The sequence below is a fragment of the Helianthus annuus genome, chromosome 4, assembly GCF_002127325.2.
Source record: "Helianthus annuus cultivar XRQ/B chromosome 4, HanXRQr2.0-SUNRISE, whole genome shotgun sequence".
Classification (NCBI taxonomy): domain Eukaryota; kingdom Viridiplantae; phylum Streptophyta; class Magnoliopsida; order Asterales; family Asteraceae; genus Helianthus; species Helianthus annuus.
The window spans coordinates 132,521,999-132,594,087 of record NC_035436.2 but is presented as its reverse complement, the minus strand read 5'-3'; the positions used below and the strand labels follow the sequence as shown (position 1 = coordinate 132,594,087).

Genomic DNA, 72,089 nt, shown 5'->3' with positions numbered 1-72,089 from the left:
ATCAATCACAACTACCACCCACTACGGGTCAACCTACACCATCCTTTATACCTACATCATCCACACCGTCACCAAATACTACCATTCCTACATCCACACCCGAAATTAAACCAACCAACACCACATTACCCGAAAACACTCAACCTGGATACTCTTTTAGCTACAATCCTACATCATCCGCTGTTCCAGCTTTCTCAACATTTTTCCCAACATCCGGTCAACCCTCATCATCACAACAAATACTACAACCCAATTTATTTCAAACCGGTCCCTCTATTATTCATTCCACTCCATTTCAACCACCTTTGCAACTGGGAGTACAATATCAACAACCACAGTTTCAACACACTTCGGGTGCAAGACAAGACGGGTTTGATGATAGGTATGATGAAGAATTTGGGGGTTATCAAGATGAGGGATGATGTGCGCAAAATGCAACATATAAATTACATCAATTGTGGCATAAAACTAACCCCTTTTTAGTACTAATGTTGGAAAAAGTGTGTTTTTGTGTTCCTTTTGTATTTTCAGGATTAATTGAGCTCAAATGAACAAAAGAAGCAAAAAGGCAGCTAAATCTGACATAAATACAAGAAAAGGAATAAATGTGGCATGCCCGACCCCTCAACATCATCTTCCCAAGCAAAAACAAGAGAACAGAAGGCTGAGCACGCCCCGTGCTCAGTGAGCACGGGGGCGTGCCCAAGTGTCTGCAGAAAAGACAAAGTTGTAGAAGCTTCTATCACCCACCACGGGGGCGTGCCTAGCGGACACGGGGCCGTGGTCAACTCTAAGATTCGCAGAATCTAGGGAAATCTTGATAGTACAGACACGGTTCTGCACACGGGGTCGTGCCCAGCGGACACGGGGGTGTGGTCAACTAATGCAGACAAACTGCATTTGATTAAGAAGGAGAAGATGGGTGGACACGGGGCCGTGCCCAATGGACACGGGGCCGTGTCCGAGCTTCTGTGCTGGCTATAAATAGGGGTGCTTGGATCACTTGCAAACCATCCCTTGGCAAACCACCTCTCTCACACTTCACCCACCCACCACCACCATCACAACCCACATCCACCGCCGTCATCCATCATCCATCATAGAGTGTGTGAGTAGTCTCAGGATCCAAGATTGATCTTAAGAGTTCTTGACAATCAACGACCATGTTTGCCTAAGTCTCTTACATCACTTGGTGAAGACAAAACGTCTAGTGTAATACTTTTTATTTTTAATCTTTTCGCACTTTTTATTTGGTTATGTATTAATGACTTTAATAACTAGTTTCTTATGTTGAAGGTGAATCTTCCTTATTATTTGTCCGTGGTGTCTTGGCATTATTTTACTGTCTATATAAAATAAAAGATTTTCACCATTCATATCTCCACGGTCTATATGGAGATATGTTGGCTACCTGGTCGGGGGTTAAGGGAATTGTTTGGTAAGAGTCTTGCCTTGTTCAGTGTATAGATCCTACAAGGACCTGGGTCAACTTTAGTAGGACCTCCTTCAATAGCCACCGGTATTGGATGGCGGGGGTCCGAACTCCTTGATCCCCTCATAGATAAGCTACTATGAAAACATTAACCCGGCTACTTGGGACTGTATCCCTGCTGACTCAGACTACTTAGCCGAGGGTAACGTCACCTTCAAAAGAGGGGCCTACCACATTACGCATTAATAACATAATTAATTATCTTTCAATAATCCAACCCTTTAGGATTGTATCCTTGCTGACTCAAACTACTGGGTTAAGGGTAACGTCACCTTCAAAAGAGGGGCCTACTACTATAACTAAGATAATCTCTTAAAAAGTGCAAAAGTGCGAAAATAATCAAAGGTTACACTAAACACGAGTCGGATCCAAGTGATTCATCTTGTCTATCTGTTTTTACTTTTACTTTTATTTTTCAGCATTTTTAGTTTTTATTTTCTAGTTTAAACATCTTTTTATAAACTTTTGATTTGATTAGACGTTGAGGATAAACCGGTATTAAAAGCTCTTGTGTCCTTGGACGACCTCGGTATCTTGCCCACACTATACTACGCTCACGATGGGTGCACTTACCCATATGTGTGTTTGGTGTTAGTAAAATATCGTGTTTTATAAATTTAAAACTTGACTAACGTGTAAAAAGGGCTAAAAATATATATAAAAACCTACGACACTCACACACATCAAGTTTTTGGTGCCGTTACCGGGGACACAAGGATTTTAAGAAAGCTTAAAATCGACGGCCTAATCAGTTTTTCAAAACCTTTTCAAAACGCGCGCACATTGTTCTGCATTTTATTTAGCTTTGCATTTACAGTAGCCTGAACACGGGGCCGTGCTGCATATTTTTCATAAAACACCTAGATACAGAGTCTGAACACGGGGTCGTGCTCACTGAACACGCCCCCGTGCTGCACAAAACTAGTAACTTTTATTCAAACGCCTAGATACAGACCTTGAACACGGGCCATGTTCACTGAACACGGGGGCGTGTCCAGCCTCTGTTTCTGTTTTAGTTTTGTTTTCTGGTCTCGAGACTCTGTTGTGGTCTGCTGAGTGATTCTTATGGATCAATACTCAGGAGGCTACAACTACACCTATGGAGAGGATGATTATAGGGAAGACTATTGCACTAATTGTGGTGACCCGCACTCGGTTTGATATTGTGACTTATTTCAACCATCCACTTCATACACCTACTATGAGGAGCCCAGGTACGAGCCATCAACTTCATACACATCCTATGAAGACCAAAATTATAAACCTTCTCCCTCATACTTATATTTTGATGAACCAAGGTATGAGCCTTCATACTCATACTTTGAGTAACCAAGATATGAGCCACAACCTTCATATGCTTATTATGAGGAACCATGGCATGAACAACCCACCTCATATGAGTAATATGAAGAACAAAATTACGACCCTTATCCATCATATACTTACAATGAAGAACAATGGTGTGAACCATCTACTTCATATGAGTATTATGAGGAACAAAGGATTGAAAATCCGGATTCAAGCTTTGAGAATCCCGATCCTTACTCTATCGCCGACATAACCGATAGGATAATAGAACCCATTAAAACTATCGAACGTTGCATACTAGAATCTCGCGCAAGGGAAGAGGAGTCCCGCGCAAGAGAAGAGTTAAATAAAAAAGAGATTTGAAAATGTAAAAATGGAAGAACAAATAAGTGAAAAACCAACACATGAGTTAAACAACGAAAAGGGTGAGTCCGTTAACATTAAAATTCAAGAAGAGTCTAATTTTGAAGAAATTAATCTCTTGTCACCTTCTTTCGAAAATCATTGTTTAGTACCCACTCATGCTAAGTTTTTAAAAGAGTTAAACACTAACACTAAAATTGACGAAACGGTAAGCATTAAGTTAACAAATGATCAAACTTCGCTAATAAAAGAAGACCCATTTGAAATCAACATTACACCGGTTCCATGTTTTTTTCAAAACTCCTTTCTTAGTAATGTCACAATTGATAAAGATCTTTGTGTTAATATAATGCCCAACTACATTTTCAAAAAATTAAGTATTAGTGATTTTTCTCCACTTCAAATACCCATTTTTCTATCCAATCGGAAAGTAATAAAATCAATCGGTATAGTTGAGGATGTCTTGGTTCAAACAAACCAATTGGTAATCCCAACCGAATTTGTCATTCTCGATGACGCTCTTCTAGTGTTGGGACGACCTTTTGTAAAAACCCACGAAGCTTTGAAAAACCGGAAGTACAACAATCTATCTATTCAATTAGGGGCATTTAAAAGGAGCATCGATCTTGAGCGTTCAATGAAATATCCTTTCGGCAATAATGACCCCCTAATTGAAGATGAAGATGAACCACCCGATACAAGTGAAAAGATTGACCACTTTGTTGAAGAAGAGGTCGCCATAGAACAAACTTTTAAAGTTTTTGATCAAAATGAGCAACCAAATAAGGAGTCTCCTAAAGACCCACCTCTTGAGCTCAAAGAACTTCCAAAAGGTTTGGAATATGCTTTTCTGGACAAAGATGGTAAATCACCTGTAATCATTTCATCAAAATTAAGTAGTTTAGAAAAAGAAAAAATAATTAAACTTTTGAAAAAACACAAAAATGCGATTGCATGGAAGCTTGTAGATATTAAAGGAATAAGTCCTTCCATGTGCACGCACAAAATTTTAATGAGTGATGACTATAAATCGGTAATACAACCACAACGTAGTGTAAATCCAAATGTCCAAGAAGTGGTTAAAAATGAAGTCATCAAATTACATGACGCCGGACTTATTTACCCTATCTCCGATAGTCCTTGGATAAGTCCCGTCCAAGTAGTTCCAAAGAAAGGAGGTATGACGGTAATAACTAATGAGAAAAATGAATTAATACCAATGAGAACCGTCACAGGATGGAGGGTATGTATAGATTATAGGCGATTAAATGAAGCAACAAGGAAAGATCACTTTCCTTTACCCTTCATTAATCAAATGTTAGAAAGATTATCCGGTCATAAATTTTATTGTTTCTTTGATGGTTTTTCAGGTTACTTTTAAATCCCGATAGCACCCGAAGACCAAGAAAAGACAACATTTACATGTCCCTATGGAACTTTTTCTTATCGACGCATGTCGTTTGGTCTATGTAATGCCCCCGCAACCTTCCAACGTTGCATGGTGGCCATCTTCCATGACATGATAGAAAAGACAATGGAAGTCTTCATAGGCGACTTTTCTATCTTTGGGGATTCGTACGACCAATGCCTCGATAACCTTGAACGAATGCTATCCCGATGTAAGGAAACTAACCTTGCCCTTAACTGGGAAAAATGCCATTCCATGGTAACAGAGGGAATAGTACTCGGTCATAAAATCTCAAGTAAAGGAATGGAGGTTGATCGAGCCAAAATAGACACTATTTCTTTATTACCACCCCCATCCTCCGTTAGAGCAATCAGAAGCTTCTTGTGACACCTGTGTCACCGCGACCATCAAACAAATACCAAGCCGATGAAATATTGTATTTCATACTTGGGATCTTGTATAAATATGTGTATGTTTTGCACATATCAATTATTGTTCAATTTCAAACTCTACATTGCTTTCTAGAGCATTATACGCAAACTGGTGCGTAAACGTACTCAGTTTAATGCGACAAATACTCCGGAACATCAACATATACTCAACATACCTTAAATAACCTTTACATAACTTAGAAATAAGTTTTGAAGGCTTGGGTATAGCAAAAACAAGTTAATTCGCTTACAGGGACTAAACTTGACAAACTGCGAAAGTATGCCAATTTGAACTGTAACGAACATTCCGGAACATGTTCATAAGTTAAACATACCCTAAATATCCTCTACATAGCTTAGAAATAGGCTTTGAGGTGTTTGGTATGCTAAAACAAACTTTTGGATCATTCAGGGACTAAAAGTATCAAAAAGTGCACAAGTTTGCACTTTCGCGCATAACTTACGTTCTGAATACATCCGGACATCCAAAAATTTATGTAAGCATCCTTATATTATGCCTTAGTGTTGGGCATGAGAAAAATCCATTCGTCGCCTCATTTGGATCGTCTTTCGCGCTTATGCGCATTCCGTCGTAATTAAGCGAACATCGCAATCGTACGGCCAAACGAACCGACATCCGGAATATTTTTGAGCATATTTCATGTCCCCTACACTTTAACTTCATCTTAGAGCCTTGAAATGAGGTTAACGGGGCTTAAACATGCCAAAAATGGGCCAAAATACGTGTTTCTGAAGTGCAGGGACCAAAATTGTAAATTCTGATCTGGGAACCTTAGGCGGGGCGCGTAAGGATTTACCAAATCCTTACGCGGGGCGCGTGAGACTGTCAGACAGAAAAATCTTTGCATTTAATGCAGTTTGGCCTTTCGTTCGATCAAGGGGCAATGCCCTTTCACCCAATCAGGAGCCAAGGGCCAAGTTCTGACTTACCACAAGAATTTGACAAGTGTACGCTCGAGATCGCGGCACGATATTCGATAAACGATCCTAACGGTTCCACTTTTCCTATAAATACCCCCCCCCCTTTGTTCCAAAAACCCACAAAATCTGATCTTAAGGCTCTAAGTTGGAACCATTGTTCCATACCTGAGCTATTTGATCTAGATTAGCACTCGGGGACCTTCCGTAAGTCTTCTTTCGCTCTTTTATCGCTTTTCGAGTCCGAAAGTCAACATTTTGTTGACTTTCTGCATTGACTAGCTTATGGTCGATGCGAAGTTCATGGAACTTCATAACGTGAGCGTGATCACGATGGTTATGGTCCGTAGTGACCATACCTACTGATTTCCACGTTATCTAGGCTCAGTGACGAGTCGTAGTTTCGGCCAAAATGCGCATTCTTGCGTATTTTGTAACCAAACTACTCGTGAGCATCAAAGCCGTTTGTTTTGATGCCAAACCTGTTTTCTAAACTTAGTTAAGGATGTTCTAACATGCTTAGCTCGTCACTTTTAGTGTAGTGCTTATATAGGGTCGTAAGGTAAGCGATCTAAACCATCGCTTATACTTTCGAACCCGACCCATTTGGTCGATCATTAGGATCCGACCAAACACATTAGGTGACCATAGCTATAACCTTCCGAGGTTATACCTTGTGGTCACGATGTTAGGCGTTCCAAACGCGTTCTACGCGAACGACGCGTTAGGGTAGCATAAGCTACCTAAACGGGTCGTGATGGACCGTAAGCACTTAGGTTAAGTTTCATTTTAGTATGTAGGCTTTGTTAAACCATAGTACACGAGTCTCCATACTCGTTTGGTTTACGAACCTGCGTACTGTCCGATCCTTCCGATTTGGTCCGGTATATTAACATCGCTACCTATTAGGTGCCGTTTGATATCCCGTGATCTTTAGCATTTTCTGGTTATTATACAAGAACTCCAAAGCAATCTCAGGTGAGTACATTGAACCCCCCTTTTACTGTTTTCTAAACTGTTTTGGGGTGAAACACATGTGCCTATCTGTTACTTTCATGCTTTCCTGTTTTCACATCATATACTTGCTATGTTCAATAGTACATATATAGTACATGATTTCATTGTGTTTATGCTATGTATGTCCATCGTGTGCATACTTAGCACAACACTTTACATTACATTTTCATGCTATGTATGCCCATTGTGTGCGTACTTAGTACATTGTTTTACATTACATGCTATGTATGCCCATTGTGTGCATACTTAGTACATTGTTGCACATTGCATTACTGTTGCATATGCTCATCCAGCATATGAACACATTACACTACATTTTGAACCGTTGTACTCTACAATACATTTCATGCTACGTACGCCCATTGTGTGCATACGTAGTACATTGTTTCACATTGCATTACTGTTGCATATGCTCATCCAGCATATGAACACATTACACTACATTTTGAACCGTTGTAACCATTTGACTATGTGAACCGTCTTAACCCTTCAATTTCATGAACCGTCTGTAACCATTGAACCGTGTAAACCAGTTGTATCCGTTGACATGGATTACATTAGACAATAGACATTTGACTATACATGAACATTTCTACCGTTGATAAACATTTCATCTTGATGGTCTGGTTTGAGTAAGTGATTTAAGTAACGAGGCATGTGTAATATGATACAAGCATGGTGGATACGCCGCTGGTACTTCCTATATATAAGTGTTTGTATGGTATTACATATCGTAGCGTTATTTGAATCATTTCAATTTGAAACATAGAACATTTTATACAAATAACACGCTTTTCACAAGACATTGATTTACAAACAACAAATCTTATACAAACTCTTTTCTTTACATGGTTATTCAGTTAACCATGCATTGTTCTCTTATTTATACATATCATTTGATCTTACCGTTTTTCAAATGATTTACAAGACAAAGCAAAATACGAGGTTCATGACTAAACATTTTCTCAAACTCAAGTCATGAATTCCGTTTTCACAAAACCAATGTATCTCACAGGCATTTTTATGCTGACGTACCTATTTTCACATGTGTTTTCAGGAGATGATGCATAGGACTTATCAAGACATACTTAGGCGGACCTGTGCCTTAGTGACTTAAAACGAGACAAGAACTAGTTAATTTATGTTATGTACACTTTGATTCTTGTTTAGACAATGTAAACTTTCATGTTTGATTTATAAAACGAAACTTCATTTGCCATGGATTTGAAACAATTGATTCTGTTACAACACTCCCCGACGTTTCCGCCACGTTTTGTATGTTCTACGTGGTCGGGGTGTGACAGAAAAGATGGTATCAGAGCCAATGGTTATAGGGAATTAGGTTATTAGTAATGCTTTGACCTAGTCTATAACCTTCCTAGGAACCTAACGCGAGTTTACTTGCGTTTAGTCACAAAACAATACCGTCACCTACCCTTAGGCGACGACCACAACAAGAACATAAATTTCAAAACCGCCTTGAAAGCTAATCATCTGTTCTAGGATGATTGATTACTAGGTTTTGAACTCTCTATTGTAAGGTTTTGAACCCTTTGTTATACGGTTTTGAACCCCTTTGAATTTTCAAAACTCCCGTCAAAGTTTTGGGTCCTAAATAGTGTGAACACGTGCGAACTGGAAGGGTGAATGCCTGTACCCTGGGTTTTCTGTCTAAGGTTAGAGTGTTCGTACAAATCCGCATAATCGGACCAGTCACTCTTACCTGGGAACTCTTGGGGTGAGTGTCCACTTATAGGCGAGCATGTCTTCGCGATACACTATGAGGATCTATTTGCTTTGATTCAGCCCTGGTGTTGTTTGTTTGCTTCATGATTCAAACAAGTGACCATCAACCGTGATTATGGTCAGTGATTGTAACATCCTATTCTTACCCAATACCATTTTATTTGTTTCCTTTCATGTTTTCCTCTTTTAGAATGCCTCCTCGACGCGAACACCAGATAGCAACTGCCGAGCTGGCAGAAATTATTGCGCAGCAGATGGCTGCTCAATTCCCAAATCTCTTTGCTCAATGGAACCAAGCCAACAACAACAACAATGGTACATGCAATTTCAAGAACTTTAACTCGGCTAAACCACTCAAGTTTAGTGGTTCTGAGGGAGCAACTGGGCTACTCCAATGGTTCGAGAGCATCGAGAATACCTTTCGCCACGTGCAGTGTCCGGAAAATCGCAAGGTCGAGTTTTCTTCGAGTGTGTTTCAGAAAAGGGCTCTTACATGGTGGAACGGGGTAATGAGAGACCGTGGTGCAGATGTTGCTCTAGCACAAACATGGGCTGAACTGAGAGCACTTATGATGAGAGAGTTTTGTCCTCGTCATGAACAACGAGCGTTGGAGAAGGAGTTTGATGATTTGAAACAAGATAGTGGCGAACACAGGGCATATACTGATAGGTTTGAGGAGTTGAGTCTACTTTGCCCGACTATGGTCGCTCCACTCGACAAGGCTATCGAAAGGTACATCGACGGCCTGCCTGACTCGGTACAAGACATTGTCACTGGTAGCAACCCTACCACACTCCGTCAGGCCATTGAGCTATCTGCAACCTTGACTGAATCGCAGATCAGAAAGCATAAACTTTTTCGAAAAGGTGACAAGAAATCAGCCGGGGAATCGAACCCAATCGAGGAATCAAAGACCATGGATGAACAGACTGAATCTCCTAAGAAGTCAAGGAAGCGAAAGGCTTCTCAGAACTTCGCCGTGGTCGCTCACAATGGTCAAGCCGTCCCCAACCAACCAGCTCAACCCCCTGCTAGAAAACCATACAATGGAACTGCACCCTTGTGCAACCAATGTAGCCTCCATCATCACGCCAATGTACAGTGCCGCAAATGCCAAACTTGTGGACTCATAGGCCATACAACAAGAATCTGCCCAGCTGCAGCTGCACCAAACCAAGCTGGCAACAATCCCGCTCAAGGTCGTTTCCTACCAGGTTCTTGTTTCAACTGTGGCGAGATGGGTCATTTCCGAAGAAATTGCCCAAAGCTTGCTAATGCAAATCCAGCACAAGGATGATCACCCGACTGACTAGAAGACAACATCGTTTAGAAATAATCATATGTATTAAGTTTCTTTTGTTGTCAAGATCCAAGGAACAGTTGATATCGTTGTTTATAAATAAATCTTTCAATTACATTGCAATGTATTTCGATGGTTGCATGTATAAACGACATATCCCTTGCAATACCGACAATCAAGGAACCGTATTCCTTGAAGAACAAACTACCCCCAAAATTCTCCCATTCTATAATCGCTTGCGTCTTCCACGGAATTCCTAAGTACCCGTTTATTCTAAGGAAACGAAGTACAAGGCGCAGGTTACAACACAAGACGAATACCCAAGGTACCACTATAAATCCTTAATAGGGTACCTAGGAATTTCCCGTAAGTCTTTAATTGTTGTATACCTTCATTCGAATGTGGTGATTCCTTGTAATCAAAAATCGAATTTTGGGAGATCTTTCTACCTTCTCAGGTAGATTCCAGTGAACATTGAGATCCGTCGACAGGTTTCCATATCCGTATTCAATCGATAACTAGTTAATAACAAATTATGATCAAATTAAACAATTATGTGACTATGTGCTTATGTGTTTCCTTATGTATTGTTGTGTGATCCAAATTATGTTATCCAAATCTTCGTAGAATCTTACATATCCGTGTACAAGAGATTCATAGTAGGATGCCCAAAGGTATTACTTAAAATCCTCAATGGACTTTTATGTTATAGTTAAGTCCCTCGGATTATAAAGTACTACTTCATAATTAGACCCCTTGAGTGGTCTAGCTAAACAGATTCATCAAAAAAAAAAAAATCTGGTTAGGGATATTATGTGATGATATAGCTGAAAGGACTCCTTGGTGGCCTAACCAAGAGGATCCCCTGTCGATCTAATTAAAAGGAACCGATGGAAGTCTAGTCACCCTCGTCACAAGTTTGATATCCTTCCCCAAAACATTACAAAACAAACTGTGCGGACTGTGCAAGGGATTACGTAATTATGGATGCATACATAATTATGGAATTTAGTGCACAGAAATCACAGCAAGTTCTGTCATGTGTCTAGAGTTAACCCTATTCATTTCCAATTCTGATGAAGCATCCGTTGAGGAAAAATGAACTAGCTATTCATTTTTCACTTCTGAAGAATATCCGTTGAGGAAATGAATATCCGTTTATCCTTCATTTCCAAATCTGAAGAATACCCGTCGAGGAAAATGACTCCGTTTGTTCATTTTCGTTCTGAAGATTTATCCGTTGAGGAAATGAATATCCGTTTATCCTTCATTTCCAAATCTGAAGAATACCCGTCGAGGAAAATGACTCCGTTTGTTCATTTTCGTTCTGAAGATTTATCCGTTGAGGAAATGAATACCCGTTTATCCTTCATTTCCAAATCTGAAGAATACCCGTTGAAGATAACCCCGTTTGTTCATTTTCGTTTCTGAAGATTATCCGTTGAGGAAATGAATATCCATTGTGTAATCCTTCATTTCCAACTCTGAGGAAGCAACCATTGAAGATGACTCCGTTAGCTCATTTTCGTTTCTGAAGATTTATCCATTGAGGAAATGAATATCCGTTGTGTAATCCTTCATTTCCAACTCTGAGGAAGCAACCGTTGAAGATGACTCCGTTAGTTCATTTTCGTTTCTGAAGATTATCCGTTGAGGAAATGAATATCCGTTGTGTAATCCTTCATTTCCAACTCTGAGGAAGCAACCGTTGAAGATGACTCCGTTAGCTCATTTTCGTTTCTGAAGATTTATCCGTTGAGGAAATGAATATCCGTTGTGTAATCCTTCATTTCCAACTCTGAGGAAGCAACCGTTGAAGATGACTCCATTAGTTCATTTTCGTTTCTGAAGATTATCCGTTGAGGAAATGAATATCCGTTGTGTAATACTTCATTTCCAACTCTGAGGAAGCAACCGTTGAAGATGACCCCGTTTGTTCATTTTCGTTTCTGAAGATTATCCGTTGAGGAAATGAATACCCGTTGTGTAATCCTTCATTTCCAACTCTGAGGAAGCAACCGTTGAAGATGACTCCGTTAGTTCATTTTCGTTTCTGAAGATTATCCGTTGAGGAAATGAATATCCGTTGTGTAATACTTCATTTCCAACTCTGAGGAAGCAACCGTTGAAGATGACCCCGTTTGTTCATTTTCGTTTCTGAAGATTATCCGTTGAGGAAATTAATATCCGTTGTGTAATCCTTCATTTCCAATTCTGATGAAGCAACCATTGAAAATAACCCGTCTGTTCATTTTCGTTTCGGAAGAATGACCGTTAAGGAAATGACAAGATATTGCCTTACATATCATTGGTGGTTATTTGGCAAATTCACAAATAGACTCCTACGAATAAATTTCGGGACGAAATTTCCTAAAGTAGGGGAGACTGTGACACCTGTGTCACCGCGACCATCAAACAAATACCAAGCCGATGAAATATTGTATTTCATACTTGGGATCTTGTATAAATATGTGTATGTTTTGCACATATCAATTATTGTTCAATTTCAAACTCTACATTGCTTTCTAGAGCATTATACGCAAACTGGTGCGTAAACGTACTCAGTTTAATGCGACAAATACTCCGGAACATCAACATATACTCAACATACCTTAAATAACCTTTACATAACTTAGAAATAAGTTTTGAAGGCTTGGGTATAGCAAAAACAAGTTAATTCGCTTACAGGGACTAAACTTGACAAACTGCGAAAGTATGCCAATTTGAACTGTAACGAACATTCCGGAACATGTTCATAAGTTAAACATACCCTAAATATCCTCTACATAGCTTAGAAATAGGCTTTGAGGTGTTTGGTATGCTAAAACAAACTTTTGGATCATTCAGGGACTAAAAGTATCAAAAAGTGCACAAGTTTGCACTTTCGCGCATAACTTACGTTCTGAATACATCCGGACATCCAAAAATTTATGTAAGCATCCTTATATTATGCCTTAGTGTTGGGCATGAGAAAAATCCATTCGTCGCCTCATTTGGATCGTCTTTCGCGCTTATGCGCATTCCGTCGTAATTAAGCGAACATCGCAATCGTACGGCCAAACGAACCGACATCCGGAATATTTTTGAGCATATTTCATGTCCCCTACACTTTAACTTCATCTTAGAGCCTTGAAATGAGGTTAACGGGGCTTAAACATGCCAAAAATGGGCCAAAATACGTGTTTCTGAAGTGCAGGGACCAAAATTGTAAATTCTGATCTGGGAACCTTAGGCGGGGCGCGTAAGGATTTACCAAATCCTTACGCGGGGCGCGTGAGACTGTCAGACAGAAAAATCTTTGCATTTAATGCAGTTTGGCCTTTCGTTCGATCAAGGGGCAATGCCCTTTCACCCAATCAGGAGCCAAGGGCCAAGTTCTGACTTACCACAAGAATTTGACAAGTGTACGCTCGAGATCGCGGCACGATATTCGATAAACGATCCTAACGGTTCCACTTTTCCTATAAATACCCCCCCCCTTTGTTCCAAAAACCCACAAAATCTGATCTTAAGGCTCTAAGTTGGAACCATTGTTCCATACCTGAGCTATTTGATCTAGATTAGCACTCGGGGACCTTCCGTAAGTCTTCTTTCGCTCTTTTATCGCTTTTCGAGTCCGAAAGTCAACATTTTGTTGACTTTCTGCATTGACTAGCTTATGGTCGATGCGAAGTTCATGGAACTTCATAACGTGAGCGTGATCACGATGGTTATGGTCCGTAGTGACCATACCTACTGATTTCCACGTTATCTAGGCTCAGTGACGAGTCGTAGTTTCGGCCAAAATGCGCATTCTTGCGTATTTTGTAACCAAACTACTCGTGAGCATCAAAGCCGTTTGTTTTGATGCCAAACCTGTTTTCTAAACTTAGTTAAGGATGTTCTAACATGCTTAGCTCGTCACTTTTAGTGTAGTGCTTATATAGGGTCGTAAGGTAAGCGATCTAAACCATCGCTTATACTTTCGAACCCGACCCATTTGGTCGATCATTAGGATCCGACCAAACACATTAGGTGACCATAGCTATAACCTTCCGAGGTTATACCTTGTGGTCACGATGTTAGGCGTTCCAAACGCGTTCTACGCGAACGACGCGTTAGGGTAGCATAAGCTACCTAAACGGGTCGTGATGGACCGTAAGCACTTAGGTTAAGTTTCATTTTAGTATGTAGGCTTTGTTAAACCATAGTACACGAGTCTCCATACTCGTTTGGTTTACGAACCTGCGTACTGTCCGATCCTTCCGATTTGGTCCGGTATATTAACATCGCTACCTATTAGGTGCCGTTTGATATCCCGTGATCTTTAGCATTTTCTGGTTATTATACAAGAACTCCAAAGCAATCTCAGGTGAGTACATTGAACCCCCCTTTTACTGTTTTCTAAACTGTTTTGGGGTGAAACACATGTGCCTATCTGTTACTTTCATGCTTTCCTGTTTTCACATCATATACTTGCTATGTTCAATAGTACATATATAGTACATGATTTCATTGTGTTTATGCTATGTATGTCCATCGTGTGCATACTTAGCACAACACTTTACATTACATTTTCATGCTATGTATGCCCATTGTGTGCGTACTTAGTACATTGTTTTACATTACATGCTATGTATGCCCATTGTGTGCATACTTAGTACATTGTTGCACATTGCATTACTGTTGCATATGCTCATCCAGCATATGAACACATTACACTACATTTTGAACCGTTGTACTCTACAATACATTTCATGCTACGTACGCCCATTGTGTGCATACGTAGTACATTGTTTCACATTGCATTACTGTTGCATATGCTCATCCAGCATATGAACACATTACACTACATTTTGAACCGTTGTAACCATTTGACTATGTGAACCGTCTTAACCCTTCAATTTCATGAACCGTCTGTAACCATTGAACCGTGTAAACCAGTTGTATCCGTTGACATGGATTACATTAGACAATAGACATTTGACTATACATGAACATTTCTACCGTTGATAAACATTTCATCTTGATGGCCTGGTTTGAGTAAGTGATTTAAGTAACGAGGCATGTGTAATATGATACAAGCATGGTGGATACGCCGCTGGTACTTCCTATATATAAGTGTTTGTATGGTATTACATATCGTAGCGTTATTTGAATCATTTCAATTTGAAACATAGAACATTTTATACAAATAACACGCTTTTCACAAGACATTGATTTACAAACAACAAATCTTATACAAACTCTTTTCTTTACATGGTTATTCAGTTAACCATGCATTGTTCTCTTATTTATACATATCATTTGATCTTACCGTTTTTCAAATGATTTACAAGACAAAGCAAAATACGAGGTTCATGACTAAACATTTTCTCAAACTCAAGTCATGAATTCCGTTTTCACAAAACCAATGTATCTCACAGGCATTTTTATGCTGACGTACCTATTTTCACATGTGTTTTCAGGAGATGATGCATAGGACTTATCAAGACATACTTAGGCGGACCTGTGCCTTAGTGACTTAAAACGAGACAAGAACTAGTTAATTTATGTTATGTACACTTTGATTCTTGTTTAGACAATGTAAACTTTCATGTTTGATTTATAAAACGAAACTTCATTTGCCATGGATTTGAAACAATTGATTCTGTTACAACACTCCCCGACGTTTCCGCCACGTTTTGTATGTTCTACGTGGTCGGGGTGTGACACTTCTTAGGGCATGCCGGATTTTATAGGCGATTTATCAAAGACTTTTCTAAAATCTCAAGGCCTCTAACAAAATTACTTGAAAAAGATGCTCCTTTAATCTTTGACAAGGACTGCAACCAAGCATTTCTAACACTAAAAGAAATGCTAGTCAATGCACCTATCATGATAGAGCCTGATTGGAAATTACCTTTCGAAATCATGTGTGATGCAAGTGACTTTGCAGTTGGAGCTGTCTTGGGACAAAGAAAAGATAAGCATTTTCACCCAATCTATTATGCTAGTAAAACATTTAACGAAGCATAAGAAAATTACACAACAACAGAAAAAGAATTACTAGCCGTGGTATTTGCTTTTGATAAATTTCGTTCTAATCTTGTTCTTTCTAAAACAATAGTCTATACAGATCATGCAGCCATTCGATACCTCTTCAAGAAACAAGATGCTAAACCACGTTTGATTCAGTGGATTCTACTCCTCCAAGAATTTGATATTGAAATCAAAGACAAAAGAGGAGCATAAAACACCGCAGTAGATCATCTTTCGCGCTTGGAAGACCCAGCTTTGGAGGCAACCAGGGACGAGCAAATCAATGAAAAATTTCCAACGGAGTCCCTAGAAATGGTGGAATACAAAGAAGAGCCATGGTACGCCGACTATGCTAACTACTTAGCTAGCGGCATAGTCGCCAAAGGATGGCCACATCATCAAAGAAAGAAATTCTTTGCTGATGTAAAGCATTATTTTTTGGAGGATCCTTATCTTTTCAAAATGTGTGCTGATCAACTCATCCACGGTGCGTACATGGTAGTGAAGCAAGAAGAATTATCCGCCATTGTCATGAAGGTCCATACGGAGGACATCATGGTGCCGCTAGTACCGCATGAAAGGTATTTGATTCAGGGTTTTATTGGCGAACCGTTTACAAAGACGCCCAAAGTCTTGTCAAGAAATGTGATGCTTGCAAAAGAACAGGTAATATTTCTTCCAAAAACGAAATGCCACAAAATGGCATTCTTGTTTGTGAAATCTTTTATGTATGGGGACTCGACATTATGGGACCCTTCCCACCGTCAAAATGTCACACCCTGACTTTTGCGGAAGCGTGGGTTATTTGGTGTGACTTCTTAATACCATAGCAACAATCATAACAATGCTAAATGATAAAAACACAAGGTGTTCATCCATTAATATAGTTTAGAAAATACCACAACACCATGGTCTTGAAAATATGGACGCCAATTAGTTACAAACCATAACATGTTCAAATGAGTTCCCACAGACTCAACAAAAGACTTTAAATAACACCGAGCTTAGAGACATGTATCCCGTCCAGGAATAGGATACGTCTTTTAAACTCTACGACCACGACTGACATCCTTTATTTAACATGCAGCTTGTAGACACATGCATACACTTGCCTGATCCGTTTAGTTCCCTGAAATACATGTAAGTTGGAAAACATTAACAAAAGTTGAGCGAGTTCATGTGTAAGTGTGTCTGTATAAACCTTTGTAATGTGTCTGTATGTATGAAAATCCCTGGTATGTAGCCATAAGGAAAAAGAGATCACCAATGGTTTGCAAGGCCATTGATATGTGTGAAGTGATGCAGGAAGACTCAAACCTAGCAGATTTGTGCGTCGGGCACATAGTCACCACATGGTCAACTCGGCGGACTCAGGAGTGGGGCTCGCTACACCCGAATAGATCTATCACTAATGTCCCTCGGTCCTATAACGAGGATTAATGACCTTAAGTTCCACCTACCCACTCACATGATCTAAGCGTCTAAACCCTCCTTAAGCTAACCATACCATTTAATAAAGCGTCTGTAAATTGTAACATGTATTTCACCCCGAAGTATAAAACTGAAAACAGTTAAAAGAAAAAGGGGGACATGAACTCACGGTATTGCGTCTTCTGGGCTTGTAACTCAAGTCTCCTTAGCAAACACGACTCCCTACAATGTACTATGGTCTATTAGACGAACGGGCCGTGCCTTGCCTTTGTATTTACGTTTTTGAGTTACGTTTCTGGTATTATTCCAAGTTATAATAATTATATTTAGCTTTGGAATAATTGTTTATACAATAATTCTGTATTAATACTTCTCAAGTATTTTAGCTTCGTATTTCCTTCCCAAAGATGTGGGTATTTATACATGTATTTTGTGATTAAAGTATTGACATTATACATTCCTAAGTCCCACATTAGAAAAATATACAACAGCTTATTCATCCAAGAATAACACACCCATAATATATATTTCCTTGTCTACTAAGAAAAATATATCATAGCTTTCAAAATAATATATTTCTACTTGTTTCCTAAATACGTTATATGTTGTGATAAATCACATTTATCAAAATGATATTCATCCAAAATATACTGGTAACGGTATTTTGTTACAAAAAAAAAAAAAAAATTATGGCGAGTTTTATGTTTGAAAAACATAGTCGAAAATATACTAGTAAACTCTTGTCTAGAAAATATTTACTAAGTGTTAGGATTTTCGGAAAATTTCGCCATGGTCTCCTTTGTAAATGGAGGTGTCCATGCTTAATAGCATATCATTTTCTTTTACATATATCCTGTAGATCGTTCTCAAATAACCAACCCGACAATTAGACATGCGATATACTACTTATGTCATTTCAGCTTTATTAATCAGAACTGGACTGTTTTCGAGCAATTTAATAAAATAGCCAACTCATTCCAAAAATTCCCAAATTTTAACAGGAGGTCATATATGACCAAATTTTATTGTGTAAAAATATCGGGGTCCAGTTCATTACCAATAGTTTATAGAAATTCATTTACCAGACTGCAATCAGATTTGTCACTTTCTGATTGCAGTCTATGGAATAATTCACTAAAAATTAATCGTAAGTCCGATCGACGAAATTCCAGTTGGAGGATCACCGTGACAACATTGACCATCTATAGTAAAAATTCCATGAGCTGTTTCTACTCAGTTTTTAAGTTATGACTCCGAATACAACACACTTTTTCTGCAGTAAATACACAGCTTGAGCTGCCGTCTAAAAATAGTCCTTTAAAAATAGTAAACGACCTCGAAAAATTACGATTCTAGTGTCATTTGATCTGTTTTTCGAAAATGCATATTTTAGGCTTCAGAAAATCAGTTTTTCGACTTATAATGATCCAGTTACAGCATGTTGAAGTTGGCTGAAAATACTAATCAACATGCTTTTTAGAGTGTAAATGTTACTAAAACGCGTCAAAAATTGTTCTAACAACGGGTTTATCGAGAAATCAATGATCAAACAACATGCATGCTTATACCAACATAATCCAACCAGATTTTATCATTATATAAGTTCATGTTTAGGTTCTTTGTTCATTTTCTCTTTGTGTTCTTATTTTAAACTTCAAACAACAATGTTTCGAATAATCAACGTAGAAGTGATTCAAGAGTTAAATCGAAGACTTACAACTAGCACAAGGGCTAGGGATGAACTTTGTGAACAAGAAATGATGATGAAAATGGCGTGAGAATGCAAGGGGTGATGTTTCATCAAGATCCCAACCTCCAAGCTTCACAAGGTTCCTTCTATCACTTGATTTGGACTTGAAAATAGATCAAAGGAGTGAAAGTTGAAGTGGTGAGGGTGGTGGCGGATGTAGGCAGCCGAGAGGGAAAGAGAGAGAGAGGGTGAGTTTGAGTGTGGTGAATTGTTCTTGTGAAAGTGATGATGATATAAGGTGCATTGGAACTCACTAAGCCACCCTATGTAATCCTAGAGAAATGATTACTTAGATTTTTGGCCAACCACAATTAAGAAAATAAAAAAAAATAAAATCCAAAGAATATATTGTGATGATGATGTAAGGTGCATTGGAACTCACTAAGCCACCCTATGTAATCCTAGAGAAATGATTACTTAGATTTTTGGCCAACCACAATTAAAAAAAATAAAATCCAAAGAATATGTTGTGATGATGATGACCGAGATTTGCTAGGGGGGGGGGGTAGTTTGTGAAATTTGATAATTAATGGGTAAATAATTAGGAGGTTAAGGGTATTTTCTAAAGTAGTAAATGTATGACATATTTCTATAGTGTGTTGGGATTTTTGGAACCATTATTAGTTAAAAATAATAATATAATGTTTCTGAAAAAAATTTGGTGCCCCAGGTAATGTCCGGTTATTCGGTTAAGTACCGTTCCGTTAAAGTGTTAAATTGTACCGTATAGTGTCTTTTATGCATCTTTTTGTAACGAAATTAATTCCAACACTTAGGAAAGCGTTCAGGACCATTTAGTCAATTTTCTGAATAATACGAGTATGTTAAAAGCTGAATCGTTGATGAAATTGTAGAATTCCGTACTTAAAATGAGTTTTAGTGACTTTCCGGCACTCAAACTATCACCTAGTGACACAGTTTTATGGTCCTCACTTCCCTACACCCACACTAGTGTAGTACTTTGTCCCTGGCTCATATTGGCCTCAATATAGTGTCTGTCTATGTGCTGGCATTGTCAGCACGTGTCTGAGTTATCCGCTCACTGTGCTAACTATGCTTTGTGCATCAGGTTTGTCACTAAGAGTCTGTATGAAACAAATGGGGCGACTGTATGTAAAGTGATGCACATGTATGTACGTAACATAAATCAGTAAGCAGTTTAAGGTGTCAGTTGAAATCAAGCACAGTCATTAAGCAGATAATCAAAATTAATTAATTTGTACAGTACCTGTAATTGTGAGGTTTGTCACATTTTCCCCCCGTTAAGAAAATTTCGTCCTCGAAATTTGTACTACCTTAACTCCTTAGGGTTTCGTTATGCATGTATGTATATGAATAGTACCGAGGTAGATAATCACCAAACCGAATCAAACCTTATTCACATCAAGTAAGTCCAAGAATATATAACAACACGAATCCAATGGTTAAAAGGTATGTGCTTTTAGCATTTAATGTCAAAGGCATAAGTCGTTTTGACGTGTAGTCTAGTGTAATCCAGTTACAGGGGTTCCACAAAAGAGGAGTTTTGTCCAATAGGATTCTCAAGCGATTGATCACAGTATGCAAATTTTCACAAACCATAGCATCCGCTATATGAACTCAAAATCAACAACTTGGAGATGAAAATAACCTGTCAACTTTCGAACAAGTAAATGGTAAGGATTTGTGTGTTGACATTCTCGAATCGTGAAAATACACCGAGTGGGGTACAAGCGAATCTGGTGTATCATTGTTTTAATTCGTAGTTGCATCAGAAATGTTTATATGAGAAGTTGACAAAGGTATATGTAGTTTTGTGTGGGACAGTTGACCATGATTAGCACAAGCTAATGACACCACAAGGTGTCGAAATGACGAGATTAATAATGGTGACTGAACAAGTTTACCATGCCTGAAATCAAGTGAACGTGGACCGAGACAATCTGAAGATTTGATTTACGCAGTGTCGTAAAGTTTCCAGTTGAATATGAAATATCAAAGAGCCACTATTTTGATCGAAGGTGAAAAGTATTAAGTACCGCAAGGTATTCGATTAAAAATGAAAGTTTCGTTAGGAGGTACATTGGGCTTATGAAATGAATCTATGTACCATTGCCTTAACACACAATCGTGTTGAGACTGCTTTAATTGTTATAAACGAGACGGATTTAGAGCAAATAAATAATTTAAATCCGTATATGAAGTGAGTAACCCAATTAGCACAAGCTTCAATTCTGTGAAAATATCACCACAAGGTGTCGAAGTCAATCAAATGATTTAGTGGAGTTATAGATCAACCGAATCTACTACGACTCGTAATGAAAGAATCTTTGCAAAAAAAAAAATGTTTGAATATGATGCTCCCAATACATCATATAACGTCTTAAACTGAATATGCGAAATGGATAAGTTCAAGCAATTGAACTTATTTTCAGCATAACCCGACAATAAACGTATGTACCAATAAGGAAAATCTCAGCATGGTTACAAAAATAAACCATGAATGTATCTTGAAACAAAAGAAGTTTCCGAGAAAGTGTGTTGACTTGATAGCAAAAAGAGCCAACAATTACAATAATGTAGGTCATCCGAATTACAAACCAGTAATTAGATTTAGCAACATAATATTCGAACTTCCATGAAGTGTTTATTCGAAACGAAACCACATGCGTAGCAAATGGTGCATGTGTGATTTTTAATTTTTCGAGTACTGAAGCAATGAGTATCTGCTAAATGAAGATATGACCAAGTATTCAAAGCAAATATGCGTTTGCTCTCAGCGAAGAAAATCGACGCGATGCAACTACCGTAAGGGGGAGTAGAGATGCAAACATCTACTCGCTAGAAGTGAAAGTGAGGATTTCAGCAAAAGAAATTTAAGTACTTCCTGTTTGGTTAACTGAAATAGCATGTATGTCAGAATAATGGTGTTTGCTTGGGTTAACAAATGTGGTTCCTAGGTAACAACCTTTACGAGTTTGGACCTGGGTTCCCAGAGGTCCTAGTCATATGTTTTCTAGATCCTCAAGGTTTCGTAATCTGTGCAACTCTGTTTTGTGCATTGTGTAGGAAACACCATTTTTGTGTATGTTTAAAGTAAGTTATTGTCCCACAGTTTCTCCGGTATACTTTCTTCCTGAATTTGCACCCAAAGACACTCGATCATTGATCGGTCGCGTAGTAGTAGTTGGATCCACACAGTTAGTTAAGTAAGAAATTCGTTAATTCTCAGCAAGAGTTACTGACTCTTGTGGGTTAGCTCATTCGGCTCCTGGTAGTTGATGCTTATTTGAAAATCGTCGTCCTTCCTCTTAACGAGCAGAATTGTGGTTACCCCAAAAGGGAATTTTGGTCTGTTATCTTCCTTCTCTATCAACTTCTGAGGTTACACTGCCAATCCTTGCATCTCCAAAGGTGTAAGTTGCCATGGTGCATTGATTGTAGGTGCGACGTCTGGAGCCATATCAATGCAAAATTCGACTTGTTGTTGAGGGGATAATTCTGGTAAGACTTCGGGAAGACTTCAGGATATTTCCTTATTTCCGGAATATCTTCGAGTTTTGGTTTTTCGGCTCTCTTGTCCCCGACATGAGCCAAGAAAACAACACATCCTATACGCAACAACTTTTGTGCCTTCCCGCAATTAGTAATTTGTAGGGGCGTATCCTGCTTCATGAGCCACGGTCGTTTCTTCGTTTGCTATTGTGATGCGGTTATCAATCTCCGCTCGAACACTCGGCAGTTGATCCATTTCAATTACCTTGTCGAAGTTTTCCAACTCAACTGGCAGTAGATCAAGCGTAAATTCACGCTCTCCGGGTTCTATCTTGCCGTTTCTAGTCACTGCGTTGACTTCCACTAGCTTCACCTAGCTAGTCCCATTGAGTGCAAGTTATCTAACTTACGTGCTACTATATCAGTACACTCTCGAACTCTAGAGATGCGAAACCGAAAATTTGCAACAGTATTTGGCAACACAGATGCATAACGTTGAGTGATATGGAACATACCGATATCCATGCTTGGATTCCTGGTGTGCTCCCCTAGCTCTGCTACTGAGCTTTTATCCTCGTTCCTGATTCTTCTTAGGGCAGTATTTTCTGAAATGCTTCTTGCTCCCACAGTTAAGACAACCTTGAGCACGTTTCTGTCTGTCACTTGTCCTGCCTGGATAATCGTCACTGTCGTTGTTCCCTCCGTGATTCTTGCTATCATCTTGGCCTCCATTCCTACTTTCAGTATCTTGCCTACAAGTTTCCTTCGGATGCCCTCTCTTGCCACAGTTATCACATTTCCCATATTTACAGCGCCCAACATGATAGCGTAGTCAATTGTCGCACTTAGGAAGAATACCCATGTAGTCCTTTCCCTTTTTGGCCTTTTTCTTGTTACTTGCCCGAGTAATCTTCTTGAAATTTGCGATCTTTCTCTTATTATCCCCAGATGACTCTATAGGAGTCTCCTTTTTCTCGTCCGTAGTGGAAAATTTTCCTAGTCTAACTGCTTCTTCAGTGAGCGCCGCGCTTGTGTTGATAGCCTCGGTGATCGTTGAAGGTTTAGATGTTGTTACTAGGTTCCGGTTCCACCAAACGCGAAGCAACTTGTGATAATTCGCCAAATCTCTGCACATATTCGGCTATCTTTGGACCTTCCATTTTCAAGTTTCACAATTCCGTCTCCAACTTCTGGACTTCTGCCCTCGAGCAATATCTTTTTCGCATTAGTTCTTTCAGTTCATCCCACGCCAAAGCGTTCACAGCAGTCTCGCCCATTGTCTGAACCTGAAGGTTCCACCATGATAGAGCCCCATCTACAAATAGTCCAGCTATGTACGTGACCTGGTGCCCTGGGGCACATCTGCTCAATCTTAAGACAGAATCCGTTTTCTCAACCCAGCGTACGAAGGCTAAGGCACCCCAGTGCCGTCGAATTCCCAAGTTTTGTGGTCTAAGAACTGCTTGTAGGTGCAGCCTTTGCTGTGTTTAGAGCGAAGGGCCTCGAGCTATGCAATGGCCCGTGAGATGCGCACTTGTAGTTCTGCCGCTGTTGTTGGCGGAGGGTTGTTGGTAGCGATGTTCCCTTGTATTGACATCTTCTAAGAAGAAGACTGGTTAAGTCAGGTTATATTTGTTCAGGGGACGCGTTTAGTTGTTTAGTGGTCATACGTACATACACATAATAGGTTATCATACCAACCAATCAAGAAATAACATAATCATAGCATAACCAAGCAATTTGGTAATTATGTTTAATGAGAGCATAGCAAGTAAGCACGCAGCGTTAAAATTATAGCACACACATATAGATCAATAACGTGCTTAATGAAGACATAGCGTCTGAGCTTTCGCTGGTCATTGGCCACAAAGTATTGTCGCATGTTTTATGATGGTTGGGCTCTCATTATTCTCCGACCACAATTGTATCGTCTTTCAAAATGTATCACATCAAGGGGGACACAGGGTCACCCTACCCTTGTCCAACAAGTATATCAGTGTATCAAAATCACGTAGTCTGAAGTGGTCTTTAAAAGTCTCCACAATCCCGACTTACCATTAGTGTCTTTACCCAAATGTAATGCACTCCGCATAATCCAGAAACCAATTATACTGGTGACTGAGGTGGAGGAGGAAAGAAAAGTAATCTGTTAACATGCGTGGACTTCCTCCTCGGGCTTGTGTACATGTCAAAGTAATTATTTGCTTTGTCAATCAATAGTAAAGAAATGAGCATCAGAATCCCGGGAAAGGTGTAATAGCAACGGTTGAGAGCGCAAAAGGACCCTTGATATATGTGGGGGATCAAAGTATGCTGGCAATAGACATGATGGAGGACGTGGTGTCGGCTCAAGCTCCAACATTCTGCGACTCATATCCTCAAACTGTAGCTAATGTTACAGGAGGCAAATTATCTCGTGTGTAGCCTCCATTATGTAAGGGTCTAATTTCAGCATGGTGTATGATAGGAACCGTCGAAATGGCTCGTCCGGCGATGGAGAGGTGAAAGTAGCAAGCGGTGCGGCCTGTGAGGTCGTAGCAAATGCTGCAGCAACAATAGGGATCGTTACGCGAGTGCCATCCTGGAGTACCCTTCCGGGGTGCGGGTAAGTCCTAAGAGAAAGCGATAGGCATGCCAGTGCAATGGTCGTCAGTCTCAATAGGAGAGAAAGAGCAACATCAGCGGTTACGGGTGCAAGAACAAACATCTCAACTGTTAGGAAGATCATTAGGTGCAGGTACTGGGTCGGGTATAAGGGATGCAATGTCTGGTAGACCAAAAGGAACAGGGTCATAATCAAGCAAGGGTGCAGGATCAGCAGGTGCAACATAAAGTTGTCCCACAAAGGTCCAGAGGCTAGCTCAGGGGCAGTCTCTGGGCCGTGTAACGGTGTGGTGCCTCGTGCAAGTGGTAGCGCAACAGTTATAATGGCGTCGTCTGCGTCAGTAGTAGAAAGCTGTAATCCAGCTGTTTGTAAGGCTGCAGATGTTATAGACTCAAAAGAGTCTGAATTCGGATGCTTGCTAGAATCAGATGATAGCTTATTAACAGGGGTCTCAAAAAGTGAAGTTAGTAGTAACGTTCTCTTCTAACTTTCCATCACCATGGATGTCGTCAGGAGGACCATCAATAGTTATGTCAACGTCATCGACTATTCGTCGAGTAGCCACCCTTTGGAAGGAAAGGTCCACATAAGGCGCATTGTCAAAGGGTGGAGCCATGGTGTGTTCGCTATCGGAATGACCAGTGATGAAGTGGTCATGGATAGAAACAAGAGTGACAGGGGAATCCCTGTCGGAGAAGCCATCAGTAAGGATAATTCATCGCCAAAGTCTGGCAGCGCGGCCGGTTGAGAGTCGTCCTCGTCCTTGGTCAGCATGTCAGGGTCACTCTCCGTGTCTGACGTAAATATCTCCGGTGCAAGTGCAGTCTCATTATTCGTGGCAGCGTCCATAGGGTCATCAATGTTTGACAACCCGCTTTTTGATCAAGGCAACATGTGTATTGGTACATGGTAGTCATAGTACGTATTTCCATAGTAATCACTATCAGTTAGCGTATGTAAACAATCACCACGTATGCACGTTTATTAATCATCAGCAATTAAGCATGTATGTGATAATAATGTAAGCAAGTAATCTTCCTAGTCTTTCCCAGACTATCTCCCTGGTCTCTAAGACTGAGCTCCCTAGTCCCTAAGACTAATTCCCTGGTCTCCATGACCAACCTCCCAGTCACTAAGACTGAATTCCTGGTCTCCATGACCAACCTCCCAGTCACTAAGACTGAATTATAAACATGAACTTTGAAATGTGTATTCGTGCCTTTTGTTTGTAAAAATGTTTTGTACCCTGAATCTGGACGTTTAGTGTATGCAATGTAAAAAAAGACGTTTGAAAACATTTTCGTGAGAGCCCTGATGATCATAGTCTAGACTCGAGAAGGAATCCTAGTTCGCTATGATCGAGGCTCTGATACCAAGCTGTCACACCCTGACTTTTGCGGAAGTGTGGGTTATTTGGTGTGACTTCTTAATACCATAGCAATAATCATAACAATGCTAAATGATAAAAACACAAGACGTTCATCCATTAATATAGTTTAGAAAATACCACTACACCATTGTCTTGAAAATATGGACGCCAATTAGTTACAAACCATAACATGTTCAAATGAGTTCCCACAGACTCAACAAAAGACTTTAAATAACACCGAGCTTAGAGACATGTATCCCGTCCAGGAATAGGATACGTCTTTTAAACTCTACGACCACGACTGACATCCTTTATTTAACACGCAGTTTGTAGACACATGCATACACTTGCCTGATCCGTTTAGTTCCCTGAAATACATGTAAGTTGGAAAACATCAACAAAAGTTGAGCGAGTTCATGTGTAAGTGTGTCTGTATAAACCTTTGTAATGTGTCTGTATGTATGAAAATCCCTGGTATGTAGCAATAAGGAAAAAGAGATCACCAATGGTTTGCAAGGCCATTGATAGGTGTGAAGTGATGCAGGAAGACTCAAACCTAGCAGATTTGTGCGTCGGGCACATAGTCACCACATGGTCCACTCGGCGGACTCAGGAGTGGGGCTCGCTACACCCGAATAGATCTATCACTAATGTCCCTCGGTCCTACAACGAGGATTAATGGCCTTAAGTTCCACATACCCACTCACATGATCTAAGCGTCTAAACCCTTCTTAAGCTAACCATACCATTTAATAAAGCGTCTGTAAATTGTAACATGTATTTCACCACCGAAGTATAAAACTAAAAACAGCTAAAAGAAAAAGGGGACACGAACTCACGGTATTGCATCTTCTGGGCTTGTAACTCAAGTCTCCTCAGCAAACACGACTCCCTACAATGTACTATGGTCTATTAGACGAACGGGCCATGCCTTGCCTTTGTATTTACGTTTTTGAGTTACGTTTCTGGTATTATTCCAAGTTATAATAATTATATTTAGCTTTGGAATAATTGTTTATACAATAATTCTGTATTAATACTTCTCAAGTATTTTAGCTTCGTATTTCCTTCCCAAAGATGGGGGTATTTATACATGTATTTTGTGATTAAAGTATTGACATTATACATTCCTAAGTCCCACATTAGAAAAATATACAACAACTTATTCATCCAAGAATAACACACCCATAATATATATTTCCTTGTCTACTAAGAAAAATATATCATAGCTTTCAAAATAATATATTTCTACTTGTTTTCTAAATACGTTATATGTTGTGATAAATCACATTTATCAAAATGTTATTCATCCAAAATCTACTAGTAACGGTATTTTGTTACAAATAAAATTATGGCGAGTTTTATGTTTGAAAAACATAGTCGAAAATATACTAGTTAACTCTTGTCTAGAAAATATTTACTAAGTGTTAGGATTTTCGGAAAATTTCGCCATGGTCTCCTTTGTAAATGGAGGTGTCCATGCTTAATAGCATATCATTTTCTTTTATATATATCCCGTAGATCGTTCTCAAATAACCAACCCGACAATTGGACATGCGATATACTACTTATGTCATTTCAGATTTATTAATCAGAATTGGACTATTTTCGAGCAATTTAATAAAATAGCTAACTCATTCCAAAAATTCCCAAATTTTTACAGGAGGTCATATACGATTCAATTTTATTTTGTAAAAATATTGGGGTCCAGTTCATTACCAATAGTTTATAGAAATTAATTTACCGGACTGCAATCAGATTTGTCACTTTCTGATTGTAGTCTATGGAATAATTCACTAAAAATTAATCGTAAGTCCGATCGACGAAATTCCAGTTGGAGGATCACCGTGACAACAGTGACCATCTACAGTAAAAATTCCATGAGCTGTTTCTACTCAGTTTTTAAGTTATGACTCCGAATACAACACACTTTTTCTGCAGCAAATACACAGCTTGAGCTGCCGTCTAAAAATAGTCCTTTAAAAATAGTAAATGACCTCGAAAAATTACGATTCCAGTGCCATTTGATTTGTTTTTCGAAAATGCATATTTTAGGCATAAGAAAATAAGTTTTTCGACTTATAATGATCCAGTTACAGCCTGTTGAAGTTGGCTGAAAATACTAATCAGCATGCTTTTTAGAGTGTAAATGTTACTAAAACGCGTCAAAAATTGTTCTAACAATGGGTTTATCGAGAAATCAATGATCAAACAACATGCATGCTTATACCAACATAATCCAACCAGATTTTATCATTATATAAGTTCATGTTTAGGTTCCTTGTTCATTTTCTCTTTGTGTTCTTATTTTAAACTTCAAACAACAATGTTTCGAACAATCAACGTAGAAGTGATTCAAGAGTTAAATCGAAGACTTACAACTAGCACAAGGGCTAGGGATGAACTTTGTGAACAAGAAATGATGATGAAAATGGCGTGAGAATGCAAGGGGTGATGTTTCATCAAGATCCCAACCTCCAAGCTTCACAAGGTTCCTTCTATCACTTGATTTGGACTTGAAAATGGATCAAAGGAGTGAAAGTTGAAGTGGTGAGGGTGGTGGCGGATGTAGGCAGCCGAGAGGGAGAGAGAGAGAGTGAGTTTGAGTGTGGTGAATTGTTCTTGTGAAGGTGATGATGATATAAGGTGCATTGGAACTCACTAAGCCACCCTATGTAATCCTAGAGAAATGATTACTTAGATTTTTGGCCAACCACAATTAAGAAAATAAAAAAAATAAAATCCACAGAATATATTGTGATGATGATGTAAGGTGCGTTGGAACTCACTAAGCCACCCTATGTAATCCTAGAGAAATGATTACTTAGGTTTTTGGCCAACCACAATTAAGAAAATAAAAAAATAAAATCCAAAGAATATATTGTGATGATAATGACCGAGATTTGCTGGGGGGGGTAGTTTGTAAAATTTGATAATTAATGGGTAAATAATTAGGAGGTTAAGGGTATTTTCTAAAGTAGTAAATGTATGAATATTTCTATAGTGTGTTGGGATTTTTGTAACCATTATTAGTTAAAAATAATAATATAATGTTTCTGACAAAAATTTGGTGCCCCGGGTAATGTCCGGTTGTTCGGTTAAGTACCGTTCCGTTAAAGTGTTAAATTGTACCGTATAGTGTCTTTTATGCATCTTTTTGTAACGAAATTAATTCTAACACTTAGGAAAGCGTTCAGGACCATTTAGTCAATTTTCTGAATAATACGAGTATGTTAAAAGCTGAATCGTTGCTGAAATTATAGAATTCCGTTGTTAAAATGAGTTTTAGGCATTTTCCGGCACTCAAACTATCACCTAGTGACACAGTCTTATGGTCCTCACTTCCCTACACCTATACTAGTGTAGTACTTTGTCCCTGGCTCATACTGGCCTCAATATAGTGTCTGTCTATGTGCTGGCATTGTCAGCACGTGTCTGAGTTATCCGCTCACTGTGCTAACTGTGCTTTTTGCATTAGGTTTGTCACTAAGAGTCTGTATGAAATAAATGGGGCGACTGTATGTAAAGTGATGCACATGTATGTATGTAACATAAATCAGTAAGCAGTTTAAGGTGTCAGTTGAAATCAAGCACAGTCATTAAGCACATAATAATTAATTTGTACAGTACCTGTAATTGTGAGGGTTGTCACACAAAAGGAAACAAATATATACTTGTGGCGGTAGATTACTTGTCTAAATGGGCCGAGGCTGAGGCACTTCCAACAAATGATGGAAGAGTCGTGGTAAGATTTCTGAAAAAAATTATTCTCTCGTTTTGGGACACCTAAAGCGTTAATAAGTGATAGAGGTACCCATTTTTGTAACCATCAACTTGAAATTTTTTTAACAAGATATGGGGTCTATCACAAGGTCTCAACAGCATATCACCCTCAAACAAACGGACAAGCCGAAGTGACTAATAGAGGTTTAAAACGAATACTCAAAAAAACCGCAGGGTTAAATAAAAAGGAATGGGCCGATAAATTAGATGATGCTTTATGGGCTTTTCGAACTGCTTATAAAACAACAATAGGTACTACCCCATATAAGCTCGTCTATGGAAAAAGTTGTCATTTGCCAGTCGAAATTGCACACAAGGCCTACTGGGCAATTAAAAATGTAAACTTAGATTTAGAATTTGCCGGTAAAAATCGATTTTGCCAATTAAATGAATTAGACGAATTAAGGAATTATGCATACTCTAACTCCAAAATTTATAAGGAAAGAATGTGTTGGTGCATATGTCTATCGACTTCGTCTTGTATTGAGTCTTGTAATAGATTTGTTAGATAAAGACACGTAGAACAAGAAAAACTGGAAACTGGCCAAAACAAGCCAGTTCACACGAAGTGGCCAGTTCACATGAAGTGGACAAGGTCACTTCATGTGGACTGGAACATGTTCACTTCATGTGAAGTGGCTGGCCTATATATAGTGGTCTTGATTCTCTATTTTGTAACTTTCCAATTCAAGAGCCGAAGTGCTGCTGAAGTGTCTACTCGCTGTAAAAAGCTGTTATATCAATCAAAAAGACAACTCGAGTGTATATCAAGCTGTTTCAACGTCGATACGTTAGTTTCCGCCTCTCGTATTGATCGAGAACTCTTCTGAATGACTCGTTTGGTCGTGCAAACGATCCTACAAGTGGTATCAGAGCTTAGGAGGAAGAGTTCTTACCATTTCAGCTCGATCGCATCAAAAACTTCTGATTTCTACTCACTTTCTTCACGTTTTTTCAAAATTAATCATGATTTCATGGATAAAATGGATTGATTTTCACATATATCACGCGAAATACAGTTTTAAACAATCCTTGAAAGAATCAGCACTTAATTCGACCTAAAACCTAATCAATTTTGTAAAAAATCGAGCCGATAGTATGACATCATCTCCAGTTCGCATTGTTTGGGTCCAGTTCGTATGAAACATACCCCCAGTTCGTATGAAGTGGCCCCAGTTTGTATGAAGTAGCCCCAGTTCGTATGAAGTGGATTTAGACCATATCAGTTCACATGAAGTGGCCCCAGTTCGTATGAAGTGGCTCAGCTCGCATGAAATTGACATTCAGTTCGTATGAAGTGCACCAGTTCGCTTGAAGTTCGTGTGGTTTGAAAGTACTCCAGTTCATGTGAAGTGGTAAATGCTCCAGTTCATGTGAAGTGGCAAATGCTCCAGTTCATGTGAAGTGGCAAATACTCCAGTTCATGTGAAGTGGCAAACACTCAGTTCATACGAAGTGAACTACCGGTTTGTTTGAAAGGTCATACAAAGTGATCTGGTTACCAGTTCGTTTGAATCCTATTTAGTTATTTCGATATTGAACCATCTCTCACTGATTGAACTTCAAGTCGTTTGGAACCTATTAGATCATTAGAAATCTTATTAGCTCAATTTGTTTTGAGTTTTGAATTCCAGTTCGTTTGAAAGTTGTTTTTGACCGCACGAGGTGGTCCAAGTCAAGTAGTTGTTATTCAGTTCGCATTGTTTGATTCAGTTCACACGAGGTGATATCCCAGTTCGCACGGGTTGTAGTTTGATCAAGTTCGCACGATTTGATAAGCTTCTAGTTCGCACAAAATCATTTTTAATTCGCACGGAGTAAACAATCTCAGTTTGCACAAGGTGATTAAGTTGTTTGAAGGATTAACAAGGTTGTTTGAATTTGTTATTTCAGGTCATTTGAGATCGTATCAGGTCGTACCAGTTCCAGTTCGCTTGAGGATTTCAGTTCATTTGAAAACAGTCCAGATCGTTTGAAAATTGTGTTTTTGATCTTTTAAATACCAAAACATGGATTCCGAGTTCTACAACGTGTTTGCTACTACTCCAGCTGCTCCAGTTACTGTTATTGAAACCATTGAAATCGAAAATGAAACGGGAACGTCTCAAAAGCCTCCAAATCTTATTTACATCGAGGATTTTAAAGGATGGCAAAATCGTTTTGAAAACTGGGTGCAAGCCTATAAGTTTGATGCATGGTGCTCGTTAGATGTAGATTACGTTAAACCGAAAGATGAACGTGGGATTGAAAAAGCTTTAAGTGACTATTCAACGGTTGAGAAATTGAAATACACCAGTGAAAAAATGATGATTAGTCTTCTCCAACAAGCCGTAAAAGAAGATATTTTTGTGTTGCTTCAACATGAGGAAACTGCTAGATCAATTTGGTTGGCGTTGATTAACAAGTTTAAGGGAAGTGCTGATATGATAAAAAACAAACATGCATTATTAAAGAAATCATTTGATATGTTTGTAGCATTTGAAGGTGAATCAACAAAAACGACTATCGATAGATATTGTCATCTTGTTCGGGAAATGGGAAGATTGGAGATCAAGAAACGAATGGGTTGATAAGCTTGCTGATGCTCTACCACAGAATAAATGGGGAACATATTTGTTGATTTTGAAACATATGAGAAAATCTGAAAGTATGAATTTGAGTAAGTTCATTCAGAAGATTGAAGAATATGAGTTGGACATTCAGAAAACTGTTATCATGAATAATCCAAATGCTCAACAAGATGTTAGTCTATACTACAGAGGAAGCAAATTTGAGACTACCCCGAGTCCGAAGATTAAAACTGCTTTCAGTGCTGATAGTTCTTCTGGAACAAATGGTAGCACAGTAACTCAGAGTTGTGGATACTCGTCATCGTATTCAAGTTTTGATCTGAATTTCACAACACCAAGTCCTCAACGACAGAATTCAACAAATCTGCAATGCAATGTTACATTGAATATTCAAAATGGTCAAAATCTCTCTCCAGAAGTGGCTAAGCAACACATGGCGTCACTTGTTACCATGATAGAGTCATATGAAAGCTTAGTTGCTGGAAGAATCGGAAACCCAATGCTTACTAAAGAGGATTATGACCAGATTGATGCTGAGGAACTTGAATTTTTGACAACCCTCACCAAATCAGGTATCCGTACGACTTAATTAATGATTAATTACTGCTTAATTACTGTGCTTGCTCACAATTATTGATAAACCGCTACTTGAATACTGATACATGTCCTTATTTGCATCATACTTTACTTGCTGTCACTCCATGATTTGCTTTCAGAACTTTAGTAACAACCTTGATGCACCTAAAGCACAGTAGCACAAGGAACGGATAACCCATCAAACATGCTGATATAGCCAGCATCAGGCAGACACTGCCTCTAAGGCCTGTATGAGCCCGAGATAGTTTACTACACTAGTAGAGAGTGTAGGGATAAGAGGGTTGTAGAACTGCGTCACTAGGTGATAGTTATAGTGACCGGATGTGCCTAAAACGTACTTTAAGTACAAAATTCAGCACTTTAAATAAAAATTCAGCATTTAGCTAACTAATAAAGTGCCAAAACATGAGAAAAATATTACTAGACACTTTCCAAAGTGTCGGGAATAAGTTGTGTCACTAAAAATAGTAATAACGACACTTTAAAACTTTGTTAAGCACTTTAACGGATCACTATCCAACCGAACAACCGGACTATACCCGGAACACAAAAATATTTCCATTTACACTGTTTTTCTTTTTCTGACCAAGTTAGGGTCCCCGAATACCCTAACACCCGTCATAACGCATAACATACTAGTAAATGGTTACATCTCCTAATCACCTAACTATAGTCTAACTATTTAGTTGAAATGGAACCGAATACCCCCCCTAACCGAACTTGTCCCCTAGGGGGACACCCTTGTCCTTTATGTGATTAAAATAATCATGTGTGCTTAATATCTTGGTGACACTAAAACCTTTGGTTAAACTTGAGAGAGTTTGTCTATAAGTTCAAGCTTAGGCCTAACATGTTCATTCCATCACAACTCAACTTCACATCTCTCTCTCCCCCCTCTTTGGTTCTCGGCCGAACACCACCCACCATCCATCCATCATTTTCGATTTTGATCAAGCAATTCCAAGTATCTACAAGTATAAAGGATCTCATACAAGGAAGCTCGGTGCACTCGGATCGTGAAGGACCTTGTTACATTGCTTTTATCCACCCGATCTTCGACTAGTTTCTTCCCTAGCCTCGAGCTAGTAGTAAGTGACTTTAAACGCCCTCTTAATCTATTCTAAAGTGGTTAAAATGAACTTTGTCGGTTAAAATTCATGAACTTACAAGATGACATATGAAAAGTTTACAAAAATGTTAAATATGTTGGATAAAAGCTATGTAGTTGTGTAAAGATTGTAAGACTTGTTTTGTTGTAATTATTTTGTGACAACTCGAGTTTTCGACCTTCACTTTCACATTAAATGCACGTTGACCTGGACTGATTAGTTGTTTGACTTATTGACTTGTAATGTACACGTTGTGATATGATGGAATGTATTGTGATGTTTATGTGTTGATGAAACATATTGTGCATATATGTAATTACTGTCATAATGTGAGAATTATCATGAAACACTTGAACTTAGACTGATTAAACCACATAGTGCTCGACGAAACAGAACTAGATTCGCCAAGGTCATCTCGACGAAATAGAATTAGATTCGTCAACATCATCTCGACGAAACAAAGCCTGTTTTGCCGAGCCCAGATTCGCCAAAGCCCAGTTAGGGCCCAATACGCTGTTTTGAGTATAACTACGTGAAACGGTTTCAGTTTCACACCTTTGACAAAACCGAAACCCTAGAGCTCTCTCTCACTGTTGATGGCAGCCTTGTATCTCACCGAAACCCTCTAGATCGATCCTATCTCACCTCGCGGACTTGACTGATTGTTTGTGAGCACTTACTGTAACATGCCGAGCAAATCAAGGTCGTTAGAATACGAGACTTGGACTTGCTATCTGGGAGTGCTGGAGTGGTCATGGATCGAGGCTCTTAGATTAACTTATATTTGATACGTTGGTTTTGAGTATTATTAAGAAACGATTGTTAAACGATTTATTGCATGCTTCCGCTATACAACTCTTTGGGAATTAATATTATGTTGACATTTTCTATTGGTAATTAATGACATGTCTATTTAAATATTTACCATTGGTTCAATGTGATTGGTGGCTCAGACTCTGATGTGTAACAAGCCTCGCGGAGTTCCCGCAGGTGGTAATTTGGGGGTGTTACAGTTTGGTATCAGAGCCACTGGTTATAGTGAACTAGGTTTTAAAACTTTTTATAAAGCCAGACTATAACCGAATGCCTTCGAAGAATCGATCATGACACTCAGCTCCAGATCGCAAGGTTCGTCTTCTGTTTAGTTTATGCATTACATCCTTAGTAGTCACACACTCATAGCTTGTATGACCCCATATACTTGACACTAGGGTGACTTGATAGTGTGACACTACTCTTCGACTCATGTAAATAGTAAACCTATGACACCTTTCGTTGTGTAATGTGAACGGGGGAAACTTCGAGCGTAAGCTAAGAGGCACTAAGATAAGCATGCAAATTGCCTTATTATTATGGGTGCACACTTAATAATAACGTGGGGTGCATGCAAGTCCCAGTGAGGCTTATCGAGCGTGAGAAGGGTTCTGCCTTACTATGTGTGAACTTGGTAGTACGTAGATACCAACATAATACTTGATTTCCATCTTGTTTCGATTTCCTGAATCGGTTCATCTCTATATATACCGAATCATGAGTGGACGAGAACACGGACGTGGCAACATCAACATGACTCAGGCTGAGTTGACTGACCTAATCAACACCCGTGTGGCTGAGGCTTTAGCAGCCTATCAAGCTGGTACGGAATGTACCAAGTACTTTTCCTCTTATATCGCGCACACGTCTTTTCACTCCTATAATGTGTTTCCTTTCGTCATTTAGGTCAGCAAATGCAACCTCAACCCAACCAGCCTGCGTGTACGTTCAAAATGTTTATGGACAGTAAGCCACAGACTTTCACCGGGACTGAAGGGGCTGTGGGACTTCTGAGATGGTTCGAGAAAGCAGAGTCCGTGTTTGCTATCTGTAACTGTCCCGCTGGGGACAGGGTGAAATATGTTGCGGGTACCTTGGCGGATGGTGCCCTAACGTGGTGGAATGCCCAAGTGCAGTTGTTAGGCATTGAGGCAGCGAATGCCACAATTTGGGATGACTTTAAAGAACTGATCAGAGAGGAGTATTGTCCTCGGGATGAGGTCCAGAAGTTGGAAAATGAGTACTATGACTTGAAGATGGTTGGATCTGAAGTCGAAGCGTATGTGAAGCGATCGTAGGAATTGGCCGACATGTGCCCGAACTTGTCCCGGCCTATGTCTCGGAGGATTGAGTTATTCATCAAGGGGTTGCCTCCGCGTGTGAAGAGTTTGGTCACTGCAGCCCATCTCAATGATTTGACACAGATTGTTCGATTGACCCACAAGATTGTGGATCAAGAGGTAGAGAGTAACTCGTTACCGCCGCGTGTTTCAACCACTACTACTGCTGCACCCACTGCCACTGCGTCCGCTAACTATAACAAAAGGAAGTGGAGTGACTATGATAAAGCATCTAGTGTGGGCCAGACTCAGAAAAGGCCAGACAACAATAGCAATCGCAGCATCAGCCAGTCGTCTTCTGTCAATTAAGGCCAGGGAAGTGGCCAAAGTCAGGGTTCGTATGCAGGGAGGAAGCCACGATGTAACAAATGTGGCTATCATCATTTCGGGCAGTGTGGACGGACGTGTAACAGGTGTGGTAAAGCGGGCCATGAGGCCAAAGATTGTAGGGCCCCACAGCCCAAACATCAGCAGCAACAGAACCAGCAGAACCAGAGACAGCAGGGACAACCACCCCAGCAGAATCAGGGCTTCAGAAAGGGGTGTTATCAGTGCGGGGATGAGGGTCACTTTAAGCGGGATTGCCCTCAGCTAAACCAGAATGCCAACGACAACAACCGCCCGAATAACAACAACGCTGAAAACAACAACAACACTGGCAACAATGGGGGTAATGGTGCTCGGGGCAGAGTGTTTCAGCTTGGGGCTGGGGATGCTAGGAATGACGGCAATGTTGTCACCGGTAAGTTTCCTGTAAACAATCATATTGCTTCTGTGTTATTTGATTCTGGTGCCGATTGGAGTTATGTGTCCCTAGAGTTTAGTCAACGATTGGGGATAACCCCAACACCTTTAGAAGTTAAGCAAGTAGTAGAACTAGCAGATGGTAAGACGATAGAAGCCTCGAATGTCTTTTTCGGGTGCAAACTAGATCTCGTGGGTCAAGTGTTTGATATTGATCTACTTCCCATTACGCTCGGTAGTTTCGATATATATAGTGGTAGGCATGGATTGGCTGTCTAGGCACCAAGCGGAAATTTTGTGTAAGGAGAAGGTTGTGCGTATTCCTCTCCCCAATGGGGAGTCATTATTAGTTCAAGGGCATCGTAGTGGGACGATGGTTGGCATTATCTCGGCTATGCATGCGCAGAGGTATCTACAAAAGGGGTATCCTGCAATGTTAGCTTTAGTTACAAACGCTCAGTCTGAGGAAAGAAGGATCGAGGATCTGCTAGTGGTGCGGGATTTCGCTGATGTGTTCCCAGAGGAGTTACCAGGGTTACCTCCTCACCGTCAAGTAGAATTTCAGGTTGATCTGGCGCCAGGAGCGGCCCCAATTGCTCGAGCTCCATACCGGCTGGCTCCTGGGAACTACAGGAATTGTCTAATCAGCTACAAGAATTGTTGGATAGGGGTTTCATTCGACCCAGTTCTTCGCCTTGGGGAGCCCCAGTTCTGTTTGTAAAGAAGAAAGACGGGTCATTCCGTATGTGTATCGATTATCGGGAACCCAACAAGGTAACCATCAAGAACCGATATCCGTTACCACGCATCGACGACTTGTTTGACCAGCTGCAAGGGTCAAGTTTTTATTCAAAGATCGACTTAAGATCGGGTTATCATCAGGTGCGGGTTAGGGAGGAAGATGTTCCCAAGACTGCTTTTCGAACGCGCTACGGACACTACGAGTTTTTGGTTATGCCGTTTGGATTGACAAATGCACCAGCGGTTTTCATGGATCTCATGAACCGCGTATGTAAGCCATATCTTGACGAGTTTGTTATAGTGTTTATCGACGACATCTTGGTTTATTCAAAGAACAAGGAGGATCACGAGCGTCACCTACGTCTCATCCTGGAACTTTTGAGAAGGGAACAACTGTATGCGAAGTTTTCTAAGTGCGATTTTTGGATTCGAGAAGTGCATTTCCTTGGCCACGTCGTTAACGAAAAAGGGATACATGTAGATCCTGCAAAAGTAGATGCAGTTAAGAATTGGGCGGCACCAAAGACTCCTTCTGAGGTGTGCCAATTTCTTGGTCTCGCTGGATACTATCGAAGGTTTATTAGAGATTTCTCAAAGATCGCGCAACCCCTCACCTCGCTGACACAGAAGAACACGGCATACTTTTGGGGAATGAAGCAGGAAGAGGCTTTCCAGTTGTTAAAACAGAAACTTTGCAGTGCACCAATCTTGTCTTTACCAGAGGGTACCGAAGATTTTGTGGTCTACTGTGATGCGTCGATTCAAGGTCTCGGCTGCGTATTAATGCAACGCGAGAAGGTGATAGCCTATGCCTCGCGGCAGTTGAAGATTCATGAGAAAAACTACACGACACACGACTTGGAGCTAGGAGCGGTGGTATTTGCGTTGAAGATCTGGAGGCACTATCTGTACGGTACCAAATGCACCATCTAAACCGACCATAGGAGTCTTCAGCATATCTTCGACCAGAGAGAGTTAAATATGCGGCAACGACGATGGGCTGAACTATTGAATGATTATGAATGTGCCATCAAGTACCATCCGGGCAAAGCGAACGTCGTAGCTGATGCCCTCAGCAGAAAGAATAGTGCACCTAGGCGCGTGCGAGCGTTGCAACTCACGATCCAATCCAATCTTCCTTCCCAGATACGAAACGCCCAGTTAGAAGCGTTGAAACCAGAGAACGTTCAAGCTGAAGCTTTACGCGGCTCAAGGCAACGACTAGAACAAAAGGGAGACGGTGCTTACTACGTAACCGGACGCATCTGGGTTCCACTCTATGGTGACTTACGAGAACTTGTAATGGAGGAGGCACATAAATCACGTTACTCCGTACATCCCGGATTAGATAAGATGTACCACGACTTGAAAACTACATACTGGTGGCCTAGCATGAAAGCTCATATAGCAACTTACGTCAGTAAATGTTTGACTTGTGCTAAAGTCAAGGCGGAACATCAAAAGCCCTCAGGGCTACTGCAGCAACCAGAGATACCCACATGGAAGTGGGAACAGATCGCCATGGATTTCGTGACAGGACTACCAAGAACTCAGGCCGGAAACGATACCATTTGGGTGATTGTTGATCGTCTCACGAAGTCAGCACATTTCTTAGCAATCAAGGAGACAGACAAGTTCTCGCATCTAGCAGCGGTTTATCTTAAGGAGGTCGTCTCTAGACATGGGGTACCAACTTCCATCATCTCAGATCGAGATCCACGTTTCACTTCTGAACTTTGGCAAGCAATGCATAAGTCGTTCGGTTCACGGCTCGACATGAGTACCGCTTATCACCCGCAGACGGATGGTCAAAGCGAGCGCACCATCCAAACGCTTGAAGACATGCTGCGGGCATGTGTAATCGACTTTGGGAAAGGATGGGAAAAGCACTTACCGTTGATAGAATTCTCCTACAACAACAGCTACCATACAAGTATTAAGGCAGCTCCGTTCGAAGCACTATACGGACGAAAATGCCGCTCACCTCTCTGTTGGCTTGAGGTGGGTGACAGTCAGATCACAGGCCCGGAGCTTGTGCTTGAAACATCGGAAAATATTGTCCGGATATGGGACCGTATGGCCGCAGCTCGCGACCGTAAGAAAAGCTACGCTGACAAGCGTAGTAAACCTCTGGAATTTGAAGTTAATGATCGCGTTATGTTAAAAGTCTCACCCTGGAAGGGTGTGGTGCGTTTTGGGAAACGCGACAAACTAAACCCTCGTTATGTAGGACCATTCAAAATTCTGGAACGAATTGGAAAGGTGGCCTACAGGTTGGAATTACCTGCTGAGTTGGGTAAGGTCCATGATGTATTTCACGTGTCGCAGTTAAAGAAGTGTTTGGTTGACGAAACACTAGTTGTACCATTTCAAGAACTGAAAATAGACGACAAGTTGCAGTTTGTCGAAGAACCAATAGAGATTATGGAACGGGAAGTTAAAGTTCGTAAGCACAGCCGTATACCCATTGTGAGAGTTCGTTGGAACTCAAGACATGGTCCGGAGTTCACGTGGGAACGTGAGGACCAGATGGAACGTAAGTATCCACATTTGTTTCCCAAGGACAAGATCAAGCCTGGCAATTCTAGATCTCATGTAACCAGTGAATTTCGGGACGAAATTCCCATTCAAGTTGGGGATGATGTGACACCCGCGGAAAACGCACAGTCATCCTGATTAGCATCGCATCGTTTTGTGGATGGCTTTACAACGCATCGTTTTGTGGATGGCTTTACAAATTTCGGGACGAAATTTCTTTCAAGTTGGGGATGATGTGACAACTCGAGTTTTCGACCTTCACTTTCACATTAAATGCACGTTGACCTGGACTGATTAGTTGTTTGACTTATTGACTTGTAATGTACACGTTGTGATATGATGGAATGTATTGTGATGTTTATGTGTTAATGAAACGTATTGTGCATATATGTAATTACTGTCATAATGTGAGAATTATCATGAAACACTTGAACTTAGACTGATTAAACCACATAGTGCTCGACGAAACAGAACTAGATTCGCCAAGGTCATCTCGACGAAATAGAATTAGATTCGTCAACATCATCTCGACGAAACAAAGCCTGTTTCGCCGAGCCCAGATTCGCCAAAGCCCAGTTAGGGCCCAATACGCTGTTTTGAGTATAACTACGTGAAACGGTTTCAGTTTCACACCTTTGACAAAACCGAAACCCTAGAGCTCTCTCTCACTGTTGACGGCAGCCTTGTATCTCACCGAAACCCTCTAGATCGATCCTGTCTCACCTCGCGGACTTGACTGATTGTTTGTGAGCACTTACTGTAACATACCGAGCAAATCAAGGTCGTTAGAATACGAGACTTGGACTTGCTATCTGGGAGTGCTGGAGTGGTCATGGATCGAGGCTCTTGGATTAACTTATATTTGATACGTTGGTTTTGAGTATTATTAAGAAACGATTGTTAAACGATTTATTGCATGCTTCCGCTATACAACTCTTTGGGAATTAATATTATGTTGACATTTTCTATTGGTAATTAATGACATGTCTATTTAAATATTTACCATTGGTTCAATGTGATTGGTGGCTCAGACTCTGATGTGTAACACGCCTCGCGGAGTTCCCGTAGGTGGTAATTTGGGGGTGTTACAATTTAGTCTTGATCTATACTAGTAGTAGCTCGGATCGTCAGTTAACCCCGGTTAGGTCATGTCCATGAAACATGACATAGAATATGTTAAGGTGTGAAAGTGGTTAAAAGACGAACACTACTACGTATCAACATGAACTTGTGTATAATCAATTTTTCTTATGAAATAGTGTTCTAAACTAGTAGATCTACGGATCTACAAGTGGTATTTTCAAAGGACCAAGCGTCAAAAGAAATCATGTTTTCTAAACCCGGTTCTACATAATCAAAAGTGATTTTTGTAAACACACAAGTGTGTAAACACTTGTGTAACACAAAGTTTTGACAAAAGAACTATTTTTGTAAATGTTGACAAGAAGTTGTAAAGATGTAACTTCTTTAAAAACGAGACTTTCGAGAAACCGGATTGATTTATACAAAGATCCACTAAAATAATGGGAAGTCACTACGTATTTTGGACAAACCACAAGTTCATGTATTTTTGCGATTTATAACTATTTTGACTAGTTTGATGGTTTGGATATTGTTATTGTTGAATGAGAAAAATTGTTGATTTGAATTTTAAAAGAAAATGATACGCTTAAAAGCGTGGCCACCTCCAGTTACAGGGGAAACTCTGGCGAAATTTTTCCAAAAACCTAACACTTTGAAAATATTTTCACCACAAGTGTTATAAATATATTTCTAACTTGTTTTCAAAAATATAAATTTCACCACGAATTTATTTACAAAATATCGGAGGTGGGATTTTCACAAAATAAAACTTGATAAATATATATTTAGTATATATTTTTCATAACAACACTTGTGAGATTTTTATGACTATTTTGTGAACTACACAAATATTATTTTAGGGTAAAAATAATATTACCAAATGTTAACGATTCCAAAATAATACGAACGCCTTCACAATAAATATTAAGTTACAACGGTATAATTAATACCACCCCATCTTTAAACGTAACTTACGCATTTTCGGAAAAATACTAATAAATGCGTATTTTGACGAAAGTATTATTTTTGGAAAATTATATGTAATAAAATATAATATTTTTGGGAAAAATATTTATATTTTGGAGAAAGAATTAAAATATATTTTAAGTGAGACTTAATAATATATTCCGAAGATACAGAAACGCACATGTATTAAAGCCCCCATCCTTGGGAAGGAATTCATTTACCAAATAATTGCAAAGTGTAAACACGAAATAGTTGTCTAACTATTTCCCAAAGACATTAAACCTTAAACTAAGGCACGGCCGTCCGTCTAATAGAAGTTAGTACGTGTAGGTTGTCGCACAGCAGATTGATCAGGAGATTTTCTTGATAGAGACGCACCACTGTGAGTTCATGTCCCCCTTTTCTCTTAACTGTTTTCAGTTTTCTAAACTGCGGGGGTGAAATACATGTTACTATGTTTATGAGTACTTTTTACATGGTATGGTTAGCGTAAGGAGGGTTACTATTTAGATCATGTGAGTGGGTAGGTGCAACTTGAGGTCATTAATCCTCATTGTAGGACCGAGGGACAGTAGCGGTAGATCTATCTGGGTGTAGCGAGCCCAGCCCCAGGCCCAGCATAACGGACCTCGAGGTGACTTTGTGCCCAACGCATAAATCCGCTAGGTTTGAGTCTTCCTACTTGCACTCCACACATATCAATGGCCTTGCAAACCATTGGTGATCTCTTTTTCCTTATTTGCTACATACCAGGATTTTATACATACAAAGGTTTTATTACTCACTTACACATGAACTCGCTCAACAATTTTTGTTGATTTTTCCAACTTACATGTATTTCAGGGAACTAAAGATCTGACGCGGTATGTTACGTTTTCCCGCTGCATAAGAGCTACGAGGTCATCCAAGTTTAAGGGATGTGACTTTTTCCTGGATGAGTCACAGTTCTTAAACTGTGTTTATTTCATGTTGATGTCTGTGTCTTCTGAACAATGTCTGTGTCTTCTGAACAATGTTTTATGTTATCAGGTTGTAGTGTCCGTTGCATGAGTCAACGCCGTAAGACAATGTTACTTTACTTATGTTTTTAAACCTAAATCGATGGATGATCTTGCATGGTTTAATTTCATATAGCTTTGTTATGATTAAGCTATGGTATTAAGAAGTCACACCAAATTAACCATGCTTCCGCAAAGCCAGGGTGTGACAGCTTGGTATCAGAGCTCTGATCATAGCGAACTAGGATTCTTTCTCGAGTCTAGACTATGATCACTAGGGCTCTCACGAAAACATTTTTACACTGCATACCACTTAAGTCCAGATCCAAAACGTTTTTTCAAACAAATGTTGAGCACATTTTATTTTTATTTATAGGCTCAGTCTGGGAGGCTGAGGCTCGGTCTGGGAGGCCGAGGCTCGGTCTGGGAGACCGAGGTAGTTGTCTAGTGGGACTAGGGAGTCAGTCTGGGAGGCTAGTGAGACTAGGAAAAGCAGTCTGAGAGGCTGGGAGAATTGGCTAGTGGGACTAGGAAGAGCAGTCTGGGAGGCTGGGAGGCTAGTGGGACTAGGAAGATCAGTCTGGGAGGCTGGGAGGCTAGTGGGACTAGGAGAACTATTTGATTGCTTAATTGGTGACTAATATGTTTATCTGATTGTATGATTAATTATTTGTGCATTCTTGCATTTGTGTTACAACACCATGGATTCATCAGGCACTGGTGAGTCGGACACTACGGGCCCTATGCCCATCGTATCAGACGACCGAGTATCATCAGAGCATGAGGTCCACACATCAGATGTTACCAGCATGGACGAGGATGATTTTCAGCCCTTCGCGCTACCCGAGGATGCTGTCGAGCTCGCCGATGGCCCTTTTGCCGGGGACTTACCGCTCGTAGAGATCCCTGCCCCCATACCTCTTGCCGCATACCCTGCTCTTGATGTACTCCTCGACGCCGACGCTGATGACGATGTCGATTTGTTTGATGACGAGCCCCTGGAGGATGATGTTGAGGGCGAGGCCCTTCTAGCTGCTGGTGATCTTTTGTTACTCGCAAATGCTCCTGCTGAGGAGTCACCTGCTCACTCACCCGTCCCAGACTCTTTCGAGTCTGTGGCCTCCGCACCATCACACACTCAGGGTGCGCAACACTTTTCTCATGGTTCAGATCCTGATAGAGCATCATCTGCTGCCCCTGCCCCGAGCTTCGCCTTTGAGCACGACCTTGATGAGGATTCCCACCCTCTCTTTCCACCAGGATTTGACCCTGACCAGGACATAGAGTTTATACCCCTGGATCAGCCTATGGAGGACTCGGTTGACCCAGTTGACCTTGCTGACCCTGCGTTTGCTGACCATGCAGATGTTGAGATGGCGTTCGATGACCCCGAGCCTGCCATGGCCCCCGAGCCGGTAGCCGCTCCTGACCTTGTGATTGAGCATCACCCTATTCATGCTGGCATACCCATTGTTGACCCTGTGATTGCTGATCTACCCATTGATGATCACCCTGTTGATGCCCCACTACTGGAGGGCGATCATGTTGTTGCTGCAGCTCAGGCTGATGCCCCTCTCATCGCTGATGTACCCGTTGACCCTATTGTTGCTCCCCTACCTGATCCCGTTCCCCTGGAGCCCGATCATGCGCTATTCGCGACCCATATTGATCCCTGTTATGCGCACACCCAGAATGGGTGGATTGATGCTGATGATGAGCTTCCACCTATTCCCCCTCATACCACCGATGCACGTCACATGGATTTCCCTTCTTCGTTCGCTCAGTTCACACCTCCAGCTCGACCTGGAGAGGGTTCCTCGGCTCATCCCTTTGGACATGTGCCGGCATCTATCCCAGTTGTACCACAGTTTTCTACTGCTATTCCCCCTGTTCCACCATTCTCTGTGCCACCTTTCGATCCAGCCAGTGAGCCATTTCTCTGGACGTCACCGCCTATTATGCCGCCATCCGACCCCTACCATCCTTTCCATATGGGGTATTCTATTGAGGACGTTCTTATGTCGTTTGTTGTCCAGCAGGAGGCACTCACACGGCGTATACAGGAGCTCGAGAGAGCTCAGCCACCGCCGTGCCAGTGTCAGGGTCAGACCTACCCTGCTTCTTCGCAGCCCTCTCGACCGTTGCCACCGGACTCTGCTGCACGCCTTTTGGCACTGGAGCAGCAGATGGCTTCCTGGTTGCGTTCCCAGAGAGCCATAGAAGAGGACTGGCTCCATTTGCGTCGTTTGTTTTATTCCCATTTTCCCCCTCCTCCACCGCCATCAGTGAAGAGCTCTTTAGTACAGCATGGGTGGACGTTGGTGAGAAGACGGCGATTGCTCTGACTGTACAGCTTCTTTTTGGAGACTGCATTCTGATACTGACTTTTGTTGATCATGTACATGGGATGTATTGACACTGATTTGATATTCTTTTGGACTGGGGTGATGTAGCCCTTAGTCGATGATGATGTATGACACTATTATGTACTTGTACACTTTACCATGTGGTCTCGATTTATGGCAATGCAATCACAGTATTCTCATCATATGTGATGTTTTGATTGATTATTTATGTTTTACGACATGGGATGTTGTGTGATTGATATATTTATAGCATGGGATGTTGTGTGATCGATATAATTGAAACATGGGATGTTATGTGATTGGTGTGTTTATAACATGAGATGTTATGTACTATTACTATCATTATATACGTACGCTTTACTATGGCCTGACCCACGTGAACTCATCGTTTAGAAGATGCCGCCGAGACGTCAAACGCCAATGCCTACCAATGAGGCAGAGCTTCAGCAAGTCATCGATGCTGCCATCGCACAGTACGCCGCCTCTCAAGGAGGGACTAGTGGAAGTAATTCTGGCAATACTGGCAACAACAATCCGCCTCATGGTAATGCTAAGTCATTGAGACATACCATGATACAATTGGATATCTCTAGCAAGTTTGCTAATGCCATTCATATGTTGTAACGTATGTGCAGGGTGCACCTACAAGCAGTTTCTAGACTGCAAGCCTGTCAACTTTGATGGCACCGGAGGTGCTGTCGCTTTTGTTCGTTGGGCTGAGAAGACGGACTCAGTTCTTCGCATGAGCAAGTGTGCTCCAGACCAGCAAGTTACCTACATTTCCGGGCTATTCTTGGACGGAGCCCTGTCATGGTGGAATTTACAAGTGCAGACTCTTGGAGAAGCCGCAGCCTACGCAATGACATGGACCGAGCTGAAAGAGCTTATGCGTAGAAAGTATTGCTCTCGCTGAAATTCAAAAGTTGGAAACTGAATTTTGGCACTTGAAGATTGAAGGTCCGAAAATCGCAGAGTATGTTCAGAGGTTTCACGACCTGTCGCATGTGGTACCTTATATGGTCACGCCAGAATTCAAGCGGATTGAGCGCTTCATTTGGGGTTTAGCTCATCAAATCATAAGTATGGTGACTTCTTCAAAGCCGGCAACAATCACTGAGGCAATTGATCTGAGCGTGGCTCTCACTGAGGAGGCTATCCGCCTAAACAAGTTCGATGATGTCGAGACAAAGAAGAAGGAGACTCACGTCGAGTCATTCGGAGGTAACAAACGAAAGTTCTCGAACTTCAAGCAAGGCACTAGTGGGGTTGTTAAGAAAGGAGAGTCAAGCGCGCCAGCTCAGGTTACAGCCGGTAGTGGAAAGAAAGGAAAGGGATATATGGGCACCCAGGCCCAAGTGCAACACCTGCCAGCGTCACCATTCTGGCCGGTGTGGTTTGAAAGTATGTGAAGCGTGTGGGAAAACTGGCCACTCGAAGGATTCATGTTGGGCCACTGTTGGCCGGGGAGGCTAAGGAGGATTTGGAAACAGAAACAATAACCGGGGTGGAAATGGAAATCGCCCCCAAGGAAACAATGGAGGGAATGGGAATCGTGGCAACAACGCAAATCAAGTTGGTAATGCGAACCGAAACAACAATAATCAAGCTGGAAATGGAGGTGGAAACGGGCAAAGACCTGGATGCTTTAATTGTGGTGACATTGGGCACTATAAGAGGAACTGCCCAGAATTGAACCAAGCCCGTGGAAAAGTCTTCAATATCGAAGCAAGGGAAGCGCGCCAGGATCCCAATGTTGTTACTGGTACGTTCCCTGTAAACCAACGCTATGCATCCGTTTTATTTGATACTGGTGCCGATTATAGCTTCGTATCGTTAGAGTTTAAGAATATGCTTGGGTTAGCCGCTAGTAAGTTAGATATTCCCTACTCGATCGAATTGGCTAATGGAAAGTTGGTAGAAGCCAATGAAGTTGTCAGAGGTTGTGTAATCGAATTGGGAGAGCGTGAGTTTGCTTTGGATCTACTACCAATCCAGCTGGGAAGCTTCGACGTGGTGGTAGGAATGGATTGGTTATAAAATAACAAGGCTGAGATAGTTTATCATGAAAAGGTCGTTCGTATTCCAACCGAAGTTGGTGAGACAATTGTGGTTCATGGAGAGAAGCGTGATACGCCGTTAAGAATTATCAGCTGCCTGAAAGCGAGAAAGTGTTTACAAAAGGGATGTGCTGCCTTACTGGCACACATTGTGGACAAGAAAGCTGCTGAGCCGAAAATCGAAGACATCCCTGTCGTGAGGGAATATCCAGAAGTCTTCCCAGAGGACTTGCCTAGATTGCCACCTCAGAGGAAGGTAGAGTTTCGCATCGATTTAGTTTCAGGCGCCGCGCCTGTGGCTCAGGTACCTTATCGACTTGCCCCGTCTGAGATGCAGGAATTGTCGACACAACTTCAAGAGTTGTTAGACAAGGGATTTATCCGACCAAGCTTCTCGCCTTGGGGAGCTCCGGTCCTGTTTGTCAAGAAGAAGGACGGTAGTTTTCGAATGTGTATCGACTACCGGGAGTTGAATAAGTTGACTATCAAGAATAGATACCCTCTGCCAAGGATCGATGATCTTTTCGATCAACTGCAAGGTTCAAGCTTTTATTCAAAGATCGATTTGCGATATGGATACCATCAGTTAAGGATACAAGAGGAAAGTATCCCTAAGACAGCCTTCAGAATTCGTTATGGACATTACGAGTTCCTAGTTATGCCGTTTGGGTTGACAAACGCGCCTGCAGTTTTTATGGATTGCAAGCCGTACTGGGATAAGTTCGTGATTGTGTTTATCGACGACATTTTGATTTATTCAAAGACAAAGGCTGAGCACGAATAGCATCTAAGAGCTATTTTGGAGTTGCTGAAGAAAGAACAGTTGTATGCCAAATTCTCTAAGTGCGAGTTTTGGGGCTACGTGAAGTCCAATTCCTTGGACATGTAGTAAATGGAGATGGAATCCATGTGGATCCAACCAAGATCGAAGCGATCAAGAATTGGGAGACGCCAAAGACGCCAACCGAGATTCGACAATTCTTGGGTTTGGCTGGCTACTATCGAAGGTTCATTGAGGATTTTTCAAAAATCGCTCAACCATTGACGCACCTCACACAAAAAGATAAGAAGTTTGATTGGGGAATCAAACAGGAAGAAACGTTCCAGCTATTGAAAGATAAGCTCTGCAATGCGCCAATCTTATCTCTACCGGAAGGTACAGATGATTTCGTGGTATATTGTGACGCCTCGCGTCAAGGATTGGGTTGCGTGTTGATGCAACGCCAAAAAGTTATAGCTTACGCATCACGCCAACTGAAGGTACACGAAAAGAATTATACCACGCATGATTTGGAACTCGGCGCAGTGGTATTTGCTTTAAAGATCTGGAGACACTACCTATATGGTACGAAATGTACGATCTTCACAGATCATAAGAGCCTGCAACACATATTCAACCAGAAGGCGTTGAATATGAGACAAAGACGTTGCGTTGAGTTATTGAACGACTACGACTGCGAGATAAAGTATCATCCAGGGAAGGCGAATGTGGTCGCTGATGCCCTAAGTCGAAAAGAAAGAATCAAGTCCATAAGGGTTAGGGCTTTAGAGATGATTATCCAAACAGATCTTTCTTTGCGCATTCGTGCCGCGCAGAAAGAAGCTCTTAAGGAAAGAAACCTTGAAGAAGAATATCTCCGTGGGATGGAGAAGCAATTGGTGCCAAACGAGGAAGGAACGTTATGTTTTGAGAAAAGGATTTGGGTTCCTTTGTTCGGTGATTTGAGGAAAGTTATTTTTGATGAAGCTCACAAATCACGGTACTCTATCCATCCAGGAGCGGATAAGATGTACCAAGATCATAAAGATTATTATTGGTGGCCTAGGATGAAAGGCGATGTTGCTGTTTATGTGAGCAAGTGTTTAACGTGTGCTAAGGTTAAAGCTGAATATCAGAAGCCTTCAGGACTTCTGCAACAACCTGAGATTCCCAAGTGGAAATTGGAACAAATCTCCATGGATTTTATTACAAAGTTGCCAAGAACGCCAAGAGGTCATGACACTATTTGGGTAATAGTGGATCGATTAACGAAGTCTGCGCACTTCTTACCTATCAGGGAGAAGGATAATACGAGCAAGTTGGCTGAAATTTACAATGACAGAAATCGTTACGCGCCATGGAGTACCCCTCTCGATCATCTCGGATAGAGACGGAAGGTTCGTGTCAAGGATTTGGCAATCCTTCCAAGAAGCTTTTGGCTCACAATTGAATCTGAGCTCTGTATTTCACCCACAGACCGACGGACAAAGTGAACGGACGATACAGACTTTGGAGGATATGCTGAGAGCATGTGTTATGGATTTGGGCGGTAGCTGGGATAAGCATTTGCCATTGGTTGAATTTTCATACAACAACAGCTACCACACCAGTATTGGTGCCGCGCCATTCGAAGCTTTATATGGCCGCAAGTGCAGATCACCGCTTTGTTGGTCCGATGCAGGTGATAGACAATTGGTTGGTCCAGATGTGGTCCAGGAAACCACAGATAAGATTGCACAGATCCGAGATCGCATCCAGGCGGCTCGCGATCGTCAGAAATGTTATGCGGACCGAAGAAGGAAACCTCTAGAGTTTGAGGTAGGTGATATGGTTTTGTTAAAGGTATCACCCTGGAAGGGTGTGGCACGCTTCAGAAAGCGTGGAAAGTTGAACCCGCGGTATATTGGTCCGTTCAGAATTTTGGAAAGAATTGGGTTAGTAGCCTACAAGCTGGACTTACCTGCTGAACTGAATGGTGTTCACGATACATTTCATGTATCAAACTTGAAGAAAAGTCCAACTCAAGATACCGTCGTCATTCCCACAGACGAGATCCATATCGACGACACGCTCCATTTTGTCGAAGAACCGGTTGAGGTTACGGATTGGAAGGTAAACAAAACCCGCCGGAGCAGTGTCAAGCTCGTCAAAGTTCGTTGGAATGCCAGACATGGTCCTGAATACACCTGGGAGCGTGAGGACCGGATGAAAGAGAAGTACCCCCACTTATTTCCTAAGAACCCTGCAACCAGAAGCAGAACTTAAAATTCCGGGACGAAATTTTTCTAACGGGGGGAGAATGTGACAACCCTCACCAAATCAGGTATCCGTACGACTTAATTAATGATTAATTACTGCTTAATTACTGTGCTTTCTCACAGTTATTGATAAACCGCTACTTGAATACTGATACATGTCCTTATTTGCATCATACTTTACTTGTTGTCACTCCATGATTTGCTTACAGAACTTTAGTGACAACCTTGATGCACCTAAAGCACAGTAGCACATGGAACGGATAACCCATCAAACATGCTGATATAGCCAGCATCAGGCAGACACTGCCTCTAAGGCCTGTATGAGCCCGAGTTAGTTTACTACACTAGTAGAGAGTGTAGGGATAAGAGGGTTGTAGAACTGCGTCACTAGGTGATAGTTATAGTGACCAAATTTGCCTAAACGTACTTTAAGTACAAAATTCAGCACTTTAAATAAAAATTTAGCATTTAGCTAACTAATAAAGTGCCAAAACATGAGAAAAATATTACTAGACACTTTCCAAAGTGTCGGGAATAAGTTGTGTCACTAAAAATAGTAATAACGACAATTTAAAACTTTGTTAAGCACTTTAACGGATCACTATCCAACCGAACAACCGGACTATACTCGGAACACAAAAATATTGCCATTTACACTGTTTTTCTTTTTCTGAGCCAGTTAGGGTCCCCGAATACCCTAACACCCGTCATAACGCATAACATACTAGTAAATGGTTACATCTCCTAATCACCTAACTATAGTCTAACTATTTAGTTGAAATGGAACCGAATACCCCCCCTAACCGAACTTGTCCCCTAGGGGGACACCCTTGTCCTTTATGTGATTAAAATAATCATGTGTGCTTAATATCTTGGTGACACTAAAACCTTTGGTTAAACTTGAGAGAGTTTGTCTATAAGTTCAAGCTTAGGCCTAACATGTTCATTCCATCACAACTCAACTTCACATCTCTCTCTCCCCTCTCTTTGGTTCTCGGCCGAACACCACCCACCATCCATCCATCATTTTCGATTTTGATCAAGCAATTCCAAGTATCTACAAGTATAAAGGATCTCATACAAGGAAGCTCGGTGCACTCGGATCGTGAGGGACCTTGTTACATTGCTTTTATCCACCCGATCTTCGACTAGTTTCTTCCCTAGCCTCGAGCTAGTAGTAAGTGACTTTAAACGCCCTCTTGATATATTCTAAAGTGGTTAAAATGAACTTTGTCGGTTAAAATTCATGAACTTACAAGATGACATATGAAAAGTTTACAAAAATGTTAAATATGTTGGATAAAAGCTATGTAGTTGTGTAAAGATTGTAAGACTTGTTTTGTTGTAATTATTTAGTCTTGATCTATACTAGTAGTAGCTCGGATCGTCAGTTAACCCGGTTAGGTCATGTCCATGAAACATGACATAGAATATGTTAAGGTGTGAAAGTGGTTAAAAGACGAACACTACTACGTATCAACATGAACTTGTGTAAAATCAATTTTTCTTATGAAATAGTGTTCTAAACTAGTAGATCTACGGATCTACAAGTGGTATTTTCAAAGGACCAAGCGTCAAAAGAAATCATGTTTTCTAAACCCGGTTCTACATAAACAAAAATGATTTTTGTAAGCACACAAGTGTGTAAACACTTGTGTAACACAAAGTTTTGACAAAAGAACTATTTTTGTAAATGTTGACAAGAAGTTGTAAAGATGTAACTTCTTTAAAAACGAGACTTTCAAGAAACCGGATTGATTTATACAAAGATCCACTAAAATAATGGGAAGTCACTACGTATTTTGGACAAACCACAAGTTCATGTATTTTTGCGATTTATAACTATTTTGACTAGTTTGATGGTTTGGATATTGTTATTGTTGAATGAGAAAAATTGTTGATTTGAATTTTAAAAGAAAATGATACGCTTAAAAGCGTGGCCACCTCCAGTTACAGGGGAAACTCTGGCGAAATTTTTCCAAAAACCTAACACTTGGAAAATATTTTCACCACAAGTGTTATAAATATATTTCTAACTTGTTTTCAAAAATATAAATTTCACCACGACTTTATTTACAAAATATCGGAGGTGGGATTTTCACAAAATAAAACTTGATAAATATATATTTAGTATATATTTTTCATAACAACACTTGTGAGATTTTTATGACTATTTTGTGAACTACACAAATATTATTTTAGGGTAAAAATAATATTACCAAATGTTAACGATTCCAAAATAATACGAACGCCTTCACAATAAATATTAAGTTACAACGGTATAATTTATACCACCCGATCTTTAAACGTAACTTACGCATTTTCGGAAAAATACTAATAAACGCGTATTTTGATGAAAGTATTATTTTTGGAAAATTATATGTAATAAAATATAATATTTTTGGGAAAAATATTTATATTTTGGAGAAAGAATTAAAATATATTTTAAGTGAGACTTAATAATATATTCCGAAGATACAGAAACGCACATGTATTAAAGCCCCCATCCTTGGGAAGGAATTTATTTACCAAATAATTGCAAAGTGTAAACACGAAATAGTTGTCTAACTATTTCCCAAAGACATTAAACCTTAAACTAAGGCACGACCGTCCGTCTAATAGAAGTTAGTACGTGTAGGTCGTCGCACAGCAGATTGATCAGGAGATTTTCTTGATAGAGACGCACCACTTTGAGTTCATGTCCCCCTTTTCTCTTAACTGTTTTCAGTTTTCTAAACTGCGGGGGTGAAATACATGTTACTATGTTTATGATTACTTTTTACATGGTATGGTTAGCGTAAGGAGGGTTACTATTTAGATCATGTGAGTGGGTAGGCGCAACTTGAGGCCATTAATCCTCATTGTAGGACCGAGGGACAGTAGCGGTAGATCTATTTGGGTGTAGCGAGCCCAGCCCCAGGCCCAGCATAACGGACCTCGAGGTGACTTTGTGCCCAACGCATAAATCCGCTAGGTTTGAGTCTTCCTACTTGCACTCCACACATATCAATGGCCTTGCAAAGCATTGGTGATCTCTTTTTCCTTATTTGCTACATACCAGGATTTTATACATACAAAGGTTTTATTACTCACTTACACATGAACTCGCTCAACAATTTTTGTTGATTTTTCCAACTTACATGTATTTCAGGGAACTAAAGATCTGGCGCGGTATGTTACGTTTTCCCGCTGCATAAGAGCTACGAGGTCATCCAAGTTTAAGGGATGTGACTTTTTCCTGGACGAGTCACAGTTCTTAAACTGTGTTTATTTCATGTTGATGTATGTGTCTTCTGAACAATGTTTAATGTTATCAGGTTGTAGTGTCCGTTGCATGAGTCATCGCCGTAAGACAATGTTACGTTACTTATGTTTTTAAACTTAAATCGATGGATGATCTTGCATGGTTTTATTTCATATAGCTTTGTTATGATTAAGCTATGGTATTAAGAAGTCACACCAAATTAACCACGCTTCCGCAAAGTCAGGGTGTAACAGAATTGATGGACATCAAGTGGTGTTTAGCCAGTGCTGTAAGAAGAGCAGAAAAATTCACACAAATCACCGGAAGAGATGATCTTCGTGATATTGCTTCATCTCCGTTAGGGTTTGACAAATCAAAGGTTACTTGCTTTCGTTGCAAAGAAAAGGGGCATTTTAAACGAGAATGTAAAAATAAAGAAGCAACCGGAAGACAAGATCCGTTTGGAAAGAACGATTATTATCAAAAATCAAATTTTCATCAGATTGTTCAACAACCATCATCATCCCGTGCTATTGAAGACGGAAAGAAGAAAGCTTATCTTGTTAATCAAGACGATGAAAAAGTGGCAGAGGGATTTAGCTGGGACAAATACGTTCCGGCTGATTCAGGACTGGTTGCTCGAATCTTGGAAGAAGAGTCAGTCAAATCTAAGCCGAAAAGAATACCAATTTTTAAAGAATTAGGATGTGATGTAGACACAGATGATGAAGAAGAATATATTGATAAAGCTAGATGACAATTGGATTCTTACAGTTTTAATTTGTTTTTTGCAGAAAAAATCGAGATGTTGAAAGAGAAAAGGACTGTTCGTCTGTAAAGAGAATTGGAAGAATTGGAAGTAAGAAGGATTGCTGAAGATAAAGAAAAAATGGAAGCTGAAAAAGAAAAAGTTGAAGCAGATTCGACAGAGAAGGTCGAAGATGAAGAGTGTGAGGTAAAAGTAGAATTTGATGAAGAACTAATGACTGAAAAGGTGATTGAGAAAATAGTTGAAAAGATAGTTGAAGTCGAAAAAATAGTTGAAGTTGAAAAAATCGTCGAAGTTGAGAAGATTGTTGAAGTCACAAAACCTTGTCAAAAATGTTTGGAATCTTGCAAACATTGTGAAGAGAAAGACAAGAAGATTTGTGAACTTGAAGAGTTGAAAGAAAAATTGTTGTTTGATGTGAAATATGTAAAAGAATCGTATGATGTGCTAAACAGATGAGTTGATAGTTTGAACAAGACAAACTTAGAAGTTGATGCTGCTATGACGATGATGAGTTCTACATTAATGACAAAACAGAAGGTCATCAATGAGTATATTGAAGATTGTGCAAAGTTGAAGCAGGATTTGGAACTTGAAAAGATTGAAAATGAAAGAATCAAACGTTTGCTGCTGAGTTATACAACTTGTGATTATTTGATTGATAGAGTTTATCCTACTGTTGCAGGTCTTGAAGCTTTTCAAGATAAAAAGATGGAAGACTCGGATACTGGTAAGAAACAAAGTGTCAAGTATAACAAGTGTCCGTCTCCAATCTGTGAAAGTGATTCTCCCAGAAAACCAAATGAGGAACGATTAAAAAAGGCAGTCAATATAAAATTAAAGTCTGAAACCATTGATGAGTTACCAGACAACATTGATGGCACATTCACAGCGTCTGACACTTATCATGAGTCTGAGTTATTAAAGAAAGTGGTCGATCAGGTGTTGGATATGGATGAAGAGTCAAAGTCAGAGTCTAAATCTGAAAGTTCAAGTTCATTAGACAAGAGTCCGAGTTCACCAGTCAAACGGGTTTACAATAAAGATTTTCTGTTGTCGAAAAATAATTTGAATGATGAAACATTCATAGTAGCTTATACTTTGAAAGATTCTGACAAATTATTTTCTGATGAATAATTTCCAATAAGAAGTGTCAAAACTGAAATGATTAAACAGGTTTTCAAATTAATAGAAATTAATATTTCTGAAATAAAAGATGTAAATCTTAATGAAAAACCGAAAAAGTACACTTCAAGAGTTCAACAGAGATTGAACAAGAAAAAAAGGTTACAGTTCTGGTTCTGGTTTTCAAAAGAGACCAAACCATAACAGTAATTTCAAATAGAAGGGTTTAGGTTTCATTCCCCCAGAAAATTATAAAAATGAGAAAACTTATAAAGCAAACACTAAATTTGTTTCAGGTACAAGTTCTGAAGAAGAAGAGAAGTAACCATTCTAGAGACAGTCAAACAAAGAATTTCTTGCTCAGAAGAAAAAGAATGTGGTGAACAATCTGAACAAAGAGTTGAAAGAAGAACCTGTTACAGATGCCAAAAGGTTGGACACATCACTTGGAATTGTCCAAAGTCCACCAACACAAAACATGGAGTTTTCTCTAACTCTAAAATGGAAAATAAATGTGCTGATAAAATAGAACAATCAACAGAAAAACTCAACATGTTCAAAAATTCGACTTTTGAAGTTGGTGAAAGTTTGAAACATTTTTACAAAAGAAAAGTCAATTTAAATAAACAAAAGTGGGTTGTTAAAAGCTCAGAGAGTAGTTCTGACAATGAATCTGACTCGTCAAAGTCAGAGGAGTCATGTGTTGTGAAAAGTGATAAGAATTCCGTTCCAGAAATGAACGATGAAAATTTTCCAAAATTTTCAAAAGAAAACTTGAAGTTAAAAGTTGGAGAGGTTGAGATTTCAACTCAATTCTTTGCCGGTAAAGAAGAATTTGATGCTGAAAAGGTTTTCAATGGAAATGTAAAACATATCTTTGGGAAGATGGTTGATGGAAAGGTAAAGGATGTGAAAGATTTTTACAAATAAAAAAGATGGTGGGATAGAGTTGAATCAAAATCACCCAAGGCTGGTCAGGCTTGGGTGACATCATTTTCTACTTAAAATCCTGACTTGCCGGAGCTCCCAAGTTGGTAATCGTGGAGCATGAATCAGCATCATTCTTGAAAAAATTTGTTTTTGTATCCTAAAATTGTTAAAATTTGTCAAGTTTGGACTTGCCGGAACTCCCAGGTTGGTAAGTGTGGAGTAGGAATCGGCAATTTCCTACAAGTGGTATTTCAACCTACAAGTGGTATTTCAACCTACAAGTGGTAGTTGTTCTTAAAATTGTTATATTTCAATTTTCGAATGATATGGTTGAATCAACATGTGGTTGAAAAATAGATTTTCACCTGCAAGTGGTTAATCAAGGTCATTAAGTTGAACTTGATTTAACATTCATTCAAATGGTTGGAAAAACAATGTGATAATCATAACCCCAATCTTACAAGTGATAAAATCAACAAAACTTATTTTCCAGAAAAACCATTTTGATTAAAACAAACTTAAGTGTTTTGAAATCATAATGGGAAAATAGTTTGTTGTCAGAGGGAGTTCTGATTGTTTATGCCAAGTGAATGGAGAATTGAAGCTTGAAAATCAGTTTGTCACTTTATTTGTACAGTTTGTTTTCAAACTTTCCCAGAAAATCAAAATTTGAAACATAATTTTGATTTTAGGGGGAGTAAAAAATTTAGAAATTTTGAAAATTTGAAAAATATAAGAAAACATGATAAAATCCAAAAAGCCAAAAACATCGAAAAATAAAAATGAGTTTTGTGGTGAAAAAGAGGAAATGATAGTACATCAGTGGACTGTCAAAAGTAATAAACGATCTCACTGCGGATATGCCAGTAGGTTTTTACTCATTCAGTAGATTGTTATCGAGATATAAACCTAAATATCATAACTTACTTATTTCGTGGGGAACATCTCTCGGATATATGGGTAACCCTCGAAATCTTGTTTGAAAGACTTTCTATTTCTGATATACTAGGTCTTTGTGCATGATGATATTTGGGGTATTATACCAGGACTTCTGATTTTGCGGAGGCAATAGCATAGTCCTTGTATAATACTTTGCAATGCTATAATCTTAAAGCCCACCCTCAGCATAAAAAATGATGAAACATTGCAAAATGCTAATCATGTGCTGTTGAATAAAAGATCCCCAAACGGGACACACCTAAAGACGAGCCATCATCTCTTTGTCTGAACGGAAGTTCTAACCTGAGCTCTCATGGTCTCGCATTCACCCATTTACAGATATCATTAGTGTACACTCACCTGTAAGAGTGAATATAGGAGTCTGGATACGGGAGTATATTCTGAGGTGGGACACGCGAATAACTTTAAGTGCTTAAAACTCTAATTTCGTATCTCGGAACAATTGAACTTTGTGTGAAAATTTAAGTGGATCAGTATACTGACAATCTAAGTGAATCGTTTAGAACTTAAAGTGTTTAAAGCTTAACGGTGTTAGTTATTTGTCTCAAAAACTAATATGATCCTCTTACACAAACTCACAAAAATAGTGTCTGTAAATATTTCTTTAATGCATTTCATTAAAAACAAAAATCCAAAAAGATTTTCAGTGTGTTTTAGCATAAATTTTGAAATAATACAAAAATATTTTTGACAACTGATGATGAAAACCTGATTTTCAAAATTCCGAGTGCTAATCATGATGAACAAAGTTTGGGTAAGTTGTTCGAGATGAAAAGTGAAGTTAAAAGGTTGAAATAATTTGTGAAATATCATATTATAACAAATGATGTTTTGAGTTTTGTTTCTACAAGTGGTAAGCAGAGAATAAGCCTGAGCAGAGTGTGATCCAGGTCTTGATTCTAGAATCTGTGAAAGTCAGTCTACGATCCTAGTACAGCTTAAGGGGGGAGTCTGTTAGAAAAGGGGAGTCTGTAGATGCATAGAGCCAGCTTCTGATTCAGGAACCATGTCCACGGAAGCTGCTGATGCTGAAGAACTTAAGGAATCAAAAGATCTGATCATGAGAAGATAGAGTCAGATTGAGATCCTGGAAGAGAGAAAGAGGAGATTGAAGATTAGATCAACATCCAAGAGGGAGGTTAGATGCTGATAGAAAGAAGGAAGATTGAGGATGATTTACACTGTTAGATACTTTGGAAGAGCACGAAGACTGATAAAGACTGAAGACGTTGAAGACTCGACACTGAAGACTTCGTTAACATCCAAGGGGGAGTCTGTAGGTGCATATGTCTGTCGACTTTGTCTTGTATCGAGTCTTGTAATAGATTTGTTAGATCAAGACACATAGAACGAGAAAAACTGGAAACTGGCCAAAACAAGCCAGTTCACACGAAGTGGCCAGTTCACATGAACTAGACAAGGTCACTTCATGTGGACTAGAACATGTTTACTTCATGTGAAGTGGCTGGCCTATATATAGTGGTCTTGAGTCTCTCATTCGTAACTTTCCAATTCCAGAGCCGAATTGCTGCTAAAGTGTCTACTCGCTGTAAAAAGCTGTTATATCAATTAAAAAGACAATAAGAGTGTATATCAAGCTGTTTCAACGTCGATACGTTAGTTTCCGCCTCTCGTATTGATCGAGAACTCTTCTGAACGACTCGTTTGGTCATGCAAACGATCCTACAGAATGAAAAACTTGCATGATAAACACATTAAACCTAATGAATTTCGAGTAGGAGATCAAGTTCTATTGTTTAATTCACGACTTCGATTATTTCCTGGTAAATTAAAGTCTAGGTTGTCAGGACCTTTTTCCATCACCCATATTTTCCCACACGGTGCAGTAGAAATTAAATCTCGGAATGGAATTCCATTCAAAGTCAATGGCCAATGGCTGAAGCTCTATCAAGGATTCATTGAGGACGAGGAGGAAGAAATCCCGCTTCAAACGGTCGAAGAATGAAAACATCAACATCATACCTGGTAAGTTACGAACAAACGGGTCGACATCTAAATCGGTAAGTCTTCTAACTGAGTTTTTGGGAAACAAGGGCACTCACACGAGCACTAAAAAAAATTTCAAAATTGCCCACCCACGGGGTCGTGTCCACTGGACACGGGGCCATGTCCGCGCAACTGTCGGGATAAAACCCCTTTTTCATAACAGTTTCTTCATTCCACACGCCCCGTTTCCCCAAAAATTCTCTGGTTCAGGCGATTTTTCTGCAAGATTTTGACGTCTCCTCTACTTCTAACAACATCAAGGTATTATTCTATCATTATTAGTAGTTAGATTAAGCATTTGCATGTAGTTTAACATCAAGATTATGGGAAAAATCTAGGGTTCTTCAACTCGAACCGGATCGAACCTCAAATTTTTGCATAAATCTGTTAGCATTAGTTTAGATTCATGTTATAGGAAGTAAATCCACTTGTATTGTTCATAGATTTGCCCGATTTCTCACAAAAACCCCAAACCCTTGTTTTTGAACCGAAAAAGATAAAATCGAAGGGGTAAACGGTTTGTTTTGGGAAAAACGGCATTTGGGGTTTCATTTTCGGGGAAAACCGCCCCTACTGGACCAACAATTTTCAAGTTTTCAGGACCGGGTCGAAAAATGGGATTTTTGGGAAACAGACGTCAGGACACGGGGTCGTGCTCGCTGAGCACGGGGGCGTGTCCAACCAATTTCAGATCAACTTGGGGCGTGTCCGCTGAACACGGGGCCGTGTTCAGCCGACTGTTTTCAGTTTTCTCCGAAATTTTCACTGTTTCGTGCTAATTGTTTGGTGTTTCCTTTCAGATGGCCAAGAAATTCACGCGGTTCAATGCAAATGAATTGGATGCTAAAGCAAGATACGATGTGCTTCGAACCAGGCTGGAGGAATTCCCACGACAAGTATGCACGAATCTTCTAGAAATAGTAAACCAGTTGGACCGGTTCAACAACCTTGTCACCGGACCATTAAGAACCGCCCTATGCACTCGGCTTCGCTCAGTCCATGAATACAACATGGAGTTCTACAGTACGCTCGTCTTCAACACAAGAGCCGATCCATTCGATAATGATGGGGTAGAATTCCGGTGTGGAGGGACTGTGTACTCAATCTCGATAGCACAGTTCGGGTCTATAGTTGGGTTGTATGCGGAGGAAGATGCGGGGGACGAAGAAAACACCGGCGGTCTCCGCGAGATCAAGGAAGGCGACCGCCAAGCTGCTTGGGCTCAAATAGGAGAAGGGCACTACAATCCCAGCAGCACTAAGAGCACTAAGTTGAGGGACCCTCTTTACCGTTACATCCACAGGGTCCTCACCTACTCTCTTAGTCAGAGGCACGATAGCAGCGGTGTTGTAGGTTTACGAGATCTACTAGTCCTTCACTGCATCCACAACCGAGTCAAACTTAATATTCCATACCTCCTGCTCCGAAACATGCACTGGAACCAGCTCGCTACTCCCCCGACGCCTATCTTGTTTGGAGGGTGGGTATACGGCCTTTTCAAACATTTTGTTGATAGGATGCCAAGGTCTTTTCAAAAGAGCCCATGGTCGGGGAGAGTAGACATGACCATCTTCCGCTCCGTGAACCTGATTTATGAAGCGGATGACGGGACAGATAGCTTCCAAAGAGTCCAGGGGCATGCATGGAACCCGCAAGAGGCATTCGTCTTACATGCTCCATAGTTCCAACCTCCTCCTCATTACCATTACTGGCCCCAGGGTGATCCGGGTCAATCCTCCTCACAAGGAGGCGGTTTTCCTAATTTTCAAAGCTTACATGACTTATTGAAAGAAAACCTCATGTACATCAGGAACACCTACAACATGGCCAGCAACACGTACACCCGAGTCGGAGCAATTGAGAGAAACATCTCTGACATACAGGATCGCATTGGGAACATCCGGGAGTACATGGTGGGGCACGAAGGAGGAGATGATGATGAAGACGAGGAACTAGACTAGGCGGGAGGAGCGGAGGTAGGAGCAGCTGGTTGGTGGTCTAACAGGTTAACCCCCCTTATCTCATGAACAATATCCGGCCTGCGTGCCATGTGTTGAACAATTTACTTTCCTCTAACACTTTTTACTTTTCTGCATTTTCTTTATTTTAACTTTGTGGTATGGATGTTTGAACTATGGTAATTTAGGATGCTTGTTATGGTTTGGTGTAGTGTTGATTGATAATACAGGTACATACGAGGCTTAGAGCACTAAGCATTAGTGCCACCAAAGCCGGGACAACGAAACCGAAGCCAGAGACCCGTTTTACACCTTTGCAGATTGTCCACACGGGGTCGTGTCCAACAGACACGTCCCCGTGCCCATTGACCCAGACCTGCTGTTTGTAAAAATTCTGCAGACTTTCGCCAGACACGGGGTCGTGCTCAGCCGACACGCCCCCGTGTCCACCTTCTGTAAGTTCTCGTTACTGGCACTCTGACCACGGGGACATGTTCATCCGACACGGGGCCATGTCCAGACGCCCAGTAACATAAATTTTTGCTTTTTCACATCTTTTTACACATCCAATCAACCTAAAAACTTATTTTTGGGACACATTGAGGACAATGTGTAATTTAAGTGTGGGGTGGATGCTAAAACCTTGAATCTTGTAAGTCCTAATTACAAGCCTTACACAAAACTCTATTGGAACCGCTAATCACCACAAATTTTTTTTTTCAATTTTTTTTTATTTTTTTACTTGTCTAGGTAGATTGGGAATTTCGAGTTCTAAAAAAGGTTATATTTTTACAAATTTACAACTGATAGCGTCGTTATAAAAAGAACCAACATAAGAAAATTATGAAACGGCATGACAAATCTAGTTAAAATTTGATTATATATACTTGATCACATAAAAACCCATTCCCACAAAAAATGACTTTTGAGCCTTTATTGAGCATACAAATACACATCTTTAAAATGCTCATTTTTCATTTCTTGTATGAATAGCCGCTTGGTTCTTACGACTCTAGAACTTGCCATGACGATACATTCCCGGTCCTTACCAACTTAAATCCGAGTAAGTAAATGATGGAGGCATTAGGACTAACCCTTTTTATTTCTACACCATTATTTTTGTAGGATCGTTTTACCGACCGAAACGAGTCGTTCAGAGGTGTTCTACTCAATACGAGAGGCGGAAACTAACGTATCAAAGTCGAAACAGCTTGCAATTCACTTTTAACTGTCTTTTGATTGATTTGACAAAGTTTTACAGCGAATAGACACTTCAGCAACACTTCGGCTCTGGAAACACAAGTTCAAGACCTCTCCAAACGAAATCAGAAGGCACTTATATATAGGCAAGCTAATTTCGCATGGAATTGCCACAAACGAAATTAGATTTCATGCAAAATTAGATTTCGTGTGAAATCACCAAGTAATTTCGTGTGGAATTACCAAGTTGTAATTTCGTGCAAAATTACCTTTTAACCCATATTTGACAGCTTCCTCGTATAACGTGCCCTGATCTATCTATACACATAGAAGACTCGATACAAGACAAAGTCGACAGACGGATGCATGAACAGACTCCCCCTCGGATGTTGACGAAGTCTTCAGTGTCGAGTCTTCAATCTTCAGTCTTTATCAGTCTTTTCGAACTCTTCTGAAGTATCTGACAATGTAAATCATCCTCAATCTCTCTCTTCTCTTTTCTTTTAATCAGCACCAACAGATAATCTCCCCCATGGATGTTGATCTAAACTTCAATCTTCTCTTTCTCTCTTCCAGGATCTTCATCTGGCTCTATCTTCACTTGATCAGATCTCTTGATCCCTTAAGTTCATCAGCATCAGCAGCTTGCATGAACTTCAATTCCAGAATTAGAACATGTCTCTCGTTCAAGAATTGTGACATGGTTTTCTCCTCAGGTATCAAAAACCTGGCTAACCTGCACAATCTCTACCTCACAATAAATTTCACAAATTTAAACTTTGACAAATTTATAAATCATTTGCAGAAACCAATCAATCAAGAAATGATTTTACAATTTTAATCTCTGATGAACCACTTGTAGAAATAGAATGATTTAACATTTAAAAATTCTGATGACCATTTGTAGGCAAAACATCCAAAATCTTTTCTTATTATACACAAACTCCCCCTCACAAAATGTTCATCATGTTTAGCACTTTGAATTTTGAAAATCAGCTTTTCAAACATCAGTTGTTGAAAATCTTTTTGTATTTTTCAAAATTTTATGCTAAAACACACTGAAAATCTTTTTGGATTTTTGTTTTTAATGAAATGCAGAAAAGAAATATTTACAGACAATATTTTTGTGAGTTTGTGTAAGAGGATCATATCAGTTTATGAGACAAATCACAAACACCGTTAAGCTTTAAACATTTTAAGTTCTAAACAATTCACTTAGATTGTCAGTATACTGGTCCACTTAAATTTTCACACAAAGTTCAATTGTTTCGAGATACGAGATTAGTCTTTTAAGCATTTAAACTTATTCGCGTGTCCCACCTCATAATATACTCCCGTATCCAGACTTCTATATTCAGTCTTACAGGTGAATGTACACTAATGATATCTGTAAACGGGTAAATGCGAGACCGTGAGAGCTCAGGCTAGAACTTCCGTTCGTACAAAGAGATGACAGCTCGTCTTTAGGTTTGTCCCGTTTGGGGATCTTTTCTTCAACAACACATGATTAGCATTTTTCAATGTTTCATCATTTTTTGTACTGAGGGCTGGCTTTAAGATTAAAGCATATGCAAAGCATTATACGAGGACTAGGCTATTGCTTCCGCAAAATCAGAAGTCCTGTTATAATACCCCAGATATCACCACGCACAAAGACCTAGTATGTCAGAAATAGAAAATCTTTCAAACAAGATTTCGGGGGTTACCCATATATCCGAGAGATATTCCACACGAGATAAGTAAGTATTTTGAATTTAGGTTTATATCTCGAAAACAATCTACTAAATGTATAAAAACCTGCTGGCATATCCGCAGTGAGATTGTTTATCACACTTTTGACTTTACAATTCTTTAGCATGTTGTGATAGTCCACTGATGGACTATCATTTCCTCTTTACACAATAAAACTCTTTTTCATTTTTCGATGTTTTTGGCTTTTTCTGGATTTTATCATGTTTTTGTATTTTTCAAATTTTCGAAATTTTCTAAAATTTTTACTCCCCCTAAAATCAAAATATGGTCCAATTTTGTTTTTCTGGGAAAATTTGAAAACAAACTGTACAATAAAACTGACAACTGTTGTGAATTGCTTCAATTCGCCATTCTCTCGGCGTAAACAATCAGTACTCCCCCTTACAACAAACTATTTTCCCATTATGATTTCAAAACACTTAAGTTTGTTTTAATCAAAATGGTTTTTCCGGAAAATAAGTTTTGTTGATTTTACCACTTGTAAGTTGGGGATTACTCATCACGTTGTTTTATTCAAACACTTGAAAAATTTAACAATTTTAAGATTTTATCAACAAATACCACAAGTAAGAAATCAAGTACAAATTAATGTCCCTGATTAACCACTTCAAGATCGAAATATCACAGTTACCAACCTGTGAATTTCTCAAGAAAGATGATGATTCCTACTCTCCAATTACCAACCTAGGAGTTCTGGCAAGTCAGGATTTTAAGTAAAGAACACAGACACCCAAGCCTAACCAGCTTTGGGTGTGGCCTTCTCAACTTCACCTGGGATTCCAACATTTCTTTTTTCTTCATAAAAATCTTTTACCCCTTTTGCCTTTCCCTTTACCATTTTTTCAAAAATATGTTTCACATTTCCATTAAATGCTTTCTCAACATCAAATTCTTTCTTCTCAGAATAGAATTGATTCGAGATCTCAACTTTTCCAACCTTTTGTTTAAAATTTTCAGTACTCAACGGTGGAAAGTTCTCATCATCCATTGGAGGAACTAAGTTTTCTTCTTTTTGAACAACTTGTGGCTCCTCTGACTTTGTGGAATCAGATTCAACGCCAGATTTCACATCAGATTTCTTAACAACCCATGTTTGGTTGTCAAGATTTCCCCTTCTCTTGTAAAATCTTTTTGAACACTCTCCAACTTCATATGTTGAGTTTTTGAAAACTTTGAATTTTTCAGTTGGTGGTTCATTTTTCTCAACAACTTTTTCTTTAAGCTTAGAAACAACTTCCTGATTGATGTTGGTTGCCATGGGACAGTTCCAAGCGATGTGACCAACTTCTTGACATCGATAACAGGTTCTTGTTTCCTTTCTCTGATAAGCTCCATTCTTCATTCCTTCTTGTCTCTTCGCAAGGAAATCTCTGTTTGATTGTTTCTAGAATGAGCTCTTTTCTTCTTCATCAGAACTGGATCTTGAAACAAATACAGTTTTTGGTTTATAAGATTTTTCATTTTTATGATTTTTCGGTGGAACAAAACCTAAGCCCTTCTTTCTGAAATTACCGTTATGGTTTGGTTTCTTTTGAAAACCAGAACCAGAACCGTAACTCTTTTTCTTGTTAAGAATTTTGTTTACTTTTTGTTGATCTCTTGAAGTGTATTTTTTAGGTTTTTCATGAAGATCTAAATCTTTTATTTCAGAAATGTTAATTTCTGTTAGTTTGAAAACCTTTTTGATCTTTTCAATCTGAACACTTCTTATTTGAAATTCCTTATCAGAATATAATTTGTCTGAATCATTCAAAGTATATGCCACTTTGATTGATTCGTTATTCAAATTAGATTTTGATAACAAGAATTCTTTATTGTAAACCCTTTTAACTGGTGGTTTTGAACTGTTGACCGACAAACTCGAAGTTTCTGACTCAGACTTTGACTCCGATTCCTCTTCTTTATCCAACACCTGATCGACCACCTTTTTTATTAACTCAGACTCATGATCAGTGTCAGACGATATGAACGTGACGTCAATGTTTTCTGGTAATTCATCAGTTGTTTCAGACTTCAATTTTATATTGATTGCCTTTTTAACCTGCTCCTCATTTGGTTTTCTAGGAGAATAACCTTCCCAAATCGGAGGCGGACACTTGTTATAACTGACACTCTGTTTCTTACCAGTATCCTTCTTCTTTTCGGTCTTCTCATCTTGAAATGCTTCTAAACCTGCAACAGTTGGATAAATTCTGTCAATCAAATAATCAGAACTAGAATAACTTTGTAACAATCGTCTAATTCTTTCATTCTCGATCTTTTCTGTCTCCAACTCTTGCTTCCACTTTGCACTTTCTTCAATGTAAAAATTTATTGCTTTCTGCTTTGACATCATCACAGCATTCAATATGGTCAAAGCATCTTCTCTTTCGGAATTTATCTTCTGTAGACCAGTTACTGTTCTATTCAACACATCATACGATTCTTTCACATAATTGAGATCGAACAGTAATTTTTCTTTCATCTTATCTTGCTCACTCAGCTTTTCATCTTTCTCTTCACACTGCTTGCAAGATTCCAAGCACTTTTGACATGGTTTGGTGATTTCAATAATCTTTTCAACTTCGATTATCTTTTCCACTTCAACCACTTTTTCAACTACTTTAACTTTCTCTGCTTCAATCATCTTCTCAGCGACTTTAACTTCTTTACTTTGTACATGCTTCTCTTCATGATCTACACTCTCGCATTTTACTTCTTTCTGATTCTTTGTTGCTCGCTTCTCCTTTAACTTCTCAATTATGTCTGCAAAATAAAATTGAAAACTTTTAGGAGATAAATGAGTTTTTTGCAATATTAATTTGTGTCTCTTCTTCATCATCACTATCATCAGATGATGATTGATCAAATACAGTTGTCTTTTCTGAACTATCGTCTGAAGAAACAAACTCTCCATCTTTGTTCTTTTCATCACCAGCAATTCCTTTCATCCATTCCTTCAACAAATCTGGTTCTTGAACTATTTGTGCAGTCAAAGCTACAACTTTTGAATCAGGTGGAATGTATTTGTCCCAGCTGAAGCCTTCTGCAACTTTTTCATCATCTTGATCTGTCACACCCCCAAAATCCACCTGCGGAGTATCACCGCTTGGGAGCGTGACTGACCAGGATCAAGCCACCAATCATATAGAACAATATATATAGTAAAAGTAATTGTCATTAAACCAAACCAAATCCATATGAAAGGTGTTCCAAAACATGAGTAAGTTATCATTGTTTAGCGGAAGCGTATGAATAAAAACTCATCATAATAAAGTATCAAATGTCATAAGTGTTTAACAAGACAAACACGATCCAAGCCCACAACGACCAGCTCCTCCCTGTGCAAGCTCCATGTATCAAACGACCTGCAAGGCATGTAACAGAGGATCAACAACTAGTTGAGCGAGTTCACAGAAAGTAAATGCGTAATAGTATATTCGTTTGTAACATGTGGCTCTACTGGGCCGATAGTACGTTCTATTGGTGGGGGCTTCCCATGTTGTATAACCACTAGACTATTCGTAACCATAAGTGTTCTACATATCCCGAGAACAGTAACACGTACAAGTTTACGTAGGTTTTACGTAAGTAATCCTTCACAACCGAGGATAGGGGTACGCGGGGGTTTACGTAGGTTTTACGTAAGTGCCTGACACAACCGAGGCAGTAGTGAGTATAAGTTCACGTAGGTTTTACGTGAGTATCCTTCACAACCGAGGATAGCAAGTAGAATAAGTATACGTAGGTTTTACGTATGTGTCCTGCACAACCGAGGACGATGGTATGGTAGTCTAGTAACAGTGTAGGTACGAATCTAGTCAATCTCATTCCTTTAATCCCATTCCCAAGCCCTTGGGAATCCCATGCCTTAGTATGGGTGTGAACTCACCTTGGTTTGCTCGGTATGCTAGGTTATGCACTCACAAGTAATCAATCAAGTCCTATTGTATGCACGTATAATAATCAGTTTCGAATTCGCAATATTTCACATGTAATCTATGTTTCACACAAATGTTCATCACAGTTTGTACTAACATGATTATTGATTCACATTCTTGGGAGAGTCACAGTCTTAACGATGTTAGCAACTTATCAGAGTTTACAAACATGACAGGAATGATACGGTCACACCGTTAATTAACTAGCAGGATATACTAATTGAGTTAACAACAGTTAACCACTTACATAGTCATGCACGTAACTTAACAAAGTTAACAACTTAACAGGTTCAATCATATACTCATAGTTGTCACATATAACATATAACAACTTAACATATATTCGCAGTTCCATTTTTTAACAACACACTAATCGGACAGGGGCTTGCCCTATAAAAGAACTCGGACAAACAAGTGTGGGGGGGTTCCCTGTTCAAAAGTCGGACCAAAGGGTAGGGCCAAGAAACTCGGACCATGATTGTGAAAAAGGTCGGACAAGAGAGGTCTCCCCCTCAATAAACTCGGACAACATGTGGGTGTCAAAACTCGGACCACCCATCTATTAGAGGTCGGACCATTTGTGAGTTTTATGAAATAAAACTCGGACATCTTCCTTGAATAAGAATTCGGACCTCCTTGGTGCACACAAAGGTCGGACTAAGGCATCTTGTGAACTTCGGACCTACATCTATATAGATAAAACTCGGATCCTTGTATGTTGTAAAGGTCGGACATGAGTTCAAGCTTAAAACTCGAACCATTTCAACTCATAAATCTCGGACAAGGTGCTAAAGCTTATAAAACTCGGACATTACTCACCACCTAAGCTCGGACCTTATCAACATACAAAAGTCGGATCCTTAGAGTGTTCATTAACATAAATTCGGACATAGTGTCTCTATAATAAACTCAGACATCATGCATCCATTAAAGGTCGGACATATTTGATTTAAAACAAATTCGGACCCTAGCATACAAGGATTAAAAGTCGGGCCATGTCTAGGTTAATCAAAACGCAGACACTTCAATCATGCGTGAACTCCAAACATTTCACAGAATCAAAACAAGATCAGAACAGTTACGCTTTTCACATTTCATGACGAAGAGAACCCTAATCATATTGAACCTGTCTAGCATCAATTCCATTATCACATCAATCATGTATTCTTAATCACCAGACAAATCGATTAAACAACCATTCAATGTCATTATCATTATAATCAGACTCAAATCAAAATCACAGAACATTATATGGAAAACTAGGGTTTTCAAGAATCACAAGAATCACGAATTGATACAATCAACAATCATTTAGGGTTTACATTAATCAATAAACAATTACCTTGAATGATTCTAGATGGATTGGTAATCAAACTTGATGCAAAAGAACTTGTGAATCCAAGAATGATGAGAAGATGGTTGTAGAGAGGATTAGAGAGTACAGTGCTTTGGTTTTTGTGAAAATGATTAGTGAAAAGGGATTAGGGTTAACAATGATTAGAGTTTCACTAATTACTCTATGCATCCCTAAGTATCATAATTTGCAATAGCACACCATCTCAAAATACTTCACAGTTTCACCACCACATTCATACATTTGACAAATCTTTCATAATCAACCCATATACTTAACTGAATAAAAAACGTTACAACTTCACAGCAAACTAATTGTGCAAGCAAACAATTAAACAATCAATAAACGTGCAATAAATGCGAAATAGAAATCTTGGAAATTCGAGTTGTCACATTATCTCCAACTTGAAAGAAATTTCGTCCTGAAATTTAGCATGCGGTTACTGAGGAAGCTAGGTAAGTTGTATCGTTTACTGGTTTTCCTGGGGTGTCACATCATCCCCCCGTTGATTTGGAATTTCGTCCCGAAATTCCGCAGTAGTAGCTTCAGTCTCAGTAGTGGTTGCACGGTTTTCGAATAACTGGGGGTACTTTTTCTTTCATTTGGTCTTCGCGTTCCCAGGTGTACTCTGGGCCACGACGGGAGTTCCAACGAACTCGAACAAGAGGGATTCTCTTGTGTTTGAGGACCTTAACATCCCGGTCCATGATTTCAACTGGCTCCTCGACGAACTGCAACCGCTCGTCGATAGTGAGTTCCTTAAAAGGAACTATGAGGGTCTCATCTGACAGACACTTCTTCAGATTCGACACGTGAAATACATTGTGAACTGCATCGAGTTCAGCTGGTAGGTTTAGCTTGTAGGCTACTTTGCCTATTTTCTCAATGATCTCGAACGGTCCTACATACCGCGGATTTAGTTTGCCCCGTTTGCCAAAACGAACGACACCCTTCCAGGGTGAGACTTTTAGTAAAACCCGGTCCCCGACCTGAAATTCCAACGGTTTCCTACGCTTATCCGCGTATGCTTTCTGACGGTCGCGTGCTGCCGCCATGCGTTGCCGTATCTGTGCAATCTTTTCCGTAGCGTCAACTACCATTTCCGGACCTATAATCTGACTATCCCCCACCTCTGCCCAACAGAGAGGTGACCGGCATTTACGTCCGTACAATGCCTCGAATGGAGCGGCTTGTATGCTGGTGTGGTAACTGTTATTGTATGAAAACTCCACTAACGGGAGGTGCTTCTCCCAGCTGTTGCCGAAATCGATAACACACGCCCGAAGCATGTCTTCTAAGGTTTGAATCGTGCGCTCAGACTGCCCATCCGTCTGAGGGTGATAAGCTGTGCTCATGTCTAAACGAGAGCCAAACGCTTTGTGCATCGCTTACCATAGCTCTGACGTGAATCGTGCATCCCGATCCGAAATGATGGAGGTGGGCACCCCGTGCCTCGAAAAAACTTCTTTAAGATAAACGTCTGCGAGAGTGGAGAACTTATCCGTTTCCTTAA

The 72,089-nt window shown here is 39.9% G+C and overlaps 2 protein-coding genes across 2 annotated transcripts in view; both read left to right on the top strand.

Moving 5' to 3' along the window:
- Positions 1-422, top strand: part of LOC110933571 (hepatitis A virus cellular receptor 1-like) — a 426-nt gene extending 4 nt beyond the window's left edge. The window contains exon 1 of the mRNA XM_022176786.1: positions 1-422. This exon is cut by the window's left edge and continues 4 nt beyond it. Within this exon, the coding sequence (XP_022032478.1) occupies positions 1-422 (422 nt within the window).
- Positions 423-32,426: 32,004 nt separating this feature from the next.
- On the top strand, positions 32,427-55,439 carry LOC118491548. Its single transcript, XM_035989403.1, has 5 exons — positions 32,427-32,747; positions 33,091-33,559; positions 44,631-44,954; positions 45,087-45,971; positions 55,396-55,439. Exons 1-5 carry the CDS (start codon positions 32,427-32,429, stop codon positions 55,437-55,439), a joined length of 2,043 nt encoding a protein of 680 aa, XP_035845296.1.
- The last annotated feature ends 16,650 nt before the right edge of the window (positions 55,440-72,089 follow it).

What these genes read in the sequence shown, in the direction of transcription:
- LOC118491548 (XM_035989403.1), top strand. Translation starts at nt 32,427, where the DNA reads ATGGATTCCGAGTTCTACAACGTGTTTGCTACTACTCCAGCTGCTCCA. An exon ending in GACAACCCTCACCAAATCAG is followed by an intron (nt 33,560 to 44,630) that starts GTATCCGTACGA and finishes TGGATTCATCAG; the next exon opens with GCACTGGTGAGTCGGACACT. An exon ending in CGAGGCCCTTCTAGCTGCTG is followed by an intron (nt 44,955 to 45,086) that starts GTGATCTTTTGT and finishes CTCATGGTTCAG; the next exon opens with ATCCTGATAGAGCATCATCT.